The 72089-nt window shown below is 38.9% G+C and overlaps 1 protein-coding gene and 1 non-coding gene across 7 annotated transcripts; one reads left to right on the top strand and one right to left on the bottom strand.

The window, feature by feature from the left end:
• Positions 1-13669: 13669 nt before the first annotated feature.
• On the bottom strand, positions 13670-13776 carry LOC131228356 (small nucleolar RNA R71). The gene has a single exon (XR_009162861.1). It is a non-coding gene; the product is annotated as a small nucleolar RNA R71 (small nucleolar RNA).
• Positions 13777-36968: 23192 nt separating this feature from the next.
• On the top strand, positions 36969-65899 carry LOC131226730 (GBF-interacting protein 1-like). 6 transcript variants are annotated; one of them, XM_058222411.1, is made up of 9 exons: positions 36969-37291; positions 38905-38945; positions 40547-40673; positions 45545-45677; positions 48209-48720; positions 54016-54355; positions 57461-57731; positions 63192-63632; positions 65413-65899. In XM_058222411.1, exons 1-9 carry the CDS (start codon positions 37252-37254, stop codon positions 65749-65751), a joined length of 2244 nt encoding a protein of 747 aa, XP_058078394.1. In that variant the 5' UTR covers positions 36969-37251; the 3' UTR covers positions 65752-65899. The 6 variants fall into 6 exon arrangements, with proteins under 6 accessions (XP_058078394.1, XP_058078393.1, XP_058078395.1 ...); XM_058222410.1 differs by having other exon boundaries at positions 45539-45677; XM_058222412.1 differs by lacking the exon at positions 38905-38945 and having other exon boundaries at positions 45539-45677.
• Positions 65900-72089: the final 6190 nt, after the last annotated feature.

The following is a 72089-nucleotide window of genomic DNA, read 5'->3' as shown; positions in this document are numbered from 1 at the left end:
GAGTAGATTATACATATACAACACGGTGGGGCCCATAAGCTATGGTGTTGTAGAGTATTCCAGTCCCTTTGCAGCGGCCACTAACACAAGCGTCTCACACGTGCTAATGTGTCTCACGTGCGGGAGGACAGGAGCGTTCACCGAAATGTCCTAGGGAAGAAGTAAGGCGTACCCATTCCTCAGCTGGGCTACTCTTTCGTACACTGAACGTCGAAACATCGTTTTTGTTTCCTAGCCGTGCAATTTTTTACACTTGTGGCCCGTTGGTTAATAGACGGTTTGGATGGAGCGGATTAGGTGCGCCACGGTCTCACCCAAGACCTCACCAAGACGGTGCAGCCCTTACGAAGGGGCCCACCTTGATGCATGTATTCTATATCCAAGCCGTCCATCCGTTTTTAAATATCATTTTAGACCGTGAGCCCAAAAATGAAACAGAGCCAATTATCAGGTGGACCAAACCATAGGAAACAGTGGTGATTGACTATTAATGGGCCATATAAGTTTTGGATCAAGCTGATATTTGTTTTTTCCCTTCATCCAGGTTTATGTGACTTTATCAAAAGGTTGGATGGCAAATAAACATCACGTAAACATTGCAGTGGGCCCTATGAAGTTTTTAACGGTAGGATGTTCAATTACCACTGTTTCCTATGGAATGGTCCACCTGAGAATTGGATCTACTTTATTTTTAAGCTCATTCTGTAACAGTCCACGCCCACATTGTATGATATTGTCCGCTCTAGACACAGGCCAGACGGTTTTGTTCTTGGGGAATTCCCCCAAAAGGCCTCATGCACTATACGGTGACAACTCCACATATAACTACCATTACTTCAGACGACACTTTCGATGTGGGATAAAGTTTCATCTTCGGTGTGTGCACAGTAGCCTGCCAGCCATCTTGGGGCCCGCACATATGTGCGCTTGCCCACGTGTGCCCGCCCACATGTGGCCACAATGACGGGGATCACAATATCTCCTACCGAGGGATGGCTATCCCCCACCGAGGGCAGAGCCGTCCTTGGCTCTGATACCATTTGTAATGGCCCACGCCTACACTGTATGATATTGTGTGTTATAGGCATAGCTCGCACGGTTTTGTTCTTGGGGAACTCCCCCAAAAGGTCTCATGCAGTATAGGGTGACAACTCCACATATAACTACCATTATTTCAGACGACACTTCCGATGTGGAACAAAGTTTCACCTTTACTGTGTGCACAGTAACCTACCAGTCACACAGTAGCCTGCCAGCCATCTTGGGGCCCGCCCACACGTGGCCACAGTGACGAGGCGTCACACATGCTCTAAAAATAATTGGCAAAATGGATGGACAACATGGATATAGAATACATACATCAAGGTGGGCCCCATGGTAAGGGCCGCACCATCTAAGGTGAGGGTGGGCCGCCCCTGATCTGCTCCCTTAGATGGAAATAAGACAGCACGTGGCCCCACCTGGCTGGGATTGATCCATTTGTAGAATTTCCAATTTTCTTGAGTTTCGGACCACTCATTCCACGTGCCACCACACATGACAACATGGCCAGGTTTACGAGATCCCATCCGTCCATCAGTGCGGTACAGCTCGTAGATATTCTGGACCGCTAAAAGTTTCTGGTGACATGTAATGGATGGTTTAAAATACAATTGCCGCGGATTAGATACTGACAAGTTCAGTAGCCAAATCGCTACTGAAGTGACGTCACCAAGCTATGTGGACCCCACCATTATGCATGTGTTGTATCCATACCGTCCATCCATTTGGAGAGATCGTTTTATGGCATGAGAAAAATAATGAGATAGATCTAAAGTTCAAGTGGACCCCACCATAGAAAAAAGTGGGGACAGTGACATCCACCGTTCAAAACTTCTTAGGGGCCACAAAAGTTTCCAATCAAGCTTATATATATATTTTTTTCACTTCATTTATCTCTACGTTAACTTATGAATTGGTTGGATCTAAAAAATACATCATGTTGGGCCTATAAATGTTTCAACGGTGGGTGTGACTGATCCCACAGTTTTCTGTGGTGGGTCCACTTGAACTTTAGATCTATGTCATTCTTTTTCTCATGCCATGAAACGATCTCTACAAATGTTTGGACGGTATGGATACAACACACTCATCATGGTGGGGTCCACAGAGCTTGGTGACGTCACTTCAGTAGCGATTTGGCTACTGACCTTGTCAGTATCTAATCCGCGCCATTGCCCTGACATATAAACATAAAGGTGGGCCTAATGTGGGCCTATGTATCATTGCCCATAGGCCCATATGAAATGGCCCTAGTGTAGCCCAATCCCACCTTCTACCCTACCATAAATCCCTCCGTTGAATTCATAAGCTTGTGGCTGATGTGGATTGTGTCTCCAATGGAAAACTAATACCTGAAGAATATGATTTTGTGGTTGGGACCATGTGGCCCACTTGCGATCACCGTCCAAACCAGGCATCAATTTCCAGCCCAATCCTAAATGGGCCCCTTACAGCTTGACCCAACTAGGCCCATCTATTGATGCTTATGTAGCAAGCCCAAAAATAAATAACCCATTAATCAGGTGGGTCCACTATCAACATGCCCTGGTCCAAAAATTGGGCCAGGCCATCCATTAGATGGGCCACCTAATGTGGTTCATACGTGTGGTTGAGTGGAGCAGCCTATTTCTAGGCCCACCTATTGAATGGACCGGATCTCTGACGGATCCTGCCTGGAAGGCCTCCTCCCAATCTCACCCTCAAACAAGCCCAATGGTTCCCCTGGCTAAAGCATATGTGCAGACATTATACTTTGAGCTTGTGTGAGTGGGCCCATGGATCCAGGTGTTCTGTGATCTCAAAATTTGTTGGGACCAATGTGATGAGTCTGTTGTATCCACGCCGTCCATCCGTTTCACAAGCTCATTTTAGGGCATGAGTTAAAAAATAAGGTAAATCAAAAGATCAAGTGGACCACACCACATGAAATAGTAACTCTACCCAACATCAACCGTTGAAAGCTAAAACCTTACTAAGATCCACGGTAATGTTTATTTGTCATCTAACCTATTCTTAAGATCATACAGACATGGATAAAGGAAAAACATGAAAGTCAGCTTGATCCAAGAATGATAGTTGTTCAATTCCATACTCCCAAGAGTATCAACATGAGATCTGGGTCCTTATCCTTGCCTCGGTGGTAGGCTCCCATGAGTATCAACATAAGCTCTCAGTTTCGAGTTTCAAATACTCATAGATGGTGAAATCCCACCACCGTGAGTGCTAGGGTGTGTGTTTTATATTATGGTTCACTTGAGCTTTGAATCTGTCTCATTTTTGAATTCATGCCTTAAAATGAGCCTGTGGAACAGATGAATGTCATATCATGTTAAATCTCCAATACAAGCGGAAAGAATGAATGATTTGAAAAAGAATGAATGAATGGAGTGGAACTGTTTCATGTGATGTGGTCCACTTAAGATTTTGATTTATTTCTCTTTTTTTTTCTTTTAGCTATTGCCATACAAATGATTTGAAAAAGAATGAATGAATGGCGTGGTACATCATAGTGGGGCCATACCCAAATGATAAGTATATGTGGATATTATTTTTATATTATAAATTCTTATGTGTAAAAAAAATATTGTAAGGTATGGATTTTTCATTCACCCTATAAATTGTAAGTTATTCTCTGGATGTATCATCAGTTCTAGTCCAACCGGTTGTACTTTACTCGAGACCTTTCTAAGAAGAGAGCGGCTTCGGTCAGGGGCGCGGATTAGGCACTACCGCGGTTCCGAGCTCGGAACAGGCGGAGGCCCCAGGTGCCACTGAGGGGCCACCATGATGTATAACTTCCATCCACACCGTCCATACATTTTTCCATATCATTTTAGAATTCTGTACCAAAAATACAAAACATTCAATTTTTAAGTGGACCACACAGTGGATATTAAATTCCTACCGTTGAAAAATTCTCAGGGACCACAGAAGTTATGGATCATAATGATATTTGTTTTTTCACTTCATCCAGATTTATATGACCATATCAATAGGTTGGAGGGAAAATAAATGACATCGGTGGACCCTAAGAAGGTTTCAATGGTGGATGTCCTTAGCACTGCTACTTCCTGTGGTGTGGTCCACTTGAGCTTTTTATCAGCCTTATTTTTGGTCCAGTACTTTAAAATGATATGAAAAAGTTGATGAACGGTGTGGATAGAAGTCATACATTATAGTGGCCTCTCAGTGGCCCGTGGGGCCTCCACCTGTCCCGAGCTGGGAACAGGGGGGGGTAGTACCTAATCCGCCCTTCGGTCAGGCGGTGACTGTAGGGTCATACATACGTACGTGTTTTACATCCCGGCCGTTTATACGTTTTTCTATCTTATTTAAGCATGATCCCAGATATGAAGTAGATCTAAATCTTAGGTGGACCATATCACAGTAAACAATGGTGATGGAACGCCGACTGTTAAATACTTCTTAGGGCCACCATAATGTTTATTTATCATCCAACCTGATGATAATGTCAGGTATACATAAATGAACAGAAAATACAAATATCATATTGTCCAAAACTATCGTGGGTTAGAAGAAATTTTTAATAGCAGGCATTCAATCGAAACTGTTGCCTGTTGTGTGGTCCATGAAAGATTTGAATCTGCTTCGTTTTTAAGATAATAACTAAAATGAGCTGGAAAAATGGATGGGTGGCATGGATATACAGTGCATGTATAAGGTGGCCCTACGGTCATGTCCTAATCTAAGTCTGACCTGACCCAATCCGCCAGCGGATTGGTCTAAAACCAAAGGTGAGAAAACATGTTTCTAGAGGATGCAAATCGCTTACTGATGCTGTCAATGTTGTGTGGGGCCCACTGCGTGGTTTGAGTTTTATCCACGCTATCCATCCATTTTTTTCGTCTTGTTTGAGCGAATTAGCCCAAAAATGAGACAGATCCAAATGGCATGTGGACCACGCTAAAGGAAACAGTTGTGATTGGCCACAAAAGTTTTGGATGAAAATGATATTTATGTCTTTCTTTCATTCGGGTATGCGTGACCTAATTAATAGGTTTGATGGAGAATAAATATTAAGTGGCTTCTAGGAAAGTTTTTGTTAATGCAGTTTTTCAGCGGACCCTCTATGCGCCCTTCCCCTGAACCTGCACAAGCGATGGCGAGAAACAAAGGAGGCCCTGGTTCGTTCTGGAGACTTTCTAATGCCTAAGTCAGGCTCGAGGTCAAAGAAGGATATACAGAAAAGAGACCAATGTCGTGAATAGGGTTTTTTGTGAACATGAACGTACCTCTTTGGTGAAGCTTATCCCTGTACTTATATGGAAGGGAGAGATCCTCCATAAGGGGACTCTTTCCACTTGTACTGGAGATTTAATATGATATGGGATCTTCTCAAGATTTTTAGGATCTCGAGATCATCGGGATCCGGTTTTGCCTCTTCGAGATTTCGAGAGAGAGATCTTTGGACCTTTCATGGATCTTTCGGTTGGTGGCTCGGCTCTGGGTTGGATTTGGGTCGAGAGCCGTTTCAGACGACTCAACCCTCCTTATAATTCAAACTTTAAGATCTTTCAAGAAGTCCCGACCCTGCTAAAGGAAGTATTCTGAATCGTGGCTTACTTGAGACCGGGCTAGGGCCGGTCTGTGGTCATCTTAAATTCAATCTTCGACCGATCTATGACTAATCTATGACCGAGCTATGGCCGGTCTGTGATCGTTCTGTGACCGATTTATAGTTGTCCTGTGATCTGCCTGTAACCAAGCTATGGTCGGTCCGTGGCCAATTTTTGGCCGAGCTATGGTTTAGTCAATAATTGACCCTAAGCTAACCCAAGAATTGGGTTGGTCTTTTGGGCCCATTTTGGGTTTCTAGGGTGCTCGTAGTGGCATTACCCTTGCTTCTGGGTCAGCCCGCTCTTGTATTTGGGGGTTGTATTAGGCTTGGACCGTAGTGGGTTTGGGTTGTTAAAGAAGAGTTGGTCCATTTCATAAGCAACTTTCGAACTTGTATATTTTTCCCCAATAGTTTTAGTGGTGGACATTCAATCACCATTATTTTCTTAGTATGGACCACCTTTTATATGGCTTATTTTTGGCCTCGTATACTAAAATAATGAGACAATGTTATACAAATGCTTGGGTTTTGGTTGAATTCCCAAAAAATACTCGCTTTTAAACTGTTTTTTAATACTTGCCTAAGGTTTTGAAATTCAATCCAAAAACCCTGACTAAATTGAGTTATAAGCCTCTGCTCGTTTTTATCTAAAATGATGAACATGCCCTCTTTTATATATATTTTTTTCCTATGCACCGTTTGTTCCTCTCCCAAAGTTTTTTTTTAAAATTTGGAGCTGCCAGAAATCCACTATGTCCATTTTTTTTATTTATTTATTTTGGTTCATTTTAATATATGCAACAAAAATTAACTGGATCCAAGACTGAAGTAGGCCACACAAGAGGAAATAGTGGGAATTGAATGGCCACGATTGAAATATTCATATGACCATCAAAGTTTTGTATCATGATCAGTTTTTTGTGTTTTTAATTCATCCCAGTGGGTATGACCTTATAGACGGTTTGGATGGCATATAAACATTAGGGTATACCTCGGGAAGTTTTGAACGGTAAGCATTTCATTTCCCAGATTTCTCTCTCTAGTGGCCCACTTGAGTCTTGGATTTCATTTTTGGTCACATGTTCTAAAATGAGCTTGAGGATTACTCAAAGACATTACCTCCTTAGCTTACTAGCACAATAACTTCCAGCCAACGGCTTCTGCCTTTTGGCTTTTGCATAAAACTCGTCCGAAACGGAAGTGGATTGCATGGTGTGCTATATGCCACTAACCTGCATGGTGTGTTGATATCACTAAGTCTTATGGGCCCTAACATGATGTGCGATAATCCATTTGGTGGATCATTTTAGGTCATGAGCCTAAAAATGAGACAAATGAAAATCTCAAGTGAATTGGACAATGATTCTTACCATTGAAACCTTCCTATGGCTCACCATGATATTTATTTGCCATTCAACCTGTTCATGAGGCCACACAAACCTAGATGAAAGGAAAGACATAAATATTAAATTGATTCAAAACTTTTGAGACCCCAGGAAGTTTTCAATGGTAGATGTTTAATTGTAACGCCTCAGATTTTTGTGTACTTGAGAATTAGATGTTATTGAGTGTTGCCTTTGATTTCTCGACTTGCATACATGTCCATGTATATATTCGTACATGCTCGACACCAAAATGAGTGATTTTGGGTCCACAAAAACCGTCCTGCTGAGTGGAAGTTGTGGATTTGGGACAACGTAGACTGACCCACACAATACCACCGTGCAATCCACAATGCCACAATGGGAATGAGAGTTTTTTTAGGCATAAGCGACCGGTTCCACTGTGTAAACCATGGTGCTACCATGAAAAATAAGAATTTTTGGGCAGTGGTTGACGGTGCCTTCGTCAGATCCTGGGTGACACCATAGAGCCCTATTCGACAATGAACAACAATATTCAACAATTGACAGTTTCAGTATACTGATTTCATAAATACAGATTTTATTAAATACAACTCCGATTAAGGTGATTCAGAAGTCAAATTGAATCTTGATGAGTATATTTTATATATTAAAAAATAATAATAATAAAATTCAAACTCATATAAGGTTGATTTTATGATGTTTTATAAACTATGTAGAAATTCGTTGGTTTCAGATAGCTAGTACTTTTAGAATTTTTATAATTATTCTAGAACTCTAAATTGAGTGAAATTTAGTGGGTTATAAGTAAATTCAATGATTAATTAACAAAACATAATAATAATAATAATAATTTAACATATAAAATTATATATAAAAAAAGTTGCAAGCAATAGAGACATTTTGAAACTATAAATAAAATCGTCGATTTCAGATAACTAGTGCTTCTAGAATTTTTATATTTTTTTAGAACTCCAAATAAAATGATTTTTATTTTTATTTTTGCGACAAAATCTCACTTGATGATGAATTATCATAAAAATTATAAAAATAATTTAATAAATAAAAGTGCTAAAAATGTTACCAACAACATACCTATTAAAACTAAAAATTTATGCAAGTACTATAAGTTATCGATGGATCGGATGTATATTTTTCATCTTAGAGTTTTAATATTCGGTATCTTTTTAGAAATTGCTTATAATCATGTCAGGAATCATCTCGTGTGATTAAATTAAATTTTTTTCTTTATATATATTGTAACACCCCGGGTTTTCAAGGGCCGTATAGGAACTCAGCTCCTGAATTTTCAGGTGCCACGGGTGCCCTAATGGGCTTCAGATTTTAATTACATTTGAATGATCTCATAAACAATGGAGAGTTTAGTAAAGCATGAAGTATAAGTAAGTCATAAAGCAGTATCAAGTGCCACTAAATATAAAAATATCCAAACCACAAATCCAAAATCATCTAAATAGGGAACTAGTCCCACCCATACATGACCCAAAGTGACTAAAGCCCTGGCCCATACCCCGCAGTAGCCTGAACTCAGACTAGAAGGATCCATCGAAAGTCTGGAAGTAGAGAAGCTCCTCTTCCTTATCCATGCTCACCTCGCTCGGCTTGTCGATCTCCGCCTCACCTACATCTAATGACGTGTCTGGTTGGTGTTTTAAAACACCGTCCCAGAATGGGAGTGAGTAGCTAACTCAGTGGGTGTCATTAGCCATAAGTTACATCAAATAACAATTCCATAATGAATTTAATGAAAAACATAAATTCATAAATCGTTAACTAGTCTTTGTTAATGCGTATGCATGAATTATATATGATGCATGACCTCACCCACAACACTCCCTTGAGCGACTTCGTCCCACAGTCGCGCATGACCAACACACCCTCATTGCGACCTCAACTGCCAAGTCGCCAAATCCTAGCTAATGCGATGCGTGAATAATGTATTAGCCGAGTTTTTAATTAATTTCGTTCATTCAACAGGTTGGGAAAATTGGTACATCTCGACGATATTAATGCTCTCATCCATTTATTTGTGAGGTCAGTACCCCTCAACGTGCGAGGCCAAGACCCCGCAATCCTTGATCCCATCGGAGTCCCCACCCTCGATTGCAAGCACGTGGGGAGTGCTGGAAAACAGGATCTCTCGTGGTCACTACGGGGAGGCTCGTCACCCCAGCATAGGCCCACAGCTCGGACATAGTGTCCCATTACACCATGCCAGGCTCACGAGACTGTGGATCAGTTTCTACTTGTTGTCAGTGGGTGTCATTGGGTGAGGGGTGTTTTAGGTTCCAAACAGGCGTGAGCTAACATGGTTAACAAACATAGTTGGTCAGTCGGTGGACTAGACCGCCCAAGTTTAGGTGAACACACAATGCACGACATCGGGTACAAGTAACCCATGTAGTCCTACTACGTCGCCCGTTCGCGTCCGCCCAAATCAGTCAGACTAGTCACAAGATGGTCCAACCAATGGAACCACCTTCACGAATCCCAGTTCCTTGACCAACCCCGAGAATGGGTTGCATTCTATAATACTTCTAGCAATTAAGAATTTATCTTCTAGTACAGATGGAATCATTCGTACAATACATCAAGCATAAAATTTCAGGTCATTAAAATAAATGCAACTACTCATAGTAGCATAAGTTAGGCATGTGTACGTGTGATGCTAGATTACTTAAGAGACCAACAACAATACATCATTCATAGTACAAATAAATACAGCAAGAAGTAATGCAATTATACATGCTATAGGGAAGATCATGCAAAAATCAAAGGCACAAATGAACATGCAACCCTAATTTAATGCCCAACCATGTTGAAGACCAATCAAACAACAATTAATCATTGCATACAAGTTAGGTGGACCTATCATGTAGGCTCTTAGTTAGGTTTTCTCTAAATTACTCATGCACATCACCCTAACATCCATAATCATTAAATTCATCATAAAATTGGTACTTGGCCACCTAAGGATAATAGTCCATACCTTGTGACGAACCGCTCGATTCACGGCAGCCGTAGGGTTAGGGTGTTAGAAAATCATCGTTGAAATGCCTAAATAAACATACAAGCTTATAAGAATTGGAAGGAATTAAACACAAGACCTAAACCTACAAACATAACTCAATACTTACCTTCAATCGTCACCAATGAAGGACAATGTTGCTATAGAGGAGATGAGAGGGTGAAGGTGAACAAACCTTCATGCTTCTAAGCTCTCCCTCTCTCTTTTCTCCTCTTTTCTCCTCTTTCTCTTTTTCTTGTTGAAATTCGTATGGGAGGAGGGGGTGCCCAAAAAAAGTCCTTATATAGTGCCAGATTTGTTGTAAATGGCCCCAAGGGCTAGGTTTTTACTATACTAGCCCTATGGGAGGGTCTTTCTAACCTCTAGGGTCATTATGGGGTGTACATGTCGATATACACCATAGGATAATTAGCCCTAATGATGATCTATGTATGGACATAATCGGCCCGCCATTTGGATGTGTCGATCGACAGATATGATTAAAAGTTTGTTCAATGGTCACCGATAATCGATCAGGGCCATGGCTATACGGATATGAGCAGAGAAATATCCTTACTCTACGTGTGAAGTTCGGTCGCAAACCGACGGTTCGAAATTCTAAACTTTGCATAAGAGTGAACGACCCAATTCACTTAAGTTTCAGCCTATTCCTTTAGGATATTTGTACTTCTCATGCACTCGTCCTTCGGCTCAAGTTGAGAGGTTTTAGACACTACCCAGGTCCGACTCCCGCGATGGATGTCGAGCCCAGTAAGACGGACATTATTCTATAGTTTTGGAACTAGTGGCCCACTAACGAGTGGTCTAGAGCTTGTTCGGAAAATCGGTACATTTCTGAAATGAATTAGGTATTGAGATTTCTTGTAGGTAATGATTAGGGTTTGGATTAATTATGTTCATAATCTGACCTATTTATAACTAGTGAAAGTGGAGATTTGGTCATGATTATTCTAAACCGTCAGTTTTATGCTAAAAGAATAATGGAGTTGATTTGGTCTATTAGTCAAGATCCGGACCTTATCTAACTCGGCTTCGAGTAGATCCTTTAACTTAGTTACAATTGTCTTGATTAATCAGTGGTAGGTCGGTTAGATTTAAGCTCTGTGTGAGTGTTGAGACTCAAATATTGCATAATTTTCCACATTTATATCTTGGTTTTATGAACATAAATCATCTTAATATTCTATTTTACTCATGTATGTGTTGCAAGGTGAATTTAAGAGCTTGGATTGAAAAAGGGTGTTAAAAAGTAAGAATTTGATGCTCAAAAATCACCAAGGCAAGGGATAGATCTTAGGATATCAAGATTGAAGAATTCACATGCCAAAGATCTAAGAAAACCAAGCGAGGAATGAAGAGAATCGAAGATTTGAAGTGAAGAATCCTGAAATCGTCCTAAAAAAGTGTATTCTAAAGCTGTGAAGTTTATTTTGGAAAACTGCGCAGCAGGAAGTCTGTTTTAAATGAACTATGCAGCGAGAAGTCTATTTTGGAAAAATACGTATATTTGAGGTGTTTTCTAGGGTTTTCAACTTTGTACGAAAATTGGAGTTCCCTACTTATAAATAGGGCCTCCTAGGGCATTCTAAAGCATCATTCAAAGCATTCAAGAGCAATATTTAGGATTTTTTTAAGAGTTTTTAGTTTTATTAAAGCTTTATAAGTTGTTTCTTTCCTTTTAGATCTTTTTTATTTGCAATTTTTCTTCTTTCTTTCTTGTTGCTTTTTATTTCTGCAATTTAATTATGTTTTTCTAAGTTCCCTCTAGCCCAAGCTAGAAGGGAAGCACATGGGTTTAATATTTCTTTAAGTTATGATGATTAATTGTTTTAATGATGAGAAGAATGGTGTATGCATGTTATCTGTTATTTAGGTTTTGTTTTTTTATCCTTTTATAAGATCCATATGTTTCCATCATATGAGATCCACATTGATGGATAGGCTTACCCTAAATTAATCAGATTTCCTAGATAGGAGATGTTCTCAACCTGTTATATTTCTTTGATATTCATTATCTTATAGATATTGAATACTTAAAATCACTGGCGCTTGAGAATATATGTTAATGGTGCAAATCCATTATTTTCTAATCTTTTATATCATTTATTAAAATATTTAAAGTATTTTATTTTCCGATTAGGCTGACCATAGTGCTCAGATCCTAGTTGTGTTATCCAAGTCATCATGATTTTGGAACATTAACCTATGTGTGGAACTTTAAAGCTTGGGTGTTTTTTATTCAATTGAATTACATCCATTCAAAAATCCAAAAATCAAATTATCAGTTTAGTTTTTATTACTTAGTTTGTTTTGCATTTGATTTTTTTCCTTCTCGCAATTCATCTCCCTGTGGGATCGATCCTGTATTCACAGGATATTACTTATGAACCTCTGCACTTGGAGGCAAGCAATCAAGTTTTTGGCGTCGTTGCCGGGGAGAGACTGAGATAGATCAGATCTATGCAAGATAGCTAAGGTAAGTTTTCTTCTAAACCCTCCATATTTTCTATAGATTTTTTTATTTTTTATTTTTTATTTTTTTTTCTTATTTTCTTTTTCTTTGAAAATAAATTCACTTGGGTCTTTCAAGCACTAACTATGACATAAGGTTGTCCTGCTTGGGATTTTATCACCCAAGTGCTATGGTTGTCCTATAGTTGCTTATTGATCACAAAGATCATCCGCTGAATCTATTTTCCATATTAGCATAGTTTAATTTCTGCATTAGTTTTACTTTTATTTATTTATTTATTTTTTAATTTTTTTTGTGGACTGAACCCTCATGGTCGGCTCTACCACCTAGGTTGTTGATTTATTTTGCTTTGTGGATTGAACCCTCATGGTCGGCTCTGCCACCTGGGTTGTTGATTTATTTTGCTTTGTGGACTGAACCCTCATGGTCGGCTCTGCCACCTGGGTTGTTGATTTATTTTGCTTTGTGGACTGAACCCTCATGGTTGGCCCTGCCACCTGGGTTGTTGATTTAAGTTTTTATTTTTATTTTAAGTATCATACTTGCGATTTGAATTAGTGGTATTTGTTGTGTGGTATGGATGGTTTATGTCCCGTTGGAGTAGGGATCAAAACAATCGACTCTCCTCTGAAGGGGGACTAGTTCCAGGCCTTGATCATTCACTTAAAAGAGGCACTCAACATCACTTGGATTCCATGGCAGACCCAGTTGATAATCCAAATCCAAATCTGCCAGATCCAACTATAAATCAAAATAATCCTCCTCTTGAGGATGAAAATGAAGTTCATAGGAATGTGTTAAATCAACCACGGACTTTACGTGAACATTTACACCTTGAGAGATCAACTTTACCATCTTGTATAGTGTTCCCTGCTCACACAGGGAACATTAATTTTAAACCAGGTGTGATTCAATTAATTCCTAAATTTCATGGCTTAGATTCTGAAAGCCCCTACTTGCACCTCAAGGACTTTGAGGAAGTAATTGCAATGTTACAAGTAAATAATGGCAATAGGGATGTACTTAAGCTTAGGTTATTCTCATTTTCTCTAAAGGATCGGGCCAAAGCATGGCTTAACTCTCTAAGACCTAATACCATCACTTCATGGCAAGCCTTAAGTAAAGAGTTTTTGAAAAAGTTCTTTCCCGAGCACAAAACAAATGCACTAAAACAAGAAATCATGTCATTCTCCCAAAAGGGGAATGAACTATTTTTTCAAGCTTGGGAGCGCTTCAAAGACATTCTAATTACTTGTCCACATCATGGTTATGAACCATGGCACGTGATTGATGCTTTCCGAAAGGGGCTCACCATGGATACCCGTCAGTTCATAGAGATGATGTGCGGTGGAACCTTTCTTGACAAAGATCATAATGAGGCTTGGGATTTTCTAGATATGTTAGTAGAGAATACTCAGACATGGGATGTTTCTGCTAAATCAGACCAAACTAGACTCATTCCTAGAGAGAAAGCGGGAATGTATGTCCTAAGAGAGGAAGACGACCTTAATGCAAAATTCGCTGCATTGGCTAGAAAGGTCGAAGCCTTGAAAATTAGGAAGGTTGATATGGTTAAAGCAAACACTTCCTTAGGTGATTTTTGTAGCATTTGTGGTGGTACAGACCATGACACAAAGGATTGTCCAATAATCTCAGTTGTACAAAATATCACGCATGAGCATGATCAAGCAAATGCTATAAATAATTACCAAAGGTCAGTTATGCAACCATTGGGAAACACGTACAATCCAAATTGGCGTAACCATCCTAATCTTAGTTGGAGGAATGGACCACAAATTAATGTGCCCAATGCACCTCAAATGCCTCCACAAAATAACTTCTTTGGGGCACCTAACAATGCACCATATGTGCCCCCGCCAAAGCGATCATCTGTGGAGGATGCATTGACTACATTCATTAACTCTCAAGCTCAAATGAATCAGTCTCTAATCCAATCAAATAAGGAATTAAAGACAGCTGTGGTTAGGATTGAGACTCAACTAAATGCTAGGGAAAAAGGCACCCTTCCTTCTCAACATGTGCCAAACCCTCGAAACACACATTTCATTGGAGACTCAAATCCAAGTGAGCTACATCATGAACAAGCTAAGGTCATCATTACCTTGAGAAGTGGAAAAGAGGTCGATAACAAGATAATGCAACCGGTAGAAATACCGGAGGATGAGCCACTGTCTCAAGAAAATGATGAACCGGCTATGGTTCAAGAGCCGCAACAGCAAAAGGATAAAGAGACTAAGTCATATGAGCCTCTAGTTCCATTCCCATCTAGACTTCGAAATTCAACTGTCCCCATGAAATATCAAGAGGTGTTGGATGTGCTCCAAAAGGTTACTGTTAATATTCCTCTGCTTGATGCCATTAGATAAATTCCATCATATGCTAAATATCTCAAGGACTTGTGCACTGTAAAGAAGAAATTAAATGTGCACAAAAAGGCCTTCCTTACTGAGAAAGTGAGCGCTATCATTCAACAAAGGGTTGTACCCAAATACAAAGATCCGGGAAGTCCCACTATTCCTTGTATTATTGGAAATTTTCAAATTGAGCATGCTTTGCTAGATTTGGGTGCAAGTGTCAACTTAGTACCTTATTCGGTTTACAAACAAATGGGGTTAGGCGAGCTTAAACCAACCACAATTACACTCCAACTCGCTGACCGCTCTATTAAGGTACCAAGGGAAATTTTAGAGGACGTGCTAGTCCAAGTGGAGAAATTCTACTTCCCCGTGGATTTTATTGTACTAGACACTGAACCATGTGTAAATGCTAGCGCTCAAGTTCCCATCATTTTAGGCCGCCCATTCCTAGCAACTTCAAATGCAATTATAAATTGCAGGAATGGAATGATGAACTTGTCTTTTGGTAACATGACTCTAGAGCTAAATATTTTCAATCTATGTAAGCAGCCCATTGATAATAATGAGATCCATGAGTTGAATTTCATGGACTGCTTGATAGAAGAAGAGGAATTAGAACCTAGTCTGACTGATGAATTGATTCAAGTCATTGGAGACTTGAAAAATTTTGATTTAGAAAAAGTGCTTGCTGAAATTTCTGATGATAATGAGAGCACTACCACCCAGGACATTGGTATGTGCCAATGGAGACCGCGCACTCAAATCCTATCTATCGAGGACTTGCGACCTCTACCATCACCAACCAATGTTCCAAAGCTTGATTTGAAACCACTGCCAAATGAGCTTAAGTATGTATACTTAGGTGAAAATAAAACTTATCCTGTGGTGATCTCTTCATTTTTAGAGAAGGATCAAGAGATTAAATTGTTGAAAGTTCCAAGGGATCACAAAGGAGCCTTGGGCTGGACCATTTTTGACATCAAGGGTATAAGCCCTTCCATTTGCACCCATCGGATCCACCTCGATGATGACGTCAAACCAATTAGACAACCTCAAAGGCGTCTCAATCCAAACATGATGGAAGTTGTAAAAAATGAGGTGATCAAATTATTGGATGTGGGAATCATCTACCCATTATCCGATGGTGTTTGAGTGAGTCCAACTCAAGTAGTCCCAAAGAAATCTGGAATAATTATTGTGCAGAATTCTAATAATGAACTCATACCAACACGTGTCACCATTGGTTGGCGTGTTTGCATTGACTATAGAAAATTGAACCAAGTCACAAAGAAGGACCATTTCCCTCTACCATTCATTGATCAAGTTTTAGAGAGGATAGCAGGTCACTCCTTTTATAGTTTTCTTGATGGATATTCTGGATATAACCAAATAGAGATAGCCCTGGAAGACCAAGAGAAAACCACGTTCACTTGTCCATTTGGCACGTTTGCTTTCAAACGGATGCCATTTGGATTGTGTAACGCCCCAGCAACTTTCCAACGGTGTATGTTAAGTATTTTTTCAAATATGGTTGGGAAGTTTCTTGAGGTTTTTATGGACGACTTCTCTGTATTTGGGAGTAGTTTTGAGGAATGCCTCAACAATTTATCTCTTGTCTTGTCTAGGTGTGAAGAGAAACACCTTGTCTTAAATTGGGAGAAATGTCATTTCATGGTTCAAAAGGGAATTGTTTTGGGCCATGTTATCTCCAAAAATGGAATCGAGGTAGATCGCTCAAAACTCGACATTATAGCTAATCTACCTATCCCCCGAACTGTTAGAGATATTAGATCACTTATAGGGCATGCTGGTTTTTATAGAAGATTCATCAAGGACTTTAGTGCTATTACTAGACTCTTGACTAATCTTCTTCAAAAGGATGTTCCATTTAAGTGGACAGATGAGTGTGCAAGTGCCTTTAATAAAATTAAATCATCCCTTACCACTGCACCTATCATGCGTCCACTAGATTGGACACTTCCTTTTGAACTAATGTGCGATGCAAGTGATTATGCCATAGGGGTTGTTTTGGGCCAAAGGAAAGATAAACGGCCCTACGTTATTCACTATGCGAGTAGAACTCTAAACTCGGCCCAAGTGAACTACTCAACAACTGAAAAAGAGTTACTTGCAGTAGTTTTTTCTTTGGATAAGTTTAGGTCCTACTTGCTGGGATCCAAAGTGGTCATTTTCACTGATCACTCGGCTTTGAAATATTTGTTATCTAAGAAGGATGCAAAGCCGAGACTTTTGAGATGGATCCTCCTACTCCAAGAATTTAACTTAGACATAAAAGATAAGAAAGGAGTAGAAAACGTAGTGGTCGATCACCTTTCTAGATTGATGTTAGATGATTCCACTGAGGAGATACATATCCAGGACACTTTCCCTGATGAACAATTATTTGCGATCTCCAAATTGCCTTGGTATGCGGATATAGTAAACTATCTTATAACGGGAAAAATGCCATATCATTGGAAGTCACAAGATAGAAAGTGTTTTGAAACCGAGGTTAGGAACTTCTTCTGGGATGATTCGTATTTATATAAATATGGGACTGATCAAATTTTTAGACGCTGTGTCCTAGAGGATGAAGTTTGAAGTGTTATTTCTTTTTGTCACATGGAAGCATGTGGTGGCCATTTTTCTGCTAAGAAAGCTACTGTAAAAATCCTTCAGTGTGGTTTTTACTGGCCCACCATGTTTAAAGACACCCATGCTTTCTGTGTTGCTTGTGATAGATGTCAAAGGTTGGGAAGAGTGTCTCGGCGCAACATGATGCCTTTATCCCCAATTTTACCATTGGAGATTTTTTATTGTTGGGGTACTGATTTTATGGGTCCATTTCCATCTTCTTTTGGATTTCTTTATATATTGGTTGGTGTGGACTATGTTTCAAAGTGGATTGAGGCAATTCCAAGTAGGACCAATGACAATAAAGTGGTCATACGATTCCTCAAGGAAAATATTTTTAGTAGATTTGGAACTCCAAAGGCCATCATTAGTGATGGCGGGTCTCACTTTTGCAATAGAACATTTGAGGCTTTGATGAAGAAATATGGCATCAAGCATAAAGTAAGCACCCCATACCACCCACAAACGAGTGGGCAAGCTGAGATTTCTAATCGGGAAATCAAGCACATTTTAGAGAAAACTATAAGGCCAGATAGGAAGGATTGGTCCCTCAGACTATTCGACGCTTTATGGGCTTATAGGACTGCTTATAAGACCCCGATTGGAATGTCTCTATACAGATTGGTGTATGGGAAGGCTTGCCACTTGCCTGTGGAATTGGAACATAGAGCCTACTGGGCAATAAAGAAATTAAACTTTGATATGGATCAAGCAAGTAGACAAAGGAAATTAGAGTTAAATGAATTAGAGGAGTTGAAGAGAGACTCCTATGAAAATTCTAAAATCTACAAAGAGAGGACCAAAGCTTTTCATGACAAAAATATCCTGAGGAAGAATTTTGAACCTCAGCAAAAGGTCCTATTATACAATTCCCGTCTCCAGTTCTTTTCGAGAAAGTTAAGATCAAGATGGACAGGCCCCTTCATTGTGAAGAATGTTTATACTCATGGGGCTGTTGAAATTGAGAATCCACGTAATGGCAATGTGTATAAGGTTAATGGTCAGAGATTGAAGCCTTATGTGGAAAACTTTCATTTGGGAGAGGAGTCCGTCCCTCTTCATGAGCCAGAATATTCAGAATGATGCTCCTGGTCTGACGGAGCATTTGTGTAGGATTTGTATCATATTCAATTTTTTTAGTGTCACATAGCAGGTGAGTTTTTCATGGCAGGTACTATCCACCCTTTCTTTTATTTTTATTGTTCTCTACATTACATTATCATTACATTGGGGACAATGTAGATTTTAGGTTGGGGGTGTGGATAGTCATCCATGTGAAAGTTTTTTTTTTCTTAGGGGTTTCAGTTTATTTTATTATTATTTTTATTATTTTTAGGTTTTAGTTAGGTTTAAGTTTATTTTTTTTTAGGCTTATGAAAATAAAAATAAAATTTCAACATTTTCAAAATAATATTTTTATACAAGAATGTGAACATGATATTATGCGAATTCCAAAGGCAAAGTTAATATTTAGTCTAGGTTGATAGCAGTCCGAATTCTGACAACTGAAAATTATAAACTTGAGTTCAATTATCTAATCACTAGTTTACAGTGAGTTGTAATTTGATGTACTGAATTCACAATACACCCTAGCTAACTAAGTGAGGAATATGATATGTGACCTAAAATAACAACTTCTGATTCAAACAAGGTTGAATGAACTAGTACCATTGATATATGTTTAAAAGAGAGAATATTAAAGGAAAAAAAAGAGAGTGATGGAAAAAAGAAATTTTTATTATAGAGCATGAATGCAATGATCATAACAATCGTGTCAGTAATCCGGAGTAAGAATACCTAAGTATCCATTACTGTTACCATTACAAATACGATACCTTAGGTTATGAAGCAAACCCGATGGGAATCTTCATCTAAGGGTGGTCTATAATAATGAGGATATGATGATAAAAGAAGAAATGTCATAAAAAAATGAGATAACTAGAGATTTCATATTCTTGGGATGATTGAAAGGAGTTAGGATAGGGAACATGCATATTTCTCAAAGTTAGACTAGTGTCACGATGCACCTAAGGATATTGGGTTATAACTATTCTAAATTTTGATTAGATCTCTGAACTCAAGGATGTAATGAATTAGAAAATTGAGATTTTAACTAACTTCAGACTTAGGTTAAGTATTGTTTTGTTTTGGAATTCATATGATGAATGGAGGCATAATTGTATAAATTTTATAGTGTTGAGATATTTTTCTTATTTTCAATGTTTGTGGGTAACATTTCTGAAAACCCTCACGAGACTATAACTCGTCCACTAGGGGAAACCTAGGGGTTTAAAGGCTTGTTGCATATGCTAAATGCAATCGAGATTACTTGCGAAAGTGGTGTAGTTAGAATTTTGTTTTCATTTTAATTTTGTTTCTAGAATTATTTTTTTCTTATTTTTATTTTTCTTCGTTTATTTTGCTTGGGACTAGCAAAATGCTGGTTGGGGGGTGTGTTGAGACTTAAATATTGCATAATTTTCCCCATTTATATCTTGGTTTTATGAACATAAATCATCTTAATATTCTATTTTACTCATGTATGTGTTGCAAGGTAAATTTAAGAGCTTGGATTAAAAAAAGGTGTTAAAAAGTAAAAATTTGATGCTCAAAAATCACCAAGGCAAGGGATGGATCTTAGGATATCAAGATTGAAGAATTCACATGCCAAAGATCTAAGAAAACCAAGCAAGGAATGAAGAGAATCGAAGATTTGAAGTGAAGAATCCTTAAATCGTCCTAAAAAAGTGTATTCTAAAGCTGTGAAGTTTATTTTGGAAAACTGTGCAGCAGGAAGTCTGTTTTAAACGAACTATGCAGCGAGAAGTCTATTTTGGAAAAATACGTATATTTGAGGCGTTTTCTAGGGTTTTCAACTTTGTACGAAAATTGGAGTTCCCTACTTATAAATAGGGCCTCCTAGGGCATTCTAAAGCATCATTCAAAGCATTCAAGAGCAATATTTAGGGTTTTTTTAAGAGTTTTTAGTTTTATTAAAGCTTTATAAGTTGTTTCTTTCCTTTTAGATCTTTTTTATTTGCAATTTTTCTTCTTTTTTTCTTGTTGCTTTTTATTTCTGCAATTTAATTATGTTTTTCTAAGTTCCCTCTAGCCCAAGCTAGAAGGGAAGCACATGGGTTTAATATTTCTTTAAGTTATGATGATTAATTACTTTAATGATGAGAAGAATGGTGTATGCATGTTATTTGTTATTTAGGTTTATTTTTTTATCCTTTTGTAAGATCCATATGTTTCCATCATATGAGATCCACATTGATGGATAGGCTTACCCTAAATTAATCAGATTTCCTAGATAGGAGATGTTCTCAACCTGTTATATTTCTTTGATATTCATTATCCTATAGATATTGAATACTTAAAATCACTGGCGCTTGAGAATATATGTCAATGGTGCAAATCCATTATTTTCTAATCTTTTATATCATTTATTAAAATATTTAAAGTGTTTTATTTTTCGATTAGGCTGACCGTAGTGCTCAGATCCTAGTTGTGTTATCCAAGTCATCATGATTTTAGAACATTAACCTATGTGTGGAACTTTGAAGCTTGGGTGTTTTTTATTCAATTGAATTACATCCATTCAAAAATTCAAAAATCAAATCATCAGTTTAGTTTTTATTACTTAGTTTGTTTTGCATTTGATTTTTTTTCTTCTCGCAATTCATCTCCCTGTGGGATCGACCCTGTATTCACAGGATATTACTTATGAACCTCTGCACTTGGAGGCAAGCAATTAAGTTTTTGGCGCCGTCGGGGAGAGACCGAGATAGATCAGATCTGTGCAAGATAGCTAAATCGGACTTGTACGGTTCTTTACTGGTACCACCTGTGTATAAACTAACATTGAGTGCTAATGATCAGTAACTGATAATATAGGTTAATTATATTTTTTAAAAAAAAATCAAGGATTTTTGAAAATCCAAAACAGTGAAAATCCAGGACGTTACATACACACACACACACATATATTATTATCCCATTTAATTTACAACTCAGTCGAAATACGACTTTTGATTAAGGTGATTAGAGCCGAATCGTCATCTTTGCTAATTGTGCAAAGGCAATGCTATGAATTTGGATAATCCAAACCTTAATTGCCTCACATGAGAAATATCGTGCCCAATTTATTTCAGAAATTACCAAACTAACCAAACAAGTTTTAGACCACTCGTTGGTGAGCCACTAAATCTGAAACTATAAAAAGACGTCCATCTTAATGGCCTTGACGTCCATAGCAGGATATCGAGTCTACATCACGTCTCAGATCGCTCAAGTTGAAGTCGCGAGGCCAGCGCATGAGATGTGGGAATACCCTTAGGATTTGTAGGATTTGTCAGGAACTTAAGTTAATTATCACTATCTAATCTTTGGTAAAGTTGTGACTTTCGGACTATTGAATCCCGACCAAATTTAGGACACCGATCTGAGTTAATATCCTACACATATCTGTATAACTGTGGCTTGATCGACGATCAATAACCGTAGAACTGACTTTTGATCATAATTATTGATCAATGTGTTCGATTTGTGGGGTGATCAAAGACTTGCGTAGATCACCACTTAGGGTAAATTATCCTATGACTTACATTAATCTCACACCTTCTAGTGGACCTCAAAAGCTAAAACCAACCCCCAATGCCCTTAAGGCTAAAAGCACCACTTTTAGGAATATAAATACATTCTATTTGGGCTCCCTTCCCCCAAATTCAAATTTTATAGGTTTTTGGGAGAAAAAGAAAGAGAAATAAGGAGAATAAGAGAGAGAGAGAGAGAGAGAGAGAGAGAGAGAGAGAGGATAAGAGTGTTATGTGAGTTGGATTTGCGATTCTTTGTTTTCGTGGGTTGCTAGTGCCCCAATCATGCCCTATGAGTAGTCGATTTCTCCCATTGATCCACCCCATTTGGAGATCAGAGGTAAGAAATGAATCTCACTTTCTAATTTCAATCTATTTAGTGTTAACATTTCATGAATCCTAATTTAACATTTCTATTTGATTTATGAGTTAGAATTTCTCCTAAAACTCTTTTCATTTTTTTTTAAATAAAAATTTTGAAAACCCCAACATTAGGGTTTTGTGTATACTTTGTTTTGGACCTCTATTTGTTAGTTTGACATAGTCCATGCTCTTGTGGGAGCCGTAATCGAGCTTGGCTCTGTTAGGGTTTTGGTTGTATGCCGATTTTAGGCCCCGAATCATTGGATCGAGTTAAGCAACCATTTTAATCGACTTAGGTAAGCCTCCATCCATTATTAAACGTTTAATTAGGATTAAATTCATGTCATCGATGGTAGTCTTATACTTTAATTTATGTTTGGAATATTTTTCCCAAATTTCCGACACTAGGGCCACATTCGAATCGAGAGCTTTCGACTCTAAGGTGAAGATATATCCTTAAGCTTTTACTTGATATTTAGATGATTAAATGTGTTTGTTTGCTCTTTAGTTAATAAAATGCTTGACGAAATGCTTGAGTGATATGAAATTCCTAATAATAAAACTCTTCAATGTCGAATGTTAAGAAATGTTGATTTAGATTGGATTGTGTTGATGTAGATTGAATTATACTGCTTTGTTTAGGTGTTTAATTATTATGTATTGATATAGGCTGGATTGTGTTGGGGTAGGTTGGATTATACTGATTCATATATGTATTCAATTGTTATACCCTGATATGATATTAAATTTGTTTTGTGTTTATGATTTTGTATTTGATAGTTTGAATTGTCATTTTGATGGTTCAAGTATTGCAAAGTGCTAAAGTAAACATGTGGCCCGCGTTGGGTTGATCACCGAAGGTTTGTTCGATCGACCAAGGCTGAATTCGGACGACTGATAGTAGTCGGAACTACGTGGTATGCCTTGCACCCAATGCTGATTTTGTCGAGGGTTCTCCATAGTTGATTGGACCAGTCTAATGCAAGAATGGTCGTTTCTATGCTTGCGGTTGAATAACACCCTATGGAATTCTGAATACTTTTGTTATCGTTGAAATGACTTTACTCATAACCATTAACGTATTATAATCCTACAAAGACTTATGAGTTGGGCATAGTGGTATGAGATAACGTGTTCGAGTTATCAGCATATGCTAGTGTGACGAGCCTCCCCATAGTCACCAGTGAGCATTAGTGGAGGTGACAAATTATTGTTTGAACAATCCCAATTAAATATCCGACCAATGGTTGCGTGCTATAGTACCATTCGAATGACTCGGGCATATTTGGTATTTAGGTGACCACCCTTATCATGTTGATTCACATACTATCAGGTATCATGACATACCTTTGTAATTATTAATTTATAAGGTATAACGGGTGATATACCTTAATTTGGATTAAGCGATACTAATGAGGAGCCACTACGTGTCGTAACAAGCTACGTGATTCGAATAATGACTCGTGATATAATGGTGGTATCCTAACTTCATCAATCTGTTGTATGAATTGTGATTAACAATCACTCAGCTAATCATACATATCATGTCATTCTTACATGAAGTAGTTTGCGAAATGTGTTGAGTTGCGTGATGATGGAGTGTTGGTGTTATGCGAAATGGGCGTTAAAATTAAAGATGGGCATGGGATGACTCGATCCAGCTAACTCGACTCATCCAACTTGTTCTGATTCGACTTGACCCGAATCGAATGGGTGAGTCAGTCTGAACCGAGTAGGCTTCGCCTAATCCAAACTCAAACCAAGTTGAGTTCGAGTTACCTAGTAACTCGACCCGAAACTTAATCCGGTTAGACTCGACTCGATCTGAAACCCGACTCTCTAACCCTACCCACCACACCCTACCCCGACTCTCTAACCCTACCCACTGCACCCTACCTTGACCCGATCCCAAAATCTCTCTCTCCTTCCCCTCATCTTCCTCATCACCGGCCTCTCTCTCTCTCTCCCTCCCTCATCCTCATCTTCCAAGCCAGATAATCACCCTCCTCCTCCTCCTCCTCCTCCTCCTCTCTCTCGGTCTCTCTGTCCCTTATCTCTTAATCCGACTCGGAACTTTTGACCGGATCGGACTTGGTTCGAATCAGTCTAGGCCAGATGAGACTTGGATTGAGTTAGGCATGCTGGACTCGGTATCGAGTCAGGTCGAGTTCGGGTCAGGCCTATTTCAAAATTAGAACGAGTCGAGTCAGCCCTAACTTTTTTCGACTCGACTCAATGCCTAGCTCTAGTTAAAATCGTTTGTTGAGGGAATGTTGGAGTGTAAGGATCATGCATCATCATATTATAACACTAATATACTTAAAAAGACTAGATAGGAAATGATTGTTTTGTTTTGGCATTATTCCCTGCGCTTAATTGTGTTGATAACATGTGTAACTTGCTTAGTATATGTGTGTTAGATGTAACATGCTTAAGAGTATTACATGTACAAACATGTGTTTGTCATGGACCTACTTATGATTAAAATATTTTGAGTATAATTGTTCACAACCCCAAGTGTAGGGTCGCGATTTAGTAATAATCTCGATAAGACCGAGGTCGAATTCACAGGGACTGAACCTTGTACGTATTCTAAAAGTAAAAAAGATATAATATAAATCAGAGAATGTAAGAGAATAATGGTGAATTATTAAACTAAAGCTTGTAAAATTCAAAGGTGAGAAACTAGGGTTTCCAAGGATCCACTTGTAGAGATCAGGGAGATCTATGCTTGATTCACGAACACAACTGGAATTAGAGTCTCATCTTCATCCAATTGGAAGATATGCCATTAAAAATCAACTATGAACTTCCTTTGATCTAGTTTTCAAGGAATGATAGGTATGAGAATTAGAATTGATTCCATTACAAAACTATGCCCATGAGACAAAGTAAACAACAAAATTTAACCAATCCACAACCAATCTAAGAGACTTATAAACGTCAGGAAGAATTCCATCATCCAACCATGCCCAGTAGACGATGGTGAACAACTGGATTCCTAATTTCAAAATCACAATAATGAAAAGAACATACCCAAATATATCACAGATCCATTGTCATTTAAGTCACAACAAACCATTAAAAACTAAGAAGATTCCTTATAATCAAATTATAATCAAAGAGGGTTTATCTTAAATATGAATCAAAACCATAGAAAACATCCTATCACGCTACAAACTTCACCTCTTAACCCTAGCTAAGAGGTTTAGCTGATCATAGATATGATCAAACTAAAATCTCTTAGAAAATATAAAATAAAACAAGTAAAAGATGGAGGAAAAAAACTCTTGAAGTTTGCCGCCTCCACGCTCTCTCTCTCTCTCTCTCTCTCTCTCTCTCTCTCTCCCCCTTGCTCTTCACACGTCCTGGATGATGCTTCTCCTCTTGGTGTTCTTTCTTTTATAGGCAGTAGGGAGTAGCTAGGTCGGTCAGAGTCGGACGAACCGACCCTGTTTTGCGCAACGAAAAATGCTAAACAACTTGCGTTTGGTCTGATTTCAAGACGCAAGATCGTCCAATCTACGAGTTCCGACAGCATAGGCAAGGTTGAAACCCCCTTCTCTGTCTCATGGACAGTCTGGATCATTGATCTAAACGTGACCACGATCGCACAATGACTCACAGTGGCCAGTTTTCTTGGACACAGGGCTTGTGAAAATTATTGCGCTGTGATGATCGGTGGGCCCACAATTGGAGTCGACGGAGAAATTCATTCCGTCCTTTGGATGCGGCTTGAACTTCTAGTTGGAAATGAGTATTTTTGACCATCCGTTGGGTGAGGCCCACAGGATTTTTTACTCTGCCGTCCATCTTGCGTTTGAACGGATGAAATCCGATCCTCACTGTCTCTTGAAATTTTGTCACCTAGGCTATGATCAGAGGACCTGTGGGATTCTAATGGATGGTCCAGATCGGACTGTTGAATCACGATGTGGCCTACAAGGGCCGTCCACAAGTTCATTGTCTGTCTACGGGCGAGATTTCCGAATTTGCGTGGGAGTGCGTGGGTCAGCGCACTTTGACCGGGCGTGTTGGTCCGGTGCACAGAGGCCATATGCTTGCTGTGTGCACAGACAACTTTAAGTGGGGCCCACCTTAATGTTGAATGATAATCCACGCCGTCCATTTGTCTTCCCATCTAATTTAAGGAGTTGAATCCAAGATTAAGGCATATCTAGAGATCAAGTGGGCCCCAAATTGGTGATTTTGTAGTTGATCTTTCCTTTGGGCCACTTCCACAAAGATCCAATGGATGAAATTTTACGTGTACGGTTATTTTATGATCCTCAGGACGGATATAAAGTTTCGTGCAAACGGATGGTGGGAACCCTGTGATCTTGCATTCAGGATGATTTTTAGGCCTTTTTATCTTCAATCAATGGGTTTTCTTAGATATTTGACATGTGAATTCTTCAATATCGGTCCCCTAAGATTCGACCCTTGCCTTGGTGATTATTGAGCATCAACTCCATGCTTTTAGTACTCTTTTCAGTCCAAGCTCCTAAATTTACCTTGCAACACGAACATGATTAAATTAGAGCGTTAAGCATTATCATGTTCGTAAAATCAGGTAATAACTGGGGTCTAATATGCAATATTTGACTCTCAATAATAATCTTATAGATATATCTTCACTATGTTGGTGTTTGATGGCTTCTATTTGACATATGCAGTTGACTCATAAATAAGACCATATGGTAGTGCGTTCGGGGCGCTCGACTAGATCTCTAGCTTCTCCCTGCTAGGTAGTTATATTTTTTGTACATATTATGTTTAGTTATTTCTGCATTGCTTTTGATATGCTACTTAAAATGCGTTACTCTAATTAGTTGTGTATAGAATGAATATGAATCCGAATGAGGATACACGTGCATTTTTATTAAGCTCACATGTGAGAACTTGAAGTTGGAGTCTTCGTACATTGGTGTTGAATTTCGGGGCATGGCTTTAATTCCACAACTCTTTGTTGTGTGGTCTACTCAAGCTTCAAATCTACTTCATTTTTGGGTTCATGCCTAAAATGCTCTCGTAAAATGGATGGACAGTGTGGGTATAACACAAACATCATGGTGAGGCCCACATATCTTAGTGACGTCAACACACTATGGAGGTTGGTGATGTGTGGCATACCATGCAATTCGATTCCGTCTGGAACTATCGACGTGGGTGGGACTTGACCATAGGCCCCAACTTGATGTATGCATTGTATATCCACATAGTAGTGTGGCCTTGGGAAGGATTCAATGGTGGGTGGTGGTGTTGCCCTAGGAAGGTTTCGAAGTGGGAGGTGGTGTGGCTGAATTGTGAGAGAGAGATGGGTTGTAATGTTTGGGTGTTTGGGAGAGAGAGAGAATAGTGTTATATATATATATATATTTGTTTAGATGATTTGCTTCAAGGTTGGAGACGTTATTTGAAAAATTAAGTACGAAATACATGACAATATAAAATGGCACGCATTTTTTTAGCTTATGGTAGAAATTAGAGAGAGTTTTAGATAACTGTTTAAAAGTAAGCTTCTTTTTTTTTAAAAAAATTCAACCAAAACCAAAGGGGTCGTTTGGCACCATGGATCTGGGGATTTCAAATCCTATTTGTTTGGCACTGTAAAACAACCAAGGATTTCAAATCCTTAAAAAAAAAAAGGTTTGAAATCCAAAGTGGAACCTAAGATTACATCTTAAAATCCTCTCATGAGTCACATGTGTGATATATGTGTCATTAGGTTGCTAATCTATTGGGCACGTACGCCATTGTGATATCCCAAAATAATTAAATTATGAACTGCATTACTAAAATTCAACACGGCCCTGTTGCTTTGTGGGGAGACTTCAACACGGTCAGATTTGCGGATGAAAAATCCCCTGGAACTAGAGTGTCCCCAGCTATGAAAGCTGTCTTTGGGTGGATTAACGACAACGACCTCTTAAATCTCCCCCTTCTCGGGGCGTGGTTCACATGGACCAGTGGGCATCTCAATCCTTCTCTTTCTAGGTTGGATCGCTTCTTACTCTCTCCTGATTGGATGGATCTATTCTCTCACGTCTCTCAAAGCGTTCTCCCACGTACAACTTCCGATCACTGGCCTATTTTCCTCTCTGGAGAGGAGCTCAATTGGGGCCCTAAACCATTCAAGTTCGACATTTCCTGGCTCGAAATTTCAGGATTTGACTCTATGGTTTCCGAATGGTGGAAATGATTCCAGGATAAAGGTTTCGTGGGCCATTCGTTCTGCTCTAAACTCAGGGCTCTTAAAGCCAATCTAAGGCAGTGGAAGTCCACTGTTTGGAATGCCAGAGAAGGTGAAACAGAAGCAATTCTCTCTAAAATTCAGATCATCGATTCTTAGGTCGAAGCATCCCCGATGTCTCGGGAATGCCTTGCAAGGAGAATCCAGCTCATTCAAAACCTGTTTGCAAGAGTGCGTGAAAATGAAATTTCTTGGAGGCATAAGTCTCGTGCAAAATGGATGAAAGAAGGTGACAAAAAAATGAAAATTTTCCATAGCTTAGCTTCTTTCCACGCCTCCGCTAACAAAATCTCTAGTATCATCATTAGAGGAACCCATATGGAAGATCAATCGTTGATCGAAACAGAGGCTGTCTCTCATTTTAGAGCTTTGTTAAATGGGGGAACGTGGGACAGACCTCACCTAGACAACCTTTAGGTGAACATATTATCCCCCGATGATGCGAGTTTGCTGGAACTACCGTTCTTCAAAGAAGAAGTGATAGTTGCTATCAAATCGCTCTAAGGGGACAAGGAGCCTGGCCTCGATGGCTTCCCGATTCGTTTCTTTCTTCACTTCTGGGAGACCATAAGAATTGACGTTTTTAAATTCTTGGCTGAATTCCATGAGAGGAGTAGACTATCTAAAGACATCGGTGCCTCATTCATTGTGCTCATCCCCAAGGTAACAGGTGCGACCTGCTTCAGTGACTTCTACCCAATCAATATGATCGGTGGCCCTTACAAAATTCTGGTGAAGGTCCTTGCGTTCCGCCTAAAGAAAGTGATCGGATCAGTCATCTCTCCTAATTAATGCGCGTTCGTCCTAGGTAGACAAATCACTAATTGGGCCCTGATTGCTAATGAGTGCCTCCATTCCTCTTATAAATCTACCTCAAAAAGCATTTTTTGTAGTATTGACGTTGAGAAAGCGTATGATCACATTGACTAGGAGTTTCTCCTGTATAGGCTAAAGCGAATGGGCTTCGGAGCCAGTGGTGCAGATGGATTGGAGAGTGCGTTCGATCTCCCTTCTTTTCTATTCTTATCAATGACTCGCCAAAAGGTTTTTTCAAAAGTCACAGGGGCATCAAGCAGGGGGACCCTCTTTCCCCGTTTCTCTTTCTCATAGTTGCCTAGGCATTGTCTAGGATGATCCACAAAGGGCAGGCAGAAGGTATCCTCTCTGGTAGTAGTATTGAAGGTAAGCCCGATCAGATATCGCATGTTCAGTTCGCGGATGATATTCTTATCTTTTCGGAGGCTTCTCCTAGCAAAATGGACAACCTCCGAACGACTATCCGTTGCTTCGAGGTGGTCTCAGGTCTGAGAATTAACATGGCCAAGTCCAAACTTTTCGGGGTGAATCTGTTCGTTGAAGAAACCCAGACCTTCGCTGCTCGGTTCGGGTGCTGCGCTAACTATTTTCCGACAACTTATGTGGGTCTGCCGCTGGGCCATGGCGCGCCTCCAAAAGAGGTCTGGAATAAGGTTATTCTCATATTCGAAAGATGCCTGACCAAGTGGTAATGCCGCTTTCTTTCGATTGGTGGTCGTCTGACACATCAAATCTGCCATGTCTAATCTTTCGGTTTACTTCATGTCTCTATTCAAATGTCCCCCCTCAGTTCTTTCAGCTATTGACAAACTGAGACATGATTTTATTTGGCATGGCAAAGATAACTCTAAGAGATTTCACCTCATGAATTGGAGCAAGTATGTAAGCATTACAAAGAAGGTGGAGCAGGCATTAAGGAGCTCAGCTGCATGAACAAGGCTATGCTCTGGAAATGGATTTGTAGGTTAGGATCGGAAGATGGCAGTCTATGGAGCTTGATTATTAAGTGCAAATATGGTACTTCGCATGGGGGATGGTGGATGAACCCTTTGTCCAAGCACAAGACTTCGTTTATTTGGAAGAACATCATTCGTTTGCAAAATGAGGTTCTCAGTGAGGTCGGGTTTGAGCTAGGTAAGGGCAATAGAATCAGCTTCTGGAAGGACACTTGGGTAGGTGTCAGGCCCCTCAAAGATAGGTTTCCCTCTATCTTCAAATTGGCCCCCAACCAGCATATCGTGGTGGCTGACTGTTTCTCTTTCCTGGATGGTAAAATGGTGTGGGAAATACGCTGCAGGAGAAACCTAAAAGACTGGGAGATTCCAGACTACTCCAGCCTGCTTGATTGCGTATTCAGGACCAGCCCTAATCCCAGTGTCGAGGACAAAATCATCTGGAATCCAGACAAGACTTTGTGCTTCTCTGTCAAATCCTTCTACAACGTCCTCGCCCCCCTGCATTCGCCGCTCGATGCTTCTCATCACCATGTTTGGTCTTATTCAGTGTAACAACCCAAAATTTCACAGCTAGAGTTTGTACTCATGCCCTAGAAAACTGGTTGTTAATAATGTATAAACTGGATGCTTTAGAAAATCACACCTTTTTTTTTCTTTTGGGTCACATCCAAATACATTCATGAAGGTAACATTCACAAGAATAAAATCAACTATTTTGATTATATTTCATCATAGTAAAAGAATAATCAAATGACCTCATAATGGGAGGTTTATTACAATATCAGAGTTCACAGTGGAAGTACAAAAGTAAATAGTAAAACTGTCTTCTTAGTCTTTCAAGATAATCTTCTATAGGGAAGTAGTCCTCTAAGTCTTCAATCTGTATGTCACCTGTATCATCTGTACGGTTGGGAGAGGGTCAATGCCCTACTCATAGTGATGGTTATCCTTTAAGATTAACAATAATTCAAGAGATTCATAAAAGTAACGTTAAGGGGTCTGATATGTACCGTAGTCCACTAATACGAAGATATCAGAATGCGCAAACAACCTACATGAGATGCATGTCTAGCAAAGTATGTGGGGCTCATCATACGTAGTGATCATCACATTGTGGAATACGATTTATAGATAACTGGCTCGACCCGCATCCCATAAGTACGGATATTCGCCGGCATGGCTAACACTACCATGGATTTACGAGAATTCCTCAGAGCACACAACACATGAACTGGGTGAATTACGTGCAACGATTTGTTCATGGAGCGACTATTTGTGACATCCAATCCCGGAGTGATGTGACATTGCATTTGCAAATTACACACATCAATTTGTGCACCACTACCAGAAGGCTCAAGGACTTACGTGCCCCAACAAGGTCTCTACCCAGAGCGCTTTACATCCATGATAGAATATTTGAATCACTAGTCATGATACATCTTACACATCACTTGCACTTATAGAGAATATAATTGAATTATAACGAATATAACTAAATTTGAATCATAAAGAATATCAACTGAATTATGGAAGTTCTGGAATAACAAGACACAAGCTCAAGTCGTAAAGATAGATGGCACAAGGCTAAAATAATAAAGAGGAGAGCGATGAGGGTCAACTCAACACAAGTGGCAATGGCCGATCATAATCAGAGAAGAGTGACAATGGTTAACTCTATAATACAGAGAGTGGTAATGGCCAACTCAATAAATTTGATGAGGCAGGGCCGACTTGTATCCATGGCCTCACATAAATTCAGAGAAATCCCTTATAATTGACATAATGTCATAATCCCAACATGACCAATAATCATAGGGCTGTACATTGAGCCAAGTCGAGTCAAGGTGGGCCAAGCTTGGCTTGGCTTGTCCGTACTCTTCTCGAGCTTGGCCTCGAGCTTACCATTAAAGCTTGGCTTATTTGCCAAAACTTTCAAGTCAAGCTCGAGGCGAGCTAATGGATCGAGTCGAGGTGAGCTTACCTCGAGTCGAGTCGAGCTTGCTCCCAACCTGACCCAACCCACAACCCACATGACCTGACTTAACCCAGCAACCCGACCCAACTGACCCAACTCCCAAATCAAATATTTAATTAATAATATACACACACACATATAATATTAGATAAGATGGTACTTTGTTGTTGATATTGAGAGAGAGAGAGAGAGAGAGAGAGAGAGAGAGAGGAGCTTGAGCGCGGCGGGTTAAGTAAGGAAGGGAAATGTAATGAGAGGGACAGACGGGTACGATAGGGTTTATGTTTTAATTTTTTAAAATTTTTAAATATAATATAATATACATTAATATATATATATATATATATATATATATATATATATATATATATATATATATATATATATATATATATATATCGAGTCATGCTCACCTCGAGCTTCGAGCCAAGCCGAGTTTGAGTCGAGTCAAGTCAAACTCCACTATGTTTGAGCAAAACTTAGCTTGCCTTAATTCATAATTCGAGTCGAGTCAAGTCATGCTAGATTGAGCCAAGCTGAGCGAGCTTTTCAAGCTAGCTTGGCTCATGTACAACCCTAAATAATTGTAACGATAATAACTGAATCAATTGATAGGGTAATTCCTAGGAAAATATCAGCATGAGAAATAGGATGAATCACATCATTAAAGGTATGAAATGGCATGATAATTCTCATCATCAACAGTATGAAAATGCAAGATAATTTATATCATAAAAGGCATGGAAAGGCAGGATAAATATAATAACTTAAATTAGTGTAAGCTTAAAGAATAAAACCCTCACCTCTGATGTCTTTTCTCCCTCAGTTTTGAGGATACGCCATAGGGCTTGAATTCTAATATAGTTTTTAAAACAATTCAGGTGGTTAGATCACTTCATTAACTGGTTCACATGGTTAGGATTGAATACTAGAATTCAGCTTAAACTCTATAGTTAGGATCTGCCTAACCAAGGTAATCTATTAGATGTAAATAGATGAGGAGATTACCATGGTTAGTAATCCAACTTAACTGACCTAGGTAACCCTTAGCAGGATTTTCTAACTGAGTTGACTCAGTTCGACTCAATCCTAGACAGTCCATATGTAGTTCTTGGAAACTTAAAAATTTACAAGGAAACTAATCTTGATGCTTACCTATGATTGTCAGGAGAATCCGTTCCGGATTTGGACTCAACTCGGCAGCTCGGCGAGTTGCCGCTCGAGCACTCGGTCTCTCTCTCTCTCTCTCTCTCTCTCTCTCTCTCTTTCTAATTTCCTCTTTCTTCTTCTTTTCTTTTCTTCTACTCTCTTTTATCTTCTTCTTTTCTTTTTCTTCCCTTTCCGTTCCTTTCTTTCTCTTTCTTTCTCTTCTTTCTTCCTTGCTGCCACGTTCAGCAAGGTTGGCCGCTGTTCCTTCTTTCTCTCTCACGGTTTCTCCCTTCTTCCTTTTTTTTTTTCCCTCTTTCTTTCCTTTATACTTGCAATGCCTGGACGCGTGTTACCTCTTATAGGAGTGCGGTGAGTCTTCCAGATCCTTCTGCGAAAGCTCTTGCAGATCTGTTTACGCCACTCTGTTTTCTTGCGCAGCGAAGATAGGGGAGATGACTTGCGACAGAATCGAAATCGATGTGGTTCTTGATCAGAACCTTCCAATCTGGCTTCTTGGAAGTGGTCGGAACCCTTCTTTCTTGGGTTTGGACGGCCTCGATTGAAGCCATGATTCACAGATGCACCAGCCAACGTGCAGGAACGTCCGGGTTGTTCCGGAATTCCTGCCGTTCGCGTCTTCTGCGAACAGATTTATCTTGTGTTATCGGTGGGGTTGGCGGGACCCACTTCAGATAGCTTTTGTAAGATCCATCCCGTTCATCACACTTGCAAGGTTACCTTCGGTTATGGTCTCAACTATAGCCCTGATCTAAGTCCTAAGTGGCTCACACGTTGTGAAGGTGTGTGGGTGGTTTTCATCGTGAATGTCTCGCGGAAGTTGGATCGTTCGGGATCCTTTTCTATCGCCAGCGAAAGAGGTCCTTCCTGGTTCAACTGCTGGATCGAGTGAGGTCCGCTTATAGTGTGCCCTCGGGAGATCCACACCCTTCATTAGCTTCCTCATGTTAAGTTGGCCCAAGGGGTAAAATATGGAGTGGATCTAAACTTTTGGTGGGCCACAACACGTATGGAAAGATGGATACTGTCCAAAGTGAAAACATTTATGAAACCATGTCACGAGGTGCCGTGTTTGACTGTGATATCATGTCGGGTCGACTCGTGATGTCCGATGTCCTTTGTAAGATTTACTCGGTTCATTGGTTTGGCAGGTTATGTTAAGGCTATGGCCTGAATATGGGGTAATTCTAAGTCCCCGGGGGCGTATTGGTGGTAATTCACCGTTAAAGGAACTTACGACGTATGATCAAGAGTTATGCTTTTTAATTTCAATTTTACCCTTTTTTTTAGTCTGAACTTTTAGTGTCCGTATTTCGCAACTTCATCCTTCAAACAAAGTGAAATTTGAGAGGTGATTGTTATTTCACACACCCTCTCAACTGGTTAAATTTGGGCTTCTATTTATCAAGGATGACCAAGATGCTCTTTTAGTGGCTAACATATTTCGTAATTTAAAATAATATTTATACACCCTTGATTGATAATTTTATTGGATAGTTTGGACCTAAACCTTAAGATCTTCCTGTTGATTGGTTTACCATGATGTTCGTGTGGCCCGTTTGGCGGATCCATACATAATGGACGGTCACATGATTTGCTAAAAATAAGGAAACTTGATGGTTGGCATTCTGATCATGTACGTAGGTAGATGTACGATCAGTTTCGTAAATGGATAGTCATAACGTGGATTTCTGGAGTGATTAGGAGTAAAGCATGTGTATCGTCAGATTAGAGTGTCTTGTTCACTTGTGTAAGTTTCTCAGATCGTATTTCTGGTCTTAAGTTAAACATATTCAAAGGTAATGAACAAGATGCACGGATCAGAATCTTGATATGATAAGTGTACAGACGGATGTAGATGTTAAGTAGCCACTTTACTATGATTTAATGGATGAAATTCGACGTGTACGGTTAATTTAAGATTTATATGAATTGTGTAAATTCTCACATTAAATAGATCGTGAGAACCACGTGATCTAGAACTCAGTGGTGCAAGTTAATGGCATTTTCATAATTATTGCTGATCTGTGAGTTTTGGAAAATCTAATGGCTCCACATGGTTATAGATACGTTTCTAAGCAATTTTTACTAATGGATGTATATCTAAATCATTATGGATAATCGTCAATTCATTTAAGGGAAGACACATACGTTAAATCATGTGATGGAGAGTCTTACCTTGAAATTGATGGTCGGACGACTTGATCTATAAATGGAGATCATTCCTAACAGTTAGGTTTGTATTAAGGCAAGGATATAAGGTTAGGATAGTTGGATTGGTATTGTATTACGTTAAATTTCTTGGTAACGCTCGTGAACTTTATGCTCGAGTATCAAAAAATTCGGGGCGTTACATTCCATCCCCCCCAAAATTCGTGCATTTGCATGACTGGTAGCCAACAAGAAGATCTTGACTGTAGACAACTTGAGGAAAAGAGGAATGGTGCTGCCCAACATTTGCCTCTGTTGCATGAAGGAAGCGAGATCCGTAGATCATCTCCTCATACATTGTCCTTTTTTCTACTCCATTTGGTCAAACTTCTCCAGAAGGTTCAACATGCATTGGTGCATTCCTCGTTCCATCGGCCTTCTTCTCAAAGCATGGCACGGTGTCCAATTGGGAAAACCAAAAACTCAGATATGGAGAATGACCACCCTCACTTTGTGGTGGTCAATGTGGCTGGAAAGAAATGAACCGTAGCTCCTCCTCTTGTGCGAAGAAAGTGGCTTCCAATGCCCTCAGTTTGGTGATCGAATGGGCCACTTTCAACACTTCCTTAAGGGAAGTGAACTTTTCATTCCTTGTTGCTAAATGGTCTATGCCATCGCAGCGTAGTCCTTTTGTTTGTTGCTTTTGCTTTTTATGTTTCTCTTGTTTCCTTTTCTTCCTTTTCAATGAAATTGCGTTGCCTTCGGGGAAAGAAAAAAAAACAAACAAACTGCATTACTAAAATTATTTAAATAGGATGATCTTTGCGGTCTAAATATTGTCAATGTAAATTAATAGCTAAAAATTGTTGGTTAGTTGCTCAGATGCGATCCTATACTTGTGGCCCATCCAGACTTGGAATTTCATCTTTTTCAGCCAAATTATATATTTCAGCTGACTTGCTACAATCATTGTGTCAAACATTATTTAGGTACACTAACTAGAGATATTAAAATTGATTTAATCCTTGCAAATATATCAGCATAGCTTACTTTTGTATTAGAAGGGTTCTGAATTTAAGGTCTCAAACGCCAGCGGAGATTTCAAATAGAGTGTATTTCAAATCCAAGGCGCCAAACGAGTCAGTGTCTTATACGGCATTATCTCTAGAATAATTATCCAAAATTGATAGACGGCTACGGGCAGTGTCAGTAGGAAATCGGCGTCCTATGCGAAACCCTCGTTTCCAAAATCCCCTTCTTTCGCTTTCATCTCATAACCGCTTCTTCCTGGCTTTTCCTCTCTCTCTGTGCGATAGCCACTTCGAGAATCGTAGTTTTACAACTCCGACTCAAATCCTCTCTGCTCGCTTTCGAAAGATCATTCACTCGATAAAAATAGATTGTCCGCAGCAACCACTCCGACGCCGATATCTAAAGCTACGCTGAAAGAGACGAACATGGACCCCAACGAGACAACTCCGAAATTGCTCAACCAAGGTCGGTTACGGACCTTACTACAAATCTGTCATTTTCTAATCCTTTCAGCTGCTTTTTGTACTGGGGTGATCAATTCATCGAATGGATGTTGTGTATTTATGCGTTTCGGTTGATGGGTCTTGCTTGCTTGTTGTTTTGTTAACATGCGGAGAAGTTTAGGAACGATGTTAGTTTTGAGTTCTTGACCGATCACGTGAATTTGGTTTGTTCTAAATTCGAGTTTTGATGGTTGGGTTTCGTTTTATAGCTTGGTTTTTGATGTTCAGAAGAGTTAGTTTGGCTTCTTGACTGATTGTGTGAATTGAGTTTGTTCTAATTGTGTGTTTTGGTTGTTGGGTTATGTTTTATTGCTTGCTTTTTGACGTGCGGAAGATTTAGTTTGGTTTCTTGATTGATTATGTGAATTGGGTTTGCTCTAATTTTGTGTTTTGGTTGTTGGTTTTTGTTTTTGATGTTTGGAAGAGTGAGTTTAGTCTCTTGACTGATTATGTGAACTGGGTTTGTTCTAATTCCATGTTATGGTTGTTGGGTTTTGTTTTGTAGTTTGGTTTTTAACGACTGGAACAGTTCCCAAATGGTTCAGTTCGATTTTTTGATGGGTTATGTTGATTGGTTTGATGTAATTTCGCTTTTTGGTTGATGGGTTTTGTCTGCTTGGTTTTGAATTTTAACATGTGAAGAGTTGAGAAGCTGGTAGTTTGGTTTTTGACTAATTATGTGAATTGGGTTTTGCTTGCTTGTTTTTGTTTTCTTAATGTGCAGAGAAGTTGCCAAATGATGTTAGTTTTAGTTCTTGATTGATTATCTGAATTGGGGTTGTTCTAATCTTGTGTTTTGGGTTGTTGGTTTTTTTTTTTTTTTTACTTTGGTTTTTAATGTGCCTAAGAGTTCCTGAATGATGTAGGTTATTTTTCAACTTTTGAAATTTATTATTGATTATTGTTGATTGGTATGACGTGATTTTGTGTTTTAGTTGACCAGTTTCGTTTGTTTGGTGTTGAATTTTAACATTTGACGAGTTGTGGAGTGGGTAGTTTGGGTTCTGACTGATTATGTGAATTGGTTTTGTTGTATTATTACCCATCCAATGATACGTTCTGTTTGTTTGATGCTGGTTTTTTAACACGCGGAGAAGTTTCTGAATGTTATAGTTTACTTTTGAATTATTATGTCCATTGGGTGGTGTAATTTTGTATTTCAGTTTATGGGTTTTGTTTATTTGAGATATGAAAGAGTTTTGAATGATGTACTCTGATGTTTTTGACTGATTTGTCAGCTGGGAATCGGGTTTGGTTTGATTTTATGTTTTGGTTGATGGGTTCTGTTTATTTGATGTTGATTTTTAACTCATAGAAGAGTCATGGAGTGTTGATTGATTACTGATGGAACCTGAAACTTTTATGAGGTTTCAGCGCCCGGCTGGGTGGAAAATTCATTTAAAATGAAGTAGGGCTGTCATGCGAACTGGTCCTCATATTTTATATCATTAGATGTGGGAAATTATTTGGCCTGAAATTCTCATTACATTATATAATGTAGATTATCTTCTTTCTTTCTTTCTTTTTGCTTTTGAACCGTTCATGCATCTTATTCGTTCTACTTGCACCATGCAGATCCGTTTCATGAGGTGAACAGGAAAAGAGCGAAAAAGGAGGTGCGCTTTATGTGTAGACTTGCTAGGTTTCCAGATCAAAAGTTATATGTCAAAGTTAAAATTTTTTATTTCATCATTGAACAAGCTGCTACTGGTCATCATTTTCTGAAAATCACCTGGCTTTCTTATCTGAGATCACATAATCTCTTCTGCCATTTTCCTGTTTTTGCTACAACATGTTCTTTGATCTTTTGATCTCGTCAAACTATTTTGTTTGTCCATCTACAGAAGTTGACCGTACTAGCAAAGCATATTTGTAACTTTTCATCAATTAAATGATATTTCCCCATTTTAAACTTTGAAAAGAATGTATTTTTACAGTCTTATAGAATGGTTAGTATAAAAAACGAATATGGTACTTCGGGCAGACCCTATAGAATGGTTAGAAATGTAAACCCTTTGTTAACACGCACTACAGGTAACTTAGACCAGGGTCTAACTGCAGAGGGTGGTGTGCCTAGAGATGACTGTGCATTGTTAGGTCATATTTTCCCATCCATATGTGGGCCATTTGGTTCTTACTTGTTTGACTCGGCAGAAATAATTACTGAAACCTCTTTAGAAGGATTAAGTTTTTTGTTTTTTTTGGGTTTTGTTTTATTTCTGTCTGTTAATCCTGAAGGAGACATGAATGATGTTATATTGCGGATTTCCAATATTGGGTCTGAACTCTGGAGACCAAGGTTTTGAGTAACGATATCAATTGGTGTATCGATTGGGCCCAAAAACGATATGATACAGGGTGTATCAAACTGTGTTGGACCTGTATCAGACAATATGGGCATGTACCAGTGATTTTTTTTTTTTGTCCATTTTTTTTTGAAAAACTATCCGCAAAATTAGAAAACAATGTAATACACCAGAATCTATCAATTTTTTAGATGTTTTTAACATGTGTTCAATGTTGCATGAGACCATTCTTTGATAAGAATGTTGTCTGGCTAGGCCTGTTGAAAGTCAACCAAATAGGCCCTAATTGAACATAGATCAAGCATTTGTTGATAGATTATGACTCACTATGACAGATTCTCACCTGAATCTCTTACTGGGAACCAGTGATACACGATATGTGCCAGCCCATATAGTTCATATCAGCCAATAATGATAGATTGTTTGGTAAACTGACAACATGCTTGGCTTGCTACCACCAACTGTGAAAGAGATGAAAGCAGGCAGTCTGAATGTGCAATTATGGACATGCTAGTAGCCCAAGTGTCTCTTAATTGCTTGATGGATTTCCCTTCAGATGGCTGCCACATGCATGGAATTTGAGGTTTTCTTTTTCCTGACGAGTAAGAACTTCAACTTGGAGGTCTGTCAAGAGATCCTCAGCTTCTTCTTTCTGTTGAATGATCAACTTTATTTCTTTTTTAATTTTTTGTCTTTTTTTCCAAGAGTATTGACTGGTAAAATGTTCAGGAAGAAATCCCACCTCTTGATTTTTTTTTTTCTATATAAATCATAACCTTGGTTCTTTTGCTAAATTTCAAAGTTTTCTTTCTAAGTGCTTTTGAGGCTTTGAATGTGCAGCCCTGTATTTTAACTATTTGGAGGAAGTGTGCATTATTTAACATCCGGTTCATTGCTGTCTCCTTTTACAGCCTCTGAGTAACAAGGCTTCTACAGAATCAAGAAAACATATGGAGAACAAAGGACAAGGATCAAGCTATCAGATGTCATGGGATCGAAATGCTCGCATTGGAGGCTATCCACGGAATGCTTCACGTGGTACTGCAACATCTTACCAAGTTTAACCCTTAAAAAAAAGAGTTCCTTATTGAGCTTTGATAAACTGATGGTAAACATTTTATTATTTATCAGCTGTAGAAAGTTGTGATTAATACAGTAGATATAAGCCAATGGTGTCAGTGGAAATGTAATTAAAAAGAAATGCGAAGGATGCTTGCGAGAGCAGGAACACCAATCATACTCTTGTTACATGTGCCAAGGTGCCATGTGTGTGTGAGATCTGGGCTGTTCACCTGGTTGGCCCCACCGTGTATGTTCCGTGGCCTGAGAGTCAGTTTCATTCAGTTTTTATTTTTATTATTTTTATTTTTTAAGGCTTGTTCAGTAATAAGGTGGACCAACACATATGAAACAAATCGATGTTAGGAAAAAGAGCACCAACAGTCCACATCTAGCATACATGTGGGGCCCATCTGATGATTGGGCTACTTCATGTTATGCCAAAATGGTTACATAATGGCCGTTGAGTAATGGGTCCATACATGGACACGATGCACTTTTCAACGGGGTCTATACAAGCGTTACACGTTATGGGGCTGAAACGGCCATAACCATTACAGGAAAAAACGGCCCATAACGGGTCCAAAACATTAAAAAAAAAGGCCGTAACGTAACAGGAACTGGCACTTTATGGTGTGTACCACCTGATATATGGTCTGGATATCATACATCTGCAGCATTGGCGTGAGGGGTGAGAGGCATTTCTTTTCCCTTTGCTGTCTTATGACACAAGCAATAGCTTAATAATGAGTAACTGAGTTCTGAATACTTCATAGAAGACTGAATTGTTTTACCTAGTTTTGATGTGGGGGGTTTGAAGGTTTAAATTTAACTGAAGAACCTCCGAAATTTATTGTCTTTTCCGGCAACATTCCCTGCATTCATTGCATACATGGACACGGTGCACTTTTAAAGAAGTAGCTTGTGCAATCAATATGATTATCAAACCCAAAAAAGGAAACGGTGGGGTGCTAAGTGCTTATATCTAAGTAAAATGTCATACATGGGATCCAGTTGATTCATCTGTTGAACTTCACGTTGAAAGGATGGGTTCTAAGTGGTCAAACCTGTAGCATGATCTAGATTGTCAATTGGAGTACAGTTCCCCATTGAATGTCAAATTTGATTTGACCTTTTTCTAACCGTCCATTTCTGATCACAAAAAAATCCTTCCTCCAACCAGGTGGCTAGGATTATGCAACTTACTAACATGTGGGACTTCTGTCCATAAGCCATCCATTGGGTCCCAACTAATGAACAGCTGGGATCTTGTGCATATGCACATAGTGTTTCATAAGAATCATGACTAACATAATTGACCCCTTCTTTTCGAAGAAGCAATGAATTAAAAGGATTCCATTCCCGTGGATTGGCATGTGCGTGCTGGGCCAAATTCATTGTTGAGATGAGTTTAGAAAGGACCTTATTTGTAATATTGGTTAGAATAAGATCATATTTCTAATTTTTCTGAAGTTCCTTTTATACAAATAGAAAAGGGGGTCTGGAATGCAGGGAGCTTTTCTTTTCCTCCAAACATTCTCTTTTCTTCTCCTTTCTCCTTCTCTTCTTCTTTTTCTTCTTCTTCTTCCTCTTTTCTTTCTTCCTTTCTCTCTAAGAGTTATTCCTCTTTTCTACTTGGTATTAGAGCATGCATTCTTGCATTGATTGGAGGTTTCATAAATGAAATCTTAAGAAAGGGTTCTGATTCGGTTTTCGTGTCCTGACCACGCCTCAACAGAATGAAGTGGCAGAATGGAAGGATTGTCGTTTTCTTGAAGTTACTCAGAGTCTCTTGACAGGATGCATGTTCCAAAGTGTTTTTGGGCCGATGCAATGTTTACGACTGCTTATCTTATTAATCGTATGTCATCTAGAGTATTGAAGTTGAAGTCCCCACATTAGGTCCTTTGTCCAAAGCAACCTTCTTTCATAATTCTATATCATGTCTTTTCTTTCATTGTTCTACATCATGTCTTTGGGTGTGTGCGTTTCATTCATGTCTTGGGTTTAAATCAGACCAAGTTTGGTCCAAAAGCCATTCGAGGTGTATTTCTGGGGCATCCGTTCACACAAAAGGGATACAATTGTTTTGATCCTATGTTTAGGAAATGTTTTGTCATTATGGATGTCATCTTTTTTGAGTCCATGCCTTATTTTTCCCGTAATCTTGCCTCTTTAAGTGGAGCTTAGAGAGTTGTATGTGAGGCATTCATTGCTAGTTTATCCCCTTCCTCCTTTTGTTCCTTATAGTTGATCGGTTGTTGTCCCAGTAGATCCAGGGCAACCTACTAATACTACTACTAATGCTGCCAACACTCGTAGGTGAAGGAACTACAGGCAAAGGAACTATAAGTATACAGAAGACGCCAGAAAGGGGTGATCACTATGACACACTTGCTCACTAGTTGCAATTCCTTGGAACTAGGTAATCCATCTACTTTCCTTCTTTTGAGGATAGCGTTTCCACTGTCTTACGCGACAGGAAGTGTTAATGTATTTACATACTGTATCCAAGTTTGTCTCATATACAGCCTTCTCTCCTTCCCATTATTCTTTTTTGTCTTCTTCTTTTGTTTGTTTGCCTTTCATATTCTAAGAGGCGGTCTCCAATCCAAAGTGACGTGAGGCTATAATAGAAGAGATGAGGGCATTAATAAAGAATGACATGCGGGAATTGGTAGATTTACCCGAAGGAAAGGAGCCAATCGATTTTTAACGGGTCTTTACAGTAGGCAAATGGTTCTATTGAAAGGTATAAAGCCACTCTTGTTGCTAAAGGGTACACCCAAATATATGGGGTTGACTACAACGAAATGTTTGCACTTGTAGTTGAAATGAACTCCATACGGGTTTGATGTGAGAAGGTTTGCACCTGTAGCCAAGATGAACTATATTTTTGTTTGCAACCACCTTTTCTTGGATGTGAAAAATGGCATTTCTCCATGAAGATTTGAAGGAGGAAAGTGTATGTCTTCTTTACCTAGTTTTAAGTTTCTCAAGCATGAAAGAAAGGTTTGTAAGTTGAAGTAATGTATTTAATGCAGGGGCATTTTCACACCGAGCTCGAGCGAGGTGGCATGTGGGATGCAGGGGCACACTCGGGGTGGGCGGCCCACTGAACCATGGATTTGGGGCCTGTGTGAGGCAAAACCCATGGATTTGGGGCCCACGAGGAAGGTTTGGCCGAGGACCTAAGCCATGGATTTGGGGCCTGGGCTATGAGATAAAGGGATTAATTCGCCATGCTCTATCAGTTCAAGCTTTTAGAGCAAGTGGTTAATTGTCCTGCATCAATATTTATGGGCTCAAACAATCTCCTTGGGTTTGGTTCGAGAGGTTCAGTTAGGCAATGAAGAGGATTGGTTATTCCTAGAGTCATGTTGACCATACTATCTTCGTGAGGCGATGGGGTTACGACTTTGATTACTTATGTAGATGATATTGTGGCGATAGGAAAGGATTCTCGGAAAAACCTGAGGATTTTTTTTTTTTTTTTTTGGCAAATTTGAAGTTAAGGATTTGGGAAATATGAAAGATTTTCTAGGTATAAAGGTTGCTCGATGAAAGAAAGGTATCTTTATTTCTTAGAAAAAGTATACCTTAGACCTTCTGAAGGAGACTGGTAAGCTAGATAAAGTATTCCTTAGACCTTCTGAAGGAGACTGGTAAGCTAGATTCCCGATTAGTAGACACTCCTAGTGATCCTAATCATGAGCCTAGCCGAAGTGAGGGAGAGTCGTATCAAAGATTGGTTGTCTGACTACTCTGTCTTTCTCTCACCCGACCTGACATAGCATATGAAGCAAGTGTGGTTAGTTTATGCAGGCTCATCAGATTTCTCACTTGGAGGCGGTTGAAAGAATCTTGAGATATTTGAAGGCATCACCCAAGAAGAGCCTTTTGTTTGCATATTATCATGGCCATCTACGCATAGAGGTTTATATTGGTGTGGATTGGGCTGGTAGTGTGGATGACAGAAAGTGGACTACAACATATTGTACTTTTGTGGGAGGAAATTTGGTCACTTGGAGAAGCAAGAAACAAAATGTAGTTGCTAAGTCTCGCGTTGAAGCAGAGCATAACTTTATGGCACATGGTGTAGCATAGTTAGCGTCTGAAAATTCCGTTACATGATTTGGGAATCAAGGTGAATTCTCCTATGAAGCTGTTTGGTGATAACAAAGTAGCCATTGGCATAGCATAAAATTCAGTTCAACATGACCGTACCAAGCACCATGAAGTTGACAGGCACTTCATTCGTGAGCAAGTTATCTCTCAAAACCTTTATTTGTCATTTGTAACAACTGAGAATCAACTTGCTGACATTTTCACTAAAGGAGTTAATAAGTCAATATTATAATTTGCTGTTAGCAAGCTGGGCATTATAGATATCTATGCCCAGCTTGAGGGGGAGTGTTGAGTTGTGTTTAGAAAGTTTTTTTTTTTTTGGTAATATGAGATAGAATAAGGTCATATTTGTAATTTTCTGAAGTTCCTTTTACATAATGAAAAAGGGGGACTGGAATGCAGGGAGCTTTTCCTTTCCTACAAACATTCTCTTTTCTTTTCCTTTCTCCTTCTCTTCTTCTTCTTTTCTTTCTACCTTTGTATATAAGATTTATTCCGCTTTCCTAATTTCATGATACTTGGTAGTTGGTCCCTCTTACTGTGCATATCTTGCACACCGAAATATGGTCTGATTTGTAAAGCTTGATTCAAAGGCAACAATCAATCTCTTAAACAAAACACTAGTCAATATTTTGCAACTACCTGCATTCTGGATGAACTATGTATTTGAATTTTGGTTTCTATAAGTGTGCCAATTGATGGGTGGATGTGACTAGTTGCAGGAATCAGCCAACAGTTCCGTGTTGTGAGAGACAACAGACTCAATCAAAATACGAATGGGAATATGAAGCCAGTATTGCTTCAATGTTCAACTTCTGCTAATGAGCAAGCGGTTGCAAATATTCCTCCAAAGAGGTATGTTTGTCTGCTGTTTATGCTTCTTTTCTGAAGGTGCCGCTATTCACCTGCATGTTCATTTTCTTACAACCATTCACCATTTTGAGAATTAGAATAGTGCAAAATTTCTGCTATTCCAATTCTCAATGGAGTGGGTGTAACTTGTAAGGAAATCAGGCGGGTAGGTTTAGATATTAAGTCCCTTTGTACAAAGCCAACTTGCTCATTCCACTTACTGTAATGCAGTAACTTTAACATTGTGTTACTATGGCTAGCACTGTTGCGGAAATCAGTTTAAATGGTTTGCAGTAATAAGGATTTGATAAAATTCCTTCTGTTAGTTAGTTAGTGGACCCTTTCATATAGCAAAGCACCGTTAATTAATTTTTATCTATGTTGGACAAGTTTCTTTTTAAATACTGCAGTGCTAGAATTTCATGGGCATTTAAATCAATAAATTATGTTTAATGAGGAATGCCATTTGCAGCTGTCCCTCTGCATGAGTCAGACTCACACTCAAGCGCCCTAGATGCACCAACATGGCACATGTGTGTGAGATCAAGGACATTCATCAGGTTGGCCCTCCTTGAATGTGTCCTACCTGATGTTGATTTAGGCTGGCCCAATGTTTGAACTATCGGTATCGCGTTATGTATCGCACCTTTGGGATACGGATATATATCGGTTATCGCATGGGATGTATCGATTGAATTGTGTAATGTATCGCTGTTGTTGGAAACATGGGGAAACATTGAGAAATTGGTTGAATTTTTCAATGACACTTTAGTGATTGTTAAAAAAGACATCAATGCACACTTATAAATCAAAACATTACAAAACACAAGTGCACATAATAGGTTTTCTTTGAATGGGGTCCTAATCTATGCGCTGTCTAACTAAATTGATGCAAGTACATTCAAAGTCTATTCATATAATTTATAAATGTAAGAAGATGTGTGGAAACACAAGCAATACATTCAAAAGCAAAAGAAGAATCACTAAATCAAGTTATATACATGTTTGATTTTATCTTTGGATACAAAGATTGCAACTGATTTTGCGAGAAATTGGAAAATTTTGATTTTTTTTTTTCAATTTTCCGCAACTTGGCTGATCTCCTTCAAATCTCGAAATCAAAGCTCACAATCCATGATTTTTCATGCAAAACATGAAAAAATCATGGATTTGTAACAATTTGACACTAATTTAACATGATTTACAAAAAAAAGGATCTAAAATCGAAAATGCTCACCTGATCAAACATGTGGGATATATCCCACTACTTGTGTATTTCGTATCGCACAGGTGGGATACAAGATATATCGCGAGATATATTGGCCAATACTTAAAACATTGGGCTGGTCCACTCATCAGATGGGTTCTACGTGTAAATTCAACATGGACCAATATTTTTTTCCCTAACCGTCTGGGCTTTGTTTGTGTGGCCGACCACATGAATGTAACAACCAGGTTTTTGTCGAAGGAGCACTTGCATCTGGACTCACCTACTGAACGGTTCAAACCCAATGTGCGTGCCCCATTGGCACCTATGAGGACTCATGTTTAGTGTGTTCCGTTGTGTGGCTGCAAATAGCATTCCTCATATTAAGAACGAAAGAAGACCTTTAGAATTCCTATTAGGCTTGCCATGGGTCGGGCCTTAGCTAAGCAAAGACAAAGTTTGAATAGGCCCGATCCTAGAGTCCCAACAGTTAAAGAAAAAAAAAAGTGGGCCTGAGACCTATCTAGGCCTAGCAAATGTCTTTCCTATTTTCTCTGTGTGTAAAAGGTTATCAACCATTACTAATTTATATACACCTTACCTAGACAAATCCTATTGCATAGTTAACTCAAATTACGTGATTTGTAAAGCATCGCTTGCTCTCAGTAGCATTTGCATTATGTTACAATGAGAAACTGCAGTGGCAATTTGCATGTGTTGAAGAGGCAATTCAAAATACACATGCCAGTGTGGCACTTATGTGCAACTGCAAGTTCTGTGCTTCTCACTAGGTGGGGGCCAACATGAGCATACCCTGACTCTACCTGTTCACTCATTAGGTGGGTAACCTGCATATGTGGAATCATAAGATTTAAGTAGTGGCTTCAGAGTGTGAATCGCCCCAACTTGGTCCAACTCAGTCTGACTACATCCCGTTTCGGTCCCATACAGGTATGATGACTTGTAACCGATACAACTTGGATGACATGGAGTCATATTGGACAAATTTTCAACCTTGCATGGATTATAGGCTGTTATTTGTCTTTATTCTAACAGTCCATTTTCTCATATTCCGATACACGTATGGCCTATCTGATGAGTGAACTGGCCTGAATTTTGGGTCAGGGCAGGTTCATGGTGCAACCCGCCTGATTAATGGCTCAGATCTCCTCACATCTTCAATTTCCCCACAAATCCCCTTATAGATTCTCTTGAACGGTTGTACCATGGCTGATCAACAATAATTTAGTGAGTTTCAAGCGTAGCAGTTCCAGATTCTGTTAGAGGCGTTCATGAATGCTCTCATAAATCATCTTTCTTCCTGTAGCTCTCCAGGAATTCTAACTGATGAAAAGCACTCAGATGCCAGAAAATTAGGGCGACAGCCCCCATCTCAAGCTTCGAAATCAGCCCATGATTCTGGGTCCCAACATGCTGGAGATGCCAATTCAGGTGACACTTGTTGTATGCAAGCATTAGCAGAAGAGGCAAGGGGAAAAGTCCTGAATTCAGCTCCCCGAGCACAAGGATGGCAACCACACATTTATCTGCAGCTTTCAGCAGCATTAGCATCCACAGACCCTGTTCACGTGCCATCTCCTGATTCTAGGTCATCTGATGCTGGAGTAGTGGGAATTCGTCATCAGTTTTCTGGAAATCCTGTCATGCATTCATCTGTTCCAAATGGTTCCTTTTCGAATCCATGTTTGGGGAAGGGTGATTCAACCACAGGATTGTTTGGACAGTCTTCTGCCATAACCAAGGGTGATCAAATCAGTCGATCTTTCTTCGGCAGTAAACACAATAGCAAGCTGCATCAACCTGTGGGTCATCACAAAGGTATGCTCTTCACAAGTTATAAATGGCAATGTTGATATACCTTTAGTAAAATGAATATTCATACAATCATACTGTGCATTTATCTGACCTCTTCTTCTGATGTATGAATCGGTAATGTTATCATCCAATTTCTGGATTGGTACTTTTCAAAGTTTAGTGTTAGGCAATTTTACGACTGCAATTTACTTCTATTTATCCAAGGTGGTGTTTGTTATTCTGAAACCTTACTTGCTCGAACTATATAAACTAAGCTTTCTAATGAGACTGCTACTCACTAGCCCCACCTACAAATGCCAAACAAAAAGTGCCTAAATTTACAAATCCTAAAACCAGGTGCCAGATTCTTGCCAACACAGTTTATAATTCAAGCGACATCCTTTCATCAGGTAGGCCCTGCAGTGTGTGCAGCTCAAAAATAGGTTAGTGCAGTGTTCAGGTGGGCTACACGTGGTAATAAAATGGATGGCCATAAAAGGATAGTTAGCAGTGCACATTCAGCACCTAAGTGTTGCCCGTCAGATGAGTGGACCAACCAGGTTTTCAAGTCCGTGCACAGTGGTGTGGCCCGTTTGATGAATGCCTTTGGATCTCACCCATGTGTCACTTGTTAGCCCATGTAAGTGATAACTGTCAATATTACATACAAGCAAATTTGAAACAATGCATGCATACTTTCATAAGTAAAACTGAATATAGAACACAAAGCATCAATTGTCATCATCATCTAAGCCCTATCCCAACTAGTTGGGATTGCTGCATGAATACTTTTCTGCCATTCTGTTTGGATTCATAATGAAAATTATGGCAAAAATTTGATGCCGGCTGCCGACCTGATGCAACACTCTTCCTTTGTCCGGGCTTGGGATTGGCAATGAGAGCAAAAAATCCCACTGGTGCCATTTAATAGACTATTGCGTAGGTTGATTACAATCAAGAACTAGCTAATAGTATATTACATAGGTTGATTACAATCAACGAGTTACAAAACAGCAAATGTAAAAAAAGAAAAAAGAAAAAGAAGAAGAACAGAAACCAATCAATTTGTATTTCGTACACATAAGTGTGAATGCACTTATAAATTATAATAAAACCTGAATGCGTTAAACAATGCATGTATTTTTTTTTTTTTTCTTTTCTTTTTTAATCTACGAGTACAAAGATTTTACAAAAAGCGAAGAAATAACCTTAGAATAATGGGTAGGAATTTGCCGACAGAAGAGATGGTGTAATGATCCCTTCTCTGGCTAAGGAATTGACAAGAGTTTTCACCCAAGTCTGACAGAAAAGAAACGGCCAATTGCAACAAATTTACCTGATTTCCTTTGATTCATTTTGCTAGTCTCCAAGGGTAAGTCGTCGAAGGACTCTCACTTAATCACATCCATAGATTCTTCCTCGATTCTCTGGACCTGAGCGAATATGGATGAGCTCCTTGATCTTGGTCTAGAGGGTAGTTTTCTGTGCTTTTGTCCTAGTCTCAACACAATGGAGGACATAACTGCCCCCACCACACCCTTGCTTATCATCCTGAGCTCCTCAATCAAGACTAAAAAAACTCTATTTGGTTACGACTCACGACTCGGCTGACTTGAGTTAGTGAAACTTGGAAAAACTCTACAATTTTTTTTTAAATTTTTTTTTTTTTTAAAGGCAACGGAGATTCATTAAAAAAAAAACCCAGAAAATGGAGGAGACAGTCTGCTAAGGTAGCGAGCTGAAAACTCCTTGAACTAAGACACAATCGAAAAAAGCAAAGCAGAAAAAAACAGGAAAACAAAAAGAAAACCATTGTAACAACACTAAGACCAAACAGACTCCCCACTACAAAACACAGCCCAGCTATGTCCCACTAAGTTGTTGATTGGATAGGAGAGGGATGCGACTGATGTTGATGGTGTTGCAGGCCCATTCAATGACGAGATGCTAGACTCTCTTGATCACATAGATCACTGGACGGGAAGCATCTCTAAAGCAACGGCTATTTCTTTCTTCCTAGATGGCCCACCAAGCAGCTAGCAGGGTGATTCTCCAAACTGCGGATCTGCTCTTACCCAGAGAAACTCCATGCCAGGCTGCAAGGACGCGATTTGTGGAGCTGGGAAAAGTCCAGGAGATATCAAAAGTAGACAGGATGGTCGACCAAACCTGGTTGAAAAAAGGGCAGTGCACGAAGAGGTGGTCCGTCGTCTCTTCATTTGACATACAACAGACGCAAATGTTGGTTAATGTCATCCCCCTTTTCCTCAGATTATCAATAGCGAGGACTTTTCTCTTCCCTACCAGCCACCCAAAAATAACAATCTTAGGAGGGACCTTATATTTCCAGACTCTCGCAGTAAACACCTCCTCTGAATTTTCTTTCTTCTTCTCGAGAGATCGGTAAAGGGACTTCACCGAGAACAGGCCCTTGCTGTCTAAAGACCAGACTAACTTGTCTTGCTGTCTAGGATCTGGATGACAGTTCCTAATCCGCTGAAGAAGGCTCACGTAAGATTCAACTTCCCAAGTTCCCAGTCATACAGATTTCTTCTACAGGGCGGAAGCTAGACCACAACATTGCCTTGAACTGAGTAACAATCGGCCACAGTAAGGAGAGGATTTGGGGCTAAGCGATAAATAGCTGGGAACCCCTCTTTTAGGGCATTAGAGCCCGCCCAGATATCCTCCCAGAATCGAATTCTGTCCCCTTTCCCTAAGGAAAAACGAATGTGACTACGCACCTCTTTCTGGGAAAATAAAACCCCTTGCCAAACAGCGGACACACTACTATATGACGCACCTTTGGTCCACCAGCCTTCAGACGATTGCCCATATTTACAATTAATCAGCCTATTCCATAGGGCCCCTTCTTCTGTTCCAAGTCTCCACCACCACTTGCTGAGGAGGGCTGATTCGTAGATTTGAGGTCTCTAATTCCCGCACCTCCATCTTGAAAATGTTTGCACACGTCTTTCCAGTCAATCAAATGAAATTTCTTCCTCTCCTCGCTGCCGTGCCACAGAAAATCCCCCCTGAGCTTTTCGAGAATACCTATGACCTACGCCGGGCATTTGAAAAGGAACATGAACTATAAGGGAAGATTAGGGAGCGTTGCTTTGATCAAAGAGAGCCGGCCCCCTAGCGACAGATACCTACATTTCCACCTAGCGAGATAGGATTCGAAAAGATCGATGACTTTGTTCCAAAGCGCCATCGGGGGCTTACCAATACATAGGGGGAGCTCGACAAAAGAGGTAGGGAGGGAGCCCGAAGCGCAGCCAAAAAATTCAGCAAACCTACATGTCTTGGTCTCGCTAATGTTAACTCTTATCATCGTCGATTTTCTCAAGTTTACTTTAAGGCTTGAAACCACTTCAAAGCAACGTATAGCTATATGAAGATTACCCACTTTATCCCAGTCGGCTTCACTAAACAGGAGAGTGTCATCTGCATACTCGATGTGAGATATGGGCTGCTACATATCTTTGATCTAGAAGCCTCCTATAATACGTTCCGCCTGCCCTTTTCTCAACATACGCGAAAAAGCCTCTACCACAATAAGAAAGAGAAACGGGGATAGTGGATCTCCCTGCCGAAAACCTTTAGAGCTTCTGAAGAAACCTTTGGGAGACCTGTTGATGAGGATCGAGAACATTGCTGAACCGACGCACGCCTTTATCCAAATTAACCATTTGGGACCAAAACCCATCCTCTTTAGCTTATACAGAAGAAAGTTCCAATCAACATGATCGTAGGCCTTTTCTAAATCGAGTTTACATAAGATTCCTCTTGACTCGGATTTGTGGCTAGAGTGAAGACATTCGGAAGCCATGAGCGCGCTATCTATAATTTGTCTACCCAGGATGAAAGCACTTTGATGGTGAGATATGATCTTGTCCATAACCCCCTGGAGACGATTGGCAAGAACTTTTGCAAGGATTTTGTAAGGGCTGCCGAGAAGACTGATCAGCCTGAAGTTGTGGAGAGCGTCAGCCCCCTGCATCTTCGGAATAAGAACGATGAACGTAGCCCCTAGCGCATTTGACAATTGGCCTCTTTCATGAAATTCATTAACAAAGGCCAAGATATCCCCTTGCAGTAACTCCCAGAAATGCTGAAACAAGAGAATAGGAAAGCTGTCGGGACCCGGAGCTTTGTCCCCAGCCAGCGACTGGACAACATTTTTAACCTCATCGGGAGAGAAGGCAGCTTCCAGGGCCACGACATCCATCTCTGAAATGCAGTCCATAGGCAGGGAGTCCAGATTGGGCCTGCAGTAGCGTTTGACTTAAGGGGATTGGAGAAAAATCTGATGGCCTCTTCTGAAATTTGCTGCTTGTCTTCAATGTGCTCCCCATTTATCGAAAGGAAATTTATCTTATTAACTCTCGCCCGAGCACTCGCAATGGCATGAAAATAGCAGAGTATTTTTATCACCTTCCCTTATCCATTTGCACCTAGCTTTTTTGCCTCCAAGAAACCTCGTCTTCAAGAACCCTAGCTGAATAATCGTTGACAAGCTCTGCACGTCTGGACCACATATTGCTGTCAATCGGAATGTCTTCACTTGCAGCATCAATGGACTGGATTTGATCCAGGATATCTTCGGTTTCGGCCTGCCGTTTAAATAGAGCATCCGATTTCCAAGCTTTAAGCTTATCCTTGATCAGACTTAGCTTTTTATGTAATCTAAATCCTGCGTAACCATCAACCTCCAAATCTTTCCACCAATCAGAAATAAGTTGATCGAATCCCTCAATCTTCAGCCATGCGTCAAGACTACAATATTTATAAATTATAAGTATTAAATATTAAGTCATGGGGTTCAAGACTTTTGAAAACTCGACCAAGTTACTTGATCCATTAGACTTTTGAGTCGAGTTTCGAGTTCTAGAGAAGTGTTGGTAACCAGTCATCCTTGTCACTTCTGATCAATTCTGCAGAAATAATGGAGTGCTGATCTGGGGACTCATTACAAGCATGTGTTATGGTTTGGTGATCACCATTGATATGATGAGCCCCGATAATTATCTGCACTCCAAAATCTTAGCCATCTGGTCTCTTACCTCTTTTTCCAAACTGTTGTTTCTTTCTTCATACAGTCCATTCATCGTGCACTATATACGGGGTGGGATCTTCCAATCAGTTAGAATTTGCTGCATCACCAATCCATGAGTTCCATCAAATTTGTGATTTAGATCTCTGAACCACGTTGTATGCACTTGTGTATCATGACACTATTCACATCTCAATGGATCGGGACTAAAATTCCTATTAGTTTTGGTTATTAGGATTTGACTTTGCTCTTTGATGCAGCTTCACAATCCAATATGGAATGGAAACCAAAATCAAGCCAAAAGTCGAGCCTTACCAGCACTGGAATGATTGGAACTGCTACCATCACCGTTTCATCTCCCACTGATAGTTCACCAACCTCAATGGCAGATGAGGCCCACTTGTTGGAGAAGCTTTCACAAGTTAATATTTCCAAAAACCAGCATGTAATCATACCACAGCATCTTCGAGTTCCAGAGGCTGACTGCTCCCACCTGATCTTTGGTAGCTTTGCAGCAGGATTCAATTCTGCCAAGGACTTTCTGTCTGGACCCAAAGCATTTGGAAATTCAGAAGTGTCGAAAGATGAGCCTGCTGTGAGGTGATTGCCCTTTCTTGATTACCACATCCTTGTTTTTATGCATTTCATTTTTTAAATACTGGCCATTTGTTTCCAAGCACTGATCTTAGTGTTGTGGACTATCTGCCTGAAGAGGAATCATAGAGTCCTGACTAGGGTTGCGACTTAGGTGGGTTTGGTTGGGTTGGGTTGAGTTGAGGGTCAACCGAGCCCAACCTGAACCTAAGTTGCAGCCCAAGTCTTGACATAACCAAACCATAAAAGTGGACTGTTGGTTCAGTGATCCGTACCATTGATCTCGTGGCCTTTTTCATGTATTAGGGATGCTCCAAGAATCTTTCCAGAGTGGATGATCCTATCCTTCCAATCTTGGCATTTTTTGGGTTATCACTGTATTTTTTCTCAACTATCTTTCTGTGGATCTTGATCTTCTAACATGGAAGATTTTTGGGGAATCTCCTATCCACTGTGGTGTCCATCAGATCAATGATCTGGATCTACAGTCCATGAGATTAACTTAAAGGGTATGGTGCAGCAGGTTACATGCCCCAATGCGTCAGGACCATATAATCCTTGCTGTCCATAGCAACCCTTGAAAACCAGGTTGTAGATACTGGATACATAGCCATGTAGATTCTTATTTCAAATTAGAAATATAAGCATGTTAGAATAAACACCATTAAAATTAAGAAGCAAAAAAACACGTATGTGAACAAAGTAAGAATCACCAACCAAAGAATCACAAAAACCGAATTGAAAAAAGAAAAGAAAAGAGTTTTGAACCAGATACTATCCTTTTTAGATGGTCAAACCAAAGAATCACAAAAACCGATAAATTGAGCCCACAAGGATGATATAAGGCAACATATGCTAGAATGAAATTGAGCCACTACTGCTAGATAAGAGCAACACATGCTCAAGCCTCATATACAGTCCTTATTCAAATCAATCAATTATGTAATTTGCCCATATATGCATGGCCTGAATATGTAGGAATCCTTTTGGGATTCAAACTATTCCTTAACTTACTAAGAGCTGTCCTGGTTACATTCAAGTGCGCTATTAAATGTGTAAATATCCTAGAAAATAGTAAAAAAAAAACTGAACCAAGACTTCAGTTTACATTAGAATCTTGCAACATAATGCGTGTGGGTTGTATACAGTATACACAACCACAAGGCCTGAATGCATTACGGGCATTACAGTTGGTGTGTGTGGGCTAAGTAACCATACATGAGGGTATTTAGGACATCTGACAAACATTTGGACTTGTGGGGCTCACAGTCTTTCCAGTCGGCATATAAGGGGCTAGCAATCACTATTGGGGCCCCATTAGTTTCCCTTCAAACAAGACTGTCACTCCTGTGGCTCTCTACAAATGATGCATTTTTGTTCGGGCCAGCATATGTAAAGATCAGGTCCACCTTCCAGTCACCAAGACCATTAACATGCTGGGCCCCATCATAAATGTGCAATGCTGCAGATGACTCTGCTGTCAGAAAACCCTAGCAATTTGCCTCTTGTCCCAAAATGGGATGGTTAAACAGACATTATAGACAAGGAAGCGGATTGCGTACTGAGTAACTCAGTACGGTAAGCGTATTGAGTAAACTCCGTGGGCCCCTGTGTCATTCATGCATTATATCCACTCCGTCCATCTATTTTAACACATAATTTTAGGGCTTTATCCCAAAAATGGAGTATATCCAAACCTCAAATGGACCACACCACCAGAAACTGTGTGAATTGAACATCTACCATTGAAAAATTCTTGGGGACAACAGAGGTTTTAGATCAAGCTGATATTTGTGTTTTCCCTTCATCCATGTCCTTCTGATCTTATGAACAGGTTGGATGACAAATAAACATCATTAGGGGCCTTAGAAAATTTGCAACGGTTGAAATCAATAATTCCACTTTTTCCAGTGGTATGGCCCACTTGAGCTTTGTATATACATCAATTTTGGGTTGAACCCATAAAATGATCTAGAAAAACGAATGGACGGCGTGGATAAACTACATGCATTCGCGGTGGGCCCAACTGAGTTTACTCAGTACGATAAGAGCGTACTGAGTAACTCAGTACACAATCCGATTTCTATAGACAATGCTCCATAGTCCGGCTTTGGGATGGGTGGAAGTATTCGATGGAGGAGATTTTTGGTCTATTGCCACTCACCTATTGTGATACCACTGGGTGAATGATCCAGGGAAATGCTGAAGCGATTCAGGCCAAGAGAGATTGAAGAGGCAATTCACATTTCACATTCCAACATCACACTTGTCTGTGGGGTCTAGGCAATTTGGGCATGTGGTCTTGCTCTGGCCCAAAAATAAAAAAATGTCTTAAAATGTGGTTTACATGTTCTTGTCAAATATAGACCATTGGTTGTCTTCTTTTCTAAACCTTCCATTTTTCTCATACATGTGTGGCCCGAATAATGAGTTGACTGGCTTGATTTTGACAAAGCCAAGCACTTGTGCCACAAATCACCTCTTCAGTCTCTCCTCATGTGAATTTCCTTTGCACTTCTATTGTACATAGCTTCTTTCAATCTTTTTGCTGAGAACACCATAGTTCTAAAACTTGGTCACTTGACTCGAAACTTGGCTGAGTTGACTCAAATTGACCAGAAATCGAGCTGAGTCACTGTGAACTCATTGAGAAATACGACTGGGTTCCGACTCGCCTTGACTCTTTGAGTTGGGTCTCCTACTCGGTCGACTCCACATTACTTGAACTGAGTCACTTGCTTGAGTCAAGAAACTTACAATTTAAAAAAAGTGCAAGTGGCATAATTTGAACTCACAACCTCAACCAAGGTAGGAAATGGCATTTACCAACTGACCATGCACTCGTCTATGTTTAAAAATGCATATTTTTGTATTCATAATATTTTAAGTGTCTACTCTTAGTGTAATGAAATTCCTAGTTAATTATTAAATATCTTGTCGAGACAAATCTCGTCTTGGAGTCAACCTGACCCGGCTGGATATCAAAATCAAGTTTTCAGAGTTCTTAAACTATGGATAACACCAATCATCTTTAGTTGAATTAGTTTCCTTGTGAGGCTTGATCTATGTGGGGTTTTGGGAGTACTCATTTTCAGTGCTCGTTGCTTGCAGTATATCGTTATTGATTCCGGTTACCTCTACTGAAGATGTTTATGTCCACGACGAGGTGGATATACTAGAAGACCATGTCAGAACTTCCTTCCCTGTATCTCCGGCATCAGATTCGGCATCTGAGCACCAACTACGTGATAAAAAGGAGTCTTCAAATCCTCGGAGTATGGATAACTATGCAGATATCGAGTTGGTTGGAAGCTTTACCCGTTGTTACACTCCAGAAGAGCCACAACAACAGCAAGATCCTCCAAGTTTGCCTAGTTTTTCAGTGAGTCCAATCTTCACAAGTGAAATTAAATCTTGTTTTTCCTTATTTTATTAGTTATTGTTTTCTGATGGGAGGGGTATGTGGGTTTCTTGAGATTTGTTAAGCCCACACACGTGTGCAATAAAGCTCATGTACAAGGCACACATGTGCCAACATGGCACGATAGGTCCGAGATCCATTCCATCCATCAGAATGACACCAATATATTGATGCCCTAGTCCAAGAATCAGGTTAATCCAAGTGGGTCACAGTTTGCAAAACAAATGTACGGCTCTGAGAAACCTGGACGAAGTTTTCTTATCATTCACCTATTTCCGATATCGGGACCCACATGCTGATTGGTCCAGATTTTATTTTTGGCTAAACATTTACAATGTTTGACCATTGTGATGAATGGATTAGATCTCACACACATTTGCCATTCCAGCATGTGTGGCGTGTAGAGGAGCTTATTAGCATATGCGTGTGCACTTAACAAAGCTCTAGCTTTCCTTTAAACCACAGTATAAAAGCACAGGTCAACCGGGTATTCAAGTGAGTAGTCTTGTTGGATAATCAACTCGGTCAAGTTAAACCTGGTTTGTTTGGTTGTTGGCAAAAGAGGCCTCCTTTGGACAACCAAATGGACTTGTTCAGCTTGTCTGGGTTGGATCAAGCTAAGAATTAGCTACTGAGTTTATAAGTTTCCTTTTATTTTCTTAAAGTACAACCAAAAGGTACTCGTTTGGGAAAAAAAAGGCATTCTTGATTTCTACACTACCAGGGGAAAAAAGAAGAAAATGAAAAAGAAAAGAAATGTTTACATTGCCTAAGATCGTTTTCATTACTCTATATACTCCATATACTCGGTTTAGGCATATGTATGAGGGACCGGTATCAAATGTAACGACCTTTAGCGCAAGCCTACAATAATTGTCCACAAGTGATTGTCACATTTGTTACCACTCCCTCATACATATCTGTAATCACTGTCAATATATTCTCTTGAAACTCATTTCTTTCCCAACATCACCAGATTAACTAACTCTCTAGTGCTAAGGGTATTTGGGGTATTTTTGAATGCAAGACATCTTTCTCATTTTCTCTAGTCTCCAATCTATTGCTAAGATCATTATAAGCCTTATGTTTAGCCTTACTTGTTACTTTCTTAGCAATCTTTTTGGCATTTATATTGTTCAAAATTTTCATATTTTCTAGTCCCTTGCAGGCTTTGAAACATGAAGGTTTCTCGTGAATAGCTTTTTGTACATTGTCAGTTCACCTCCAAGTTTCCTTGTATGATTGGCTTTTCCCTTTAAAAACTCCAAAAACATCTTTGCTACTTTCCTAATGCACTTAGCCATCTCATTCCATACAACATTTACTACTTCCTCGATATTCGACTTTCCTTCTTCCATCAATTTTTTTTGTAAGTAACATTGTCTTCTCTTCTTTTAATTCCACTACGTAATTTTTGGACACATTTATTTTACTCCCTTTCTTCAATCCCTGGTAGTGTGCTGCCTTAAATAAAAAACATTTTACTCCTTTTCTTCCATCTCTTAATGTAAGCATCCATAACTACTAGCTTATGTTGTGCAATTAGACTCTCCCGGTATAATTTTCTAATCCTTACATATTGATCGTTCTATTTTCTTATGTGGAAAAAAATCTATTTGGCTTGTATCCACTTTTGAAAGTTATTAAATGTTAATCTCTAGAAAGTATGTGTTTGCTAGAACTAGATTGTATGTCATAGCGATCAAAGATAGTATCCCCCATCTCATTTCTTCTCCCAAAACCATATCTTCCAGTACACTCTCATATCCTCTACTTTCTTTTCCTACATAACCATATAAGGGTCAATGTGAGCAAACACATATTGAACAATGTTGAGAAAGCTAAACCCTTTCTCTGAATATTCTTGTAGATTTTGAGTTTGAGTTGTCTATTTTTTTTCTCTGAATTTTATTGAGCAGAAAAGAAAAAAAAAACCGTTAGCGGAAAATTACGGGAGAAAATCGGCAAAAAGGGAAAAGTTACTTGGGAATTGATGACACCGCTTATAGGGATTGATGTTGGAGGGATCATAAGGTCCTGTTGCACCTATTTTGGACGAGTGGGGCCCTTGTTTCGGTGATTGGGAAGTTTATATGGCATGACTGCCCATCAGTGTATGGTTTCAAGGTTTGATGATTCTACCCATCCCATCTACCATTGTGTTTTCTCTGTAACCGTTTATTCTTAGGTCTCTGATCCAAGGGTTAGAGACTGTTGTCTGGTCTAGGAGATATTTAATTCATCACCAACCTATTGAGGGTTTAGTCAGTTAACTCTCGGGTTTGCTGAATCAGGGGCCCCACATGTACAAACTAGCACATCGGACTATATTCACATTTTGGCCCATACCCTATAATTCCTCTCGATGATTGTACTTCCAGTTAACTGATTGATAGGTAAGGCGGGTGGGTTAGGATTTGGACTTTTCAGTTTGGTAGAAGAAGTTTTGGGATTAGCTATTTGATGTTTCACGTTAAAGTAAGAAGACAATTGAAGTAAAAAAAGGGAAAAGGGGAGAGGTTACAATTAGTGGAAAAAGGCGCCTATCTGACAAAATTTCAACAAAAAATTGAATATTTAGGCTCCACTTTGAAAGCTAGAAGGGTGTTATCCATGTATAAGAAGTCCATAAAACTTGCTTTCCACTCCACTTCCCAACTTCAACTCTTCTATCAGCAGATGCAACAATGGCCTGGATTTTAGAAGAGAGCATGTTTAGATTTTAGGAGCCACTTAGTACATAGTGTTGTGCATCTCGCATTCGTGTGCCATGTGGGCACTCGACACATCTTTAGTATGTGCTCCAATGTATGCTTTATCGGTTTCGGTGGGCATATCGATTCCTACTAAAACCAATATGCATAACGGTCGTTACACCCCTCGTAACGTAATGGCCTTAAAAAAAAAAAATCTGAAAAAATGTGGAAAATGTTCTAAATATTTAGAGGATTCTACATATGTATTCCTTTTTCTTTTTTTTTTTTTTTTTTTTTTTTTGTTGTTTGAATTAAGTTTATGATGGTCTGACGGTCCACTCTTTGGTGAGAATATTGTCTCGAGCTTTTTGATGATTTTATGAACCTGACAGGCTAAGTCACCCAATCTTGGCCCAAAATTCATGCAAGTTATGGCACTCATCCCACTAATGCACATCCACAAGTATTTAATATCATTCCCCCCAACTAAGTTTAAGAAAAAAAAAATTAAAATGAAAATTCGAATGAATAATGTTGCTGATTTTGGGGATCACTCAAATGACCCAAAATTCATGCAGGCTATGTCATTCAACCCACTAATGCACATCCCTAAGCATTTAATATCATTCAACCCAGGTAATTTAAAAAAAATAATAATTTGAATGAAGGGTCTCCACTCATGGCTCAGTGGTAAACACTGTGTTTCCACTTTGAGGTCATGAGTTCGAGAACCCGTGTGTGTGTGTGGGGATGTTAGAGTGTCTGTTCTCTCCTTTCAAAAAAGAAAAAAAGAAAGAAAAAAAATTCCAATGAATAATTTCACCGATTTGGGGGACCTACTTGAATGGTTCCCAAATTGACCCCAAATTCATGCAATCTGTGACACTCATTCTACTGATGCATATTCTTAAGCATTTAACATCATTCTCCCCAAGAAATGTTATCAAAAAAAAAATCTGGATAAATAGTACTGCTGATTTGGGGGACCACTTGAGTGCCTCCAAATTGGCACAAAATCCACATGGTTCTCATCTCACTGATACAATAGGCTCCAAATTATGCTTATTTCACCATTCAACTATCAGATTGGTGGACATTTGTTGGACAGTGAAAAATTTAAAAATCCAGTTGTCCTATTTCAATAAACAAGTGTCTTGAAATCAACGGGTATGATCACTTTTGATTTAGTAAATGCCACGTGTACAAATTTCTCAGTGTACATGTATCAAGTTTCCTGCACCACCAGAGCATCTTTTTAATCAGGTGGCCCTCATTTTGGACCTCAAGCTACGGTCCACCCAACAAATAACTTCCAACTAATTGAGTGCATGTGAAATCCGAGGGAGGGAGGGACATTTTTGTTTTTGTTTTTTAAAATGATCCCATATCGACTGTTACATAACCAACCATTTTGGCACACCTTGATGTGCTCCCTGGCGACACTTCTGACAACTTCTTGACCTGGAATTTCACAGGAGATTCTAAAATTTTGATGTTTTTTCTCATGATATTGTTGGGAAAATCTCACTTAAAATAAAATATTAAAAAATATTTATTATAAATTAAGAAATAATTTTGAAATTTGAAATAAAGTGGTTTAATTGAATTACTTTTAACTTTCAAATCATTTTTGTGTTAAAATCTCAAAAAATTAAAACTTCCAAAATTTTGAAAATTTTGTGATAATATCACTGACCAATTTTTTTGTGATAATATCACAATATTTTGAAATCATCTGTGATATTTGTCACTTTTGGATACATACTTCTTCCCCCTACTAACCCTCTTCTAGGCATCCAAACAACCTGTAAATGCATAGCCATGTTGCACCATGTGATTTAGGGGTCAATCAAATTCCGACACCTACACTCGTATTTATACTATGCAACCCCATGTTTTAAATAGTGAATAGCATGTAGCATAGCATTCACTCCTCTGAAGCATGAGGCGTAAGCAGCATAGCTAGTGTTGAACGGACCAGCCACAAGCATAGCGTGTAGTGTAAGCTGCATGCAACTTCTAGATTTTTAATTAAGGTTGTCCGGTTGTACAAAATATCATGAAATTTTATGATATTTTACACCAAATTAGATCGACTAACAATGAAATTTCATGATATCTAGTGCAACCAAATGCAACCTAAAATAATAGGAAAAATAGGGTAAAGATTAACTATAAAGATAAAGAAAGAGCAACAAAATTGGTTTCACACTGTTCAATTATTTTATTAAAATTGCTGAAAATATTAACTAATTTTTATTTAAAAATAGAAAAATGCAATAAATTATTGAAAGCATTTATTGATTTTTATTTTAGTGAAAATATCTTATAGTGTAAGTTATGTAGCATGTAGTGTAGGTTATGTAGTGTGTAGCATATGTAAATTAGCATGTAGCATAGGCGAGCAATTTTTGTGGGCTACAGTGTTGAGGGTAAGCTACATTATGTTACATGCTTCATAGAATAAACTATTTAAAGCACTGATGCAACCATATCCAAACACATGAACATGTTGGAATGTATGTACAGAGATGTTTTGATCTTGACTTGGTAAATGGTGCCTGTTGCAGCATTAAGGTGACTGGCTTGTAGGACTCTGGCATGAGTTTTTTTGTTTTTTGTTTTTTTTAAATTTTTTTTTAAAATTATAAATTTTAAAAATTCTAAATCACCAGTTTGGATCATTCTATTCTGTGTTATTCACCTTTTTCCTTATATTCTGCAGGCTTTGAGCTTGCACGGGGCAAAGAGTGTCACTCCTTCAACAGAGGCGTTGGTGCAGCAGCAGCATACACAGCTATACCCGGAAGTTCATATTTCACACTTTCCAAACTTCATTCCATACCGTCGGTTTCTCTCTCCAGTTTATGTTCCGCCAATGTCCATGCCTAGCTATTCTAGTAACCCAGCATATCCACATCCCACAAACGGCAGCAGTTACCTGCTGATGTCGGGAGGAAGTTCACACCTCAATGTGGACAACTTGAAGTATCCAGCTGCACAGTATAAGCCTGTCACGGCTGGCGGTCCAACAGGGTTGGGAAATTATACCAATCTGTCTGGGTACACCATCAGCGCACCAGGAACAGTTGGTGGGGTGACGGGGCTTGAGGATGCAATGAGGGTCAAGTACAAAGAGAGCAATCTTTATTTCCCGAATCGGCAGGTAAAATATGAAGTTCAAAAATCAAAGTTGGCATTTTCTTAGATTTGTATCCATTGGTTAAGGGTGTGTTTGGATCCACTATCTGATTGAATTTCCATATTATTCTAGTAAAGTGCAAGTGACCAAATTGTAATTACTACTTCGGAGTTGGATTTGAAAAAACTGCAACTGCAATTTGAAGTTTAGTTGTTACAAATAGGAGGGAATGCCATTACAATTTGGTCATATCCTTTTGTTTGGACTGACCGTTCATCATTCTATTCACTTGTGCATCCAAACACCTACTGAGCGGTCACTATTCCTGTTTGTTGGGAAACGGTAGAAGAACTATTGGTGGGGCACCTGTCTCGAGAATCAAATTATTTTTGGCAATGCAAGGGAGTTTCACAATAGCAAATGTGGGCATATGCCTGCTATTTCAGAAAGAGGGATTATATAGTCTTGAGTCTTACTCTCAATAAATTTAGGATGTAAATACTGTCGTGATGCGCCCTTTCTGTACGAGTGGGGCCCATGTTTTGTTGATCGAGATCATTGAGCTGATTGTTCCTAATGGAGATGGGGATGCCCACGGCAAAACATTGGTAGAATCTAACCCTTTGATCATTGGCATACAAACAGATGGCTCATCATCATCTAAACCTTCCCCCAACTAAATAGATGGTTAACCTTTCTTCTCCTCCCAGCCTTTTCCCCCCCTCTTATTCTCCTCTTCTTCTCTCTTTAATCTATGATGTACATGGTATCAGAGCATCCTTGTTCCATCTTTTTACCTTCCATTTGTTAACACCATGGCTAGAATCCCCTTCAATCAGGAACACAATTATCCCCAATCGATGGTGGGCCCATCGTATCAATGATTCATGGTCCTACTTGTACAGATTGGGTGCATTTGGATGATATTCACATCAAGATGCATCAGGACTCAATATTCCTCGTTGAGAGAAGTGGAATCCTGCATGCTTTTGGGCAAGACACATTTAGAACTTATTGAGTTTCTTGGTGCTGGCAGTTGCAAAATATATTAGGTCCCGCACAACATGCATGAGCATAATACGCATATTAGGATTTAATCCATGTCTGTGACAGTAGAAACATTCATCATCTGGCATTATTGGTCGTCGATCTTGAAATTATTTAACCAGCTCAAATTACAATATGCTTAGATCAATCCATCTAGTTATTCATGCACAAGTATTTTCCAGACGTAACTGCCCTAGGATATCTTTATTGGGTGGGCCCCATTTTGGTTAGGGCCCGCTCTATTCCTCGCAGAACCACAACCTGAACTCCTTCCATGTTTTAATTAGGATACCCTGCATGTGTGTGTGTGTGTGTGTGTGTGTGTGTGTGTGTGTGTGTGTGTGTGTGTTTGTGTGTGTTCAAAGAACACCTAAATAATAGGTCTGCAAATGACGACTTTGTTGATTCGTGGTTATTGCAAATACCAATTCTCCATTAGTTTTCCTAACAGCTGTAAATTTTTTTTGGCATATTTTGAAAAATGATGAAACTACCCCTACCTGAAAAATGTTCCAAATTGTGGTATGTTCTATATGGACATTTTTGTCATTTTCTAATGGTTGCTAAAGGTAGTAATGAAAAACCAGCAGAATGTGTATTTAGAGTAACAACGAATTAACAATTTGGTTATTTGCAAACCACATGTTTTTATGTGGGTGTTTGTGAATAGCCTATTAATGAAGTGGGAGTCTGCAGAAATTCCTTATATTTTGATACCTGTCGTCTCACTTTCTTATAATTTTGTTTTCTTTGACAGGCAGAAACTTCAGAGATTTGGATTCAAAGCCCCAGGGATCTTGTAAGCCTGCAATCAGCTCAATACCATAACCTATCAGGACAAGCACCACATGCTGCTTACATGCCATCTTATGCAGGCCATGCTTCTTTCAGCAGTCCCATGCAGTCTGCGCACGTGCCGTTTACTGGTTTGTATCATCCACCACAGTCTGCCACAATTGCAAACCACCACCACCAGTTGGTTAATCAGCAGATGACGGGTATGTGCGGGAATGTCGGGGTTGGATTGGCAGTGTCCGGGGCTGGAGCATATCAACAATCTCAGGTTGGGCAACTTAATTGGACTGGTAACATCTGAAAGAAATGTGGGTCCTTAAAAAAAGTGTCCCTTGATGGATGGGGATAGGAAATAGTGGCAGAAAGAAATTTGTGAATATGCCTACTTGTTTAATTAAAAATGATATCATAATATTCTGTTAATGCATAGAAATTCATGTTTTTTCAGCGTTCCTATTCTATTATTGCATTCTGATCAACTGGGTCCCAGCAGTAGCATGTTTCAATCCCCAAACCTTTTTTCTTTTTCCCTTAGACGCTGATTTGTGAGAGACGGGAGCTGCTGCGACACAAATCATGAGCCGTGTGATTTTCACCAACCATTGTGAAAGTTGAATGGAATGAGGCATGAGAGATGGCATTTGGCTCATCCTGCAGAGTGTGGAGGGTGGATGTGCTAAATGCTTCCATCCTGACATGCCATCCCAAAAATGCGAATGCAACAACTGGGATATTGTTTGAAATATATGGTGTAATTTGCATTATTGGAACCATATGTATAAGGTATATTTAATATGCATTTTATAAATATTGGTGTATGATATTCTGACAAGATTTTGAACATGGTTTTCGCTGGAACGGGTGCATGGAACCTTGCTGAGCCCATGTGCATGCACAAGGTGCATGTTCTTTGTATATTGTACATGCCACTGCCTGCCATCGTGGATGACCGGTGCAATATCTTAATGGTTCACCAGTTGGTTGTAACCTTGAAGATGTTCTTGCAAAAAAATCAGGCTGGTCCATTCTTCAGGTGGGCCAATATGACAGTTCCCACATAAGGGTACAGCAGGTGCCACGCATGTAAAAAAAAAAGAATGGGAAAGGGTGTGGTTATCAATTATCATGCAGTGGGAGAAAAAGGGATGTTTTTAACTGAATGAATCATTCCGACTTTTTCCACTGCTGTGATCCACTTGAGTTTTTGATCTGACTCTTTTTTAGATTGATGTCCTAATATGAAGCAGTGCAATAGATGTATATAGTGGATATTTATATAGATATTGCAAGCCAACCCCCCTATTATTATTATTATTATTTATTTATTTATTTTTAAAATTTTAATACAGCTTCTAATAAGAGGAAGGAATGGTACTTGCACAAAGAATGGTTTTCTTTTTGCAAGTTAAATCTAAGTAGTTTAAAGGCATATTGCTGGTGAAATGTGAACTTTACAATAAACAACAACAATTTTCAGATTCCAAAATAGCCTCTACTTTGTTTAAAACGTCTCTGTATTGTTTTAATATTCAAATTTCTTCAACTTAACAAAACTATTTGTAGGGGCAAAAATGTTCCAAAGCTATTCAAATTTCTTTGCCTTAACAAAATTATTTGTAGGGGTAAAAATGTCCGAAAACTATTTTTGCTGTGTAATTTAGATTAAAAGAAAAAACCATTTGAACTCAGTGCACCAAAAAAATTAGATTTTTCAGTGTCTATACGAAATGATAATTGAACTCTTGCTGTATGGCTTCCCATTAGAACTCTATGTCTTTACGAAATGGTAATTGAACTTTTGCTGTATGCCTTCCCATTAGAACTCTATGTTGGAGTCGACCACCTAATATGTGGAGAAAGCTTCATTATGCTAGGGTTATCAATGGGCCCAGCTGAGGTCTGTCCAAACCAGCCAGCAAAGTTAAACCTAAGTTTTGCCCTGTTTTAGCCCACGATGATTATGGACCGCCCCAGTAGGGCCCCACCCACTTTTATGAAAGATCTGGGTGTTTGTTAAGTGTGTCCTATCATGCATGGTTTGTGAAAAAATGCTGTTGAAATCATAAATGGTCTGGGCCAAGCTGCAGGCTCTTAGACAATCACAAGCCCAGATTGATTGTAAAATGGGCTCTAATTTTATGCTCGGCCCATTTTAAGTGGGTCAGGCCCAAAATCCCAACAGGCCATCCTGGCCCAGTGACAGCCCCAATTTTGATGGGTCCCCTAGGTGCATTATAGGCCCATGCGGTCAGGATGTCCTTCATGATGACTTGGGCAATAAGGTGGGTTAAGAGAGGAGAGTACAGGAAGTTAAGAGGAGGATTGTAGCACTAGTGATCTCTCGGGCGATCTCAGCCCTTAAAAATGCTTGAGGAAGCTGTAAAGGCCCACTGTGATGAGAACCAATGAATGCCCCTCAAAAGTATCTAGAAATCAGTTACACATTTTTCATCCATTAGAAGTGTCTACACACACCCTCAACACAAGTAGCATGATGGCAAATCATACTTGCAATTGGTGTGATAAGGCAAGCCCAGAGCATCATTCGGACTCGATGAACTCATGTTTTCATCCCCCAACACACTTGATACATGAATAAAGGAGGGACACTAATTTTATGTAGCATGTATCACGGAGAGACTCTACTTTAATTTGTTGTAGTCTCTGTTATTGTAATTGAGCTCTCTTTTGTTATATTAGAGTGAAGTGAGAAATACATTCAATTTTCAAATTGATTTTTAAGAGCACAACAACCTTTATTAGTTGTTTCTATGTTAATGAATCAATTTAAGAATTATGGTCAGTTATATTTACAAGAAAAACTTAAATGAGATATTGGAGTCAACTGATAGAATAATTATATCACTTATTACAATTTATTTTTCATTTTTCACTAAACAAATTTCTGTACTTTTCAAAGAACATGCATATATATAAATATCATGAAGAAGTTAGCTATACTTGGGAAAGTTCGAGAAGTTCAAGAGGGTACAAATAAGCATGCAAAAGTAATACTATCACTATTACTTTTCGCATTGTAGAAAATGGATGTGTACATTTCTCATAAATGCACTTGGAAATAACCAACAACTGAAAAGGGTGAATTTGAAAAAGGGAAATTACTCTGGATAGATACCTCTCTTCCATCTTGCGACACTAAAACTTCCTTAAAGGTAAGAGTTGCTATGCAAACTTCTGTTTTTTTTAACACTTATTAGATATTTTTTTACATAATAAATTTACTTTCGGTACAATAATAACTAAAATTTATTAAAATAAAGCAAGCTAGTACATCAAGTCAGAGTTAATGCTGAGATCACACCCTATAATTTTAACGACCATTTTTTTTATTTTATTCATGTGACTTGCTGTGACCTGTATCCAACCATGTTGGTGGGTCTCTAACTATGGGGCCACTTCGATGTATGCATTATATATCTATGCCATCTATTTGTTATTTCAGATCATTTTTATAGTATAGGCCCCAAAATGAAGCACATCCAAATCTCAGGTGGTCCACACCACAAGAAACAACAGTGAATTATCGTTAAAAACATTATGTGATATACAAAAGTTTTGAATCAATTTGATATTTGTGTTTTCCTTTCATCCAGGTATGTGTGAACTTATTAACAGGTTGGATGACAAGTGAAAATTACAGCGGACCCTAGGAAGTTTTTAATGGTGGGCATTCAATGACCAATATTTCCTGTGGTGTGGTCTACATGAGAATTGCATTTGCTTCATTTTTGGTCTTTTGTCCTAAAATGATTAGGCAAAATGGATGGATGGCATAGATGTACAATGGATACATGGAGGTGGGTCCTATGGTATGAGTCCCACCCACATGGACAGATTCGAAGTCACAGCTAATTCCCATCATATTTGATAATACAACAATATTATTGATCCAAAGGTATTTAATTTGGGAAATACACCATTCAAGTTTTTAATCACCTGAAGAAGGCCATTTATTTGCATTATTAGAATTTAGGCGGGCAATAAAATTTGCATTAAATAAATGAAACCTCTCTCTCATTGCATGCACTTCCACGAGTGATGTTGCTAATCTTATTGCCTATTATATCCGTTGCATATGCCACCTATGACTGATGATACTATTCTCACTACACATTTTAGCAATCACGCATCTATTTAGATAAAATTATTAATAGGAGTGTTGCATGTTGAATCTATGCAGTTGTACGGATAATCATCGTCAGGTTGCCATTAGAGTTGTTGTTGAGTTACTCAGATATCCAATTGTCTTGTAGCACATTAACTATATGAGTATAGTGGAGCATTTATTTAAAATATTTTAAAAAAGATTACTTTATAAATATTTCTTATTTCCTTTTGTATTTGTCCAGTGACTGAAGTTTAAGGCTTAAAGTACAAGGCAAAATAAAGTTTATTTTTTCTATTATTTCTCTTAGATTTTTTAAAAATACTTTTAACATCATATATTTATAGTAAAGCGGCTCTCATATCTAGCATCTTCATTTTTAAACTGATTGTAACTTATTTTTATTTTGTAATTCTATATGTCATTTATTTTGTTTAGAATATCATCATTTATAAGTCAAATCAAATTTGAAATATTGGATGAACAATTTTTTTTTTTGTAAGTTTTATTTTTTACTAATCTTTAGTGTTTATTCTTTGCCATTATTTAAGATAAATTATGAAAAAAATAGTTACTTACTAGGCATTATAAATCATTTTAATGTTATGTTTAGTGTAGATAATAACTCTAGTGAAATCTTGTATTGGCTGATTTATTATACAACAAAGTTATAAAGGTTGTGCTCCACATTTCTTTTAAAAAAAGCTATATAAATATGATAAGATTAGCTATATAGGTCATACAAAAAGTAATAGTATCATTATTAGTTAGTTTTTGCACTGTATACGCTGAATGTGTATGGTTCTCTTAAATGCGCTAGCAGACAACTAACAACTGATGAGGTTGAATTTGAAAAGGATAAATTAGTTCTCAAAGGCCCTTATGAACTCTTGTTTTTTTTAACACATGTGAGATCCAAGTATTTCATCAAACTATGTCGATGGTAGGACAATTGATTGAGTTTTTTTTACCCAATAGATCTACTTTTATTACAATAATAACTAAAATTTATTAAGAAAAATAAGCTTATATGTGTGTGTGCGCGGGCACGCAGAGGCAATGCCAATATCTGTCCCAGCAATTTTAATCAGGAAATTTTGATAGGATATGACATGGCTGTGACCGTAGATCCAATGATATGGGAGGAATCGTGGCCATGAGGCCGCCTCGATGGATGCATTGTATATCTATGCCATCTATCCAGTTTTTCCGAATCATTTTTATACCATGGGCTAAAAAATGAAGTAGATCCAAATTGAAATAATGGTGAATGACCGTTAAAATTAAACGTTTTGTGCGCCACAAGGGTTTTAGATCAATCTGATATTTGTGTTTTCCCTTCATCCGAGGCTGTATGAACTTATCAATATCTTGGATAGAAAGTAAAAATTATGGTGGGCCCTAGGAAGTTTTTAATGGTGGGCGTTCAATGACTACTGTTTCCTTTAGTGTGGTCCACCTGAGATTTGTATCTGCTTCAATTTTTAGTTTGTCCTAAAATGAGTAGGCAAATGGATGGACAACATAGATGTACAACGAATACATCGAGGTGGGCCCATAGTCAGGGTCGAACCCACCTGGTTGGATTCGGGTCGCAACCAAGTCGCGTCATATTTGATAATACAATAATCTTATTGACTAAAAGGGATTTAATTTGGTAATGATACAATTTGAGTTTCCAAGGGACTTTAATCAGCTGAAGAAGTATATTTAGCTGCATTATTAGAATTTTTTACTGCATTAAAATTTGCATAAAATAAATGCAACCATTCTCTCATTGCATGTATGATGCAGGGAAGGGTGTGATGAGATAAATAGAGGAAGAACACTATCTCCGGAAGTTGTAATGGCTCTAGTATCTACAATAAATAAAGAAATATTCAAAATATTTTATTGATGTTCTCTCTAAAATGAAATTATAATTCTTTAAATAATAAACAGAAACCCTAATTAAGAGTCTCGATTCGATTAAACTAGAATTTACCCAAAATAGTAAAATTTATAAAACAATAGAAAATTTTAATTTAACTTTGTTGGATAATTCCTGGCATGATAGGAAGTAGATCCTAAGAAGATATATACTAAAACTTTAAAACGAAAAAGATACGTCAAATCTAAAAATTACTAAAAATAGTAAGTTTTTTGTAAAACTGCAATTTTGAATTAGAATGCAACATTTTCTCACAAAATGAAGTGACACAAACCGCGTGAGTTGGTTGACCATAGATTGCTTGTTCTGGTCAAAATTCATAAGTCGTGTGTCCCATAATAATACTTGGATAAAAAGTTATGGCCAATTTACACTTCACACTTTGAACGACAATTTCCCTATTCGGAATGAATCTCTTCAATCCAGATATGGCTAAAGTTCAGTTACGTCATGCCCCACATAGGACTGTCAAGATCTGACGGACTATGTCTACTTATGTTTGGACTTCTTTCGGTCCATCTATAGTATGAATATGTCTACAACCCACTCTACATCAATGTACTTTCATGGATGATTTTACTAT

Source organism: Magnolia sinica, chromosome 15, assembly GCF_029962835.1.
Source record: "Magnolia sinica isolate HGM2019 chromosome 15, MsV1, whole genome shotgun sequence".
Classification (NCBI taxonomy): domain Eukaryota; kingdom Viridiplantae; phylum Streptophyta; class Magnoliopsida; order Magnoliales; family Magnoliaceae; genus Magnolia; species Magnolia sinica.
This window is presented reverse-complemented; position numbering and strand designations above follow the sequence as displayed.

Excerpts from the sequence above, each read along its gene's own strand:
- LOC131226730 (XM_058222410.1), top strand. The coding sequence starts at position 37,252 with ATGGACCCCAACGAGACAACTCCGAAATTGCTCAACCAAG. Across the intron at positions 38,946-40,546 it reads GGAAAAGAGCGAAAAAGGAG|CCTCTGAGTAACAAGGCTTC; the intron begins GTGCGCTTTATG and ends CTCCTTTTACAG. Across the intron at positions 45,678-48,208 it reads GCAAATATTCCTCCAAAGAG|CTCTCCAGGAATTCTAACTG; the intron begins GTATGTTTGTCT and ends TTCTTCCTGTAG.